Consider the following 72,089-nt stretch of genomic DNA (forward strand, 5'->3'; position numbering starts at 1 on the left):
AGGAAACATGCGGGCGATCATTTACACCTTTTACAGCAGGACAGTAAATATCAGAACACAATTCAAACATTAGACCAACAGCAGGAAGTCTGCTAACTGAATGTGTAATGCAATCTGTCATTAGCATTCCCAGAGTTCCCTCTGCAACATAGTTGTATCAGCTGTTGGTCCTGTTTGTAGATCTGTTATTTTCCCACCTTCTGTAACAGGGTGACAACCCTGATCATTCTGCAGGAACATTACACAGCAGCGTTGTCACCCTGTACAGGGAAATCTTAGATTATAAGACACACAACAAGTAAAGCCCAACTTCAGCTAACACTTCTATAGCAGTTACAGCAACAGGTTCTCTATAAGGTCCAACCCCCATATGAATGACAACTGACAGTTGTGAGCACCCCCAGCAGTGTTATAGGATTTGCCCCAATCCCTCCAACTGCCATTTTTGCCAAAATGCTTGGCCTTCTACAGGAAGTAGAAAAAAAATGATCTACTGGGAAAGTCAACTAAAAATGTTACAAGGGGAGACTCGGAAAAACAAAAACTGCTGTGCTAATGACAGATTGCACCATTTATGTAATTATTATTATTATACAGTATTTATAAAGCGCCAATAGTTCGCTCAGCGCTGTACATTACAAAGGGGGACAGAACATGTGACCGAACAATACCAATACAATGCAAAACATGAGGGGATCGAGGGCCCTGCTCTTTCAAGCTTACAATCTAGGAGGGAGGGGATAGTGGTACAGGAGGAAATAGCTGTGGGGGATGGAGTGGTAGGAAGAGTGGAGGAGGTCAGCAGGTTAGCAGGGGGTGGGGTAGGCTTCCCTGAAGAGATGGGTTTTCAGGGTGCGCCTAAAGGAGAGGAGAGTAGGTGATAATCTGATGGGTTGGGGTAGGGAGTTCCAGAGGATGGGTGACACCCTGGAGGAGGCGGGCATGGGAGGAGGAGACCAGGGAACTAGAGAGAAGGAGGTCTTGTGAGGAGCGGAGTGTGCGTGCTGGGCGGTACTTGGATATTAGGTCGGTGATGTAGTTCGGGGCAGTATGGTGGACAGCTTTGTACGTCAGTGTTAGGTTTTTGAATTTGATCCGTTGCGCAATCAGAAGCCAGTGGAGGGATTGGCAGAGGGGGGTGGAGGACACTGAGTGGAGGCCAGTGGAGGGATTGGCAGAGGGGGGTGGAGGCCAGTGGAGGGATTGGCAGAGGGGGGTGGCGGAGATGGAGCGGTTGGAAAGGTGAATGAGTCTGGCAGCCGTATTCAGGATGGACTGAAGCGGGGATAGCCAGCGGCGAGGCAGGCCAGTGAGGAGGGAGTTGCAGTAGTCGAGTCGTGATATGATGAGGGAGTGGATGAGCTGTTTAGTGGTTTCTGGGGTTAGGAACGTGCGTATTTTGGCGATGTTGTGGAGGTGGAGTCTGCCTGAGTTTGTTAGTGATTGGACTTGGGGCTGGAAGGATAGGTTGGAGTCCAGAATGACAGCAAGTACTCTGGCCTGTGGGGCGGGTTTGATGGTGGCGTTGTTGGATATGACGGAGAAGTCAATGGGGGGTGTCCGGGCTGGGGGGGAAGACAAGAAACTCGGTTTTGGAGAGGTTCAGTTTAAGGAAGTGGAGCGACATCCAGTCAGATATGTCGCTTAGTAGGTGTGTGATTCGGGCGGAGACCGAGGAGGTGAGGTGGGGGGTTGAGAGATAGATTTGTGTGTCGTCGGCATAGAGGTGGTAGTTGAAGCCGTGAGAGTGTATGAGTTGGCCAAGGGAGGAGGTGTAGATGGAGAAGAGAAGGGGCCGAAGGACAGAGCCTTGAGGGACCCCAACAGAGAGGGGGAGTGAGGGGGAGGTGGTAGCATTATAGGTAACGCTGAAAGAGCATTGTGACAGGTAGGATGAGAGCCAGGAGAGAGCAGAATCTCTGAGGCTGAGGGAGTGTAGTTTTTTGAGGAGGAGGGGGTGGTCGACTGTGTCGAAGGCCGCAGGGAGGTCAAGGAGTAGGAGCACTGAATAGTGGCCATTAGCTTTGGTGGTTAGCAGGTCATTGGAGAGTTTGAGTAAGGCAGTTTCGGTGGAGTGTAGGGGACAGAAGCCGGACAGTATGGGGTCGAGGAGGTTGTTGTCATTGAGGTGAGAGCTTAGGCGGGTGTAGACTAGGCGCTCGAGGAGTTTAGATGTAAATGGGAGCAGGGAGATGGGTCTGAGGTTGTTCGGGTCATTGGGGTACAGGGAGGGCTTTTTAAGTATGGGGGTGATGTGTGTGTTTCAGAGGGGAGGGGAAAGTGCCGGAGGAGAGGGAGAGATTAAAGATGTGGGTGAGGGAGTGTAGGATGGAGGGGGAGGGAGGTCGTAGGAGTTGTGAGGGGATAGGGTCGAGGGGGCAGGTGGTGAGGCGGGCATCAGAGAGGATCTTGGAGACTTCCTCAATGGTAGTAAGGTCAAAGGTGCAGAGTTTTGGGGGGGCTTCAGTATGAGGAATGTAGGGTGGGGTGAAAGTGGAGGTCAGAGCAGAGGTGGGGCCGTGGGAGAGGGGTGATGAGGGGGTAGTTGAGTGAGGGGGAACGGGGTTGGAGGGAGTTTGAGCAGCGACAAAGTTATGCCGGTTATGCCTGTGGGTTATGTCGAGGGGGAGGGGGGGATGAGGGGGTAGCTGTGTGAGAGGGGACAGGTTGAGAGGGCGTGTGAGTTGCGGCGATGTCCTTGTGAATTGTGTCAATCTTGTTTTTGAAGTGATTGGCAATCTCAAGGGCAGTGAGTGAGGTGCTGGGTGGAGGTGGGGGTGACGAGAGTAGAGAGTTGAAGGTGGAGAAGAGTCGGCGAGGATTGGAGGAGAGGGTCTTGATGAGGGTCAGGAAGTAGGCTTGTTTGGCTGCGTGGAGGGAGGAGGTGTAGGTGTGGAAGGCAGATTTGTAGCGGGTGAAGGCTTGTTGGGATTTGGTTTTGCACCATAGTCGCTCCAGGGCACGACTGTGTCGTTTGAGGGTTTTGGTGTGATCAGTCTGCCAGGGCTGGAGCGGTCGGGGTTTGATGTTGCGTGTGGTTAAAGGCACTAGTGAGTCAAGGGCTGTTGACAGCGCGTTGTTGTAGGCAGTCATAGCCAAGTTGGGGCAGGACAGGGGGAGGATGCTGTCGTGGAGTTGATCAGCTGCAGAGTGGAGGGGGGCAGGGTTAAGGTTGCGGAGGTTACGGCTGGTAGTAGTGTGACATTTGGAGGGGTAGGCGTTGGAGGACGAGGAGATAGAGAAGGTAATAAGGTTGTGGTCAGAGAGAGGGAAGGGGGTGTTAGTGAGGTTGTGGGGAGCGCAGTGGTTGGAGAAGACAAGATCAAGGATATTACCGTTGGAGTGGGTGGTGGATTGTATACACTGTCCAAGTGCAAAGGAGAAGGTTAAGTGGTGGAGATGGGATGTGGCCGGGTTGTCAAGGTTGACAGGGATGTTGAAATCCTCAAGGATGATGGTGGGTAGCTCAGAGGAGAGGAAGAAGGGTAGCCAGGAGGAAAAGTCTACCAGGAAGCGGGATATGGATCCAGGAGGCCGGTATATCACAGCAATCTTCAGGAGAATTGGGGAGAATAGTCGGACCTAGTGGGCCTCGAAGGAGGAGAAGGATTGGGAGGGGGGGGGTTTGGGAGGACTCGGAAGGTGCTCTGCGGTGACAGGAGCAGACCAACCTACCACCTTTACGACCGTTAGGCCTGGGTGAGTGGGTCCAGGTGAGACCTCCGTAGGAGAGTGCAGCAGGGGAGGTAGAGTCAGTGGCCTGGATCCAGGTTTCTGTGATCGCTAGGAGGTTGAGGGAGCAGGAAATGTAATGATTGATTTTTGTCCATAGTAGTGCCAATGTCCTAACATTTCCAGAGACAAGAAGTGCTCTTTGAAAACTTTACCCCAACGAGAGACCTGTCCTTTCATAGACATGAAATTGAACCGCAATTGGAGGGGTTTCAGTCCCCAGAAGTGACAGGAATATGACCGCACAGGTAGAACTTTGTAAGTTCAGATCTCTTGCAGTTGTGCTGTGTGAAAATTCTAAGGAGATGAGTAATATCTGGACAGAGGAAGAAGACAACAAGAAAATCCATTCTTCACCTGATGGTATCCCTGAGACTTTCAGCAAAACCACATGGAACACAAGTGGGCAGCTGAACTTAAATGGTACTGTTGAATGCATCCCATAAACAGCAGAAAATCAGTGTTGGAAGCCTTCTGGCTGCTTAGGGAGTTTCTTTTTCACTGACCAGAGACTTCATCTTGGGTGTTCAAGCTACAGACCTACCTGCAAAACTGTCATCTATGAGAGGAGATGAAACATGGAAAGGAAGCATTGATCATGGGAGAGGAGGTGGAACATGTAATGAGAGGTGTGGAGAAGGTGGACTTAGCTGGAGCCCTTAACCCTGGCTGATGATATATCAATAGTCAGAAGAACCTGGAATGGACTCTCCCACTGAGGCTTCAGAGGTTTGGCAAGGTACTGAGGCAGTGTTGGTCATGTAGTAGCTCAGGATCTGGCAATGAAGAAAACACTTGGGAACACATCTCAGTTGGTGAATGATGAAAATGCATTATATGTTTAGTCAAAGCTCCTTATAAAATAAAGATGAGAACCAAGAGGGAAACAGTTCAGTCATTGGTGCTTATCGAAAAAAAAAAGGTCAAAAGGTAAAATATTCACAGACCTTCTAGTTGTGTTTCTGATGGACATAATCACTAAACACAATGCACTCAGTCATTACATTCCAGTTTGTTTTTTAGAGTAACATTTTAACTTTTCACTGCTTCTCTAGCTTGTGGGGTGACATTGGGGCTGTGAAACTAATGGGACACTGGACACTACTTTAATATCCCTTTTTTTCTTCTGTGCAGCTGAAATGTGTGAATCCTCTGATGATATATTAGCCCAGCATTAACTGTAAAAGCTTTGTCCCATTCAGCATGTCAGCATTAAAATGGCTTCTTTCTAGTGTGAATCCTCTGGTGTGTGACAAGGTTTGACTTCACTGTAAAAGCTTTGCTACATTCTGAACACTGATATGGCTTCTCTCCAGTGTGAATCCTCTGGTGTCTGATAAGATGTGACTTCTCTGTAAAAGCTTTGCCACATACAAGACACTGATATGACTTCTCTCCAGTGTGAATCCTTTGGTGTGTGATAAGATTTGACTTCTGTGTAAAAGCTTTGTCACATTCAGAACACTGATATGGTTTCCCTCCAAAGTGAACCCTCTGGTGTTTGATAAGATCTGACTTCTGTGTAAAAGCTTTGTCACATTCTGAACAGTGATATGGCTTCTCTCCAGTGTGAATCCTCTGGTGTGTGATAAGATGTAACTTCTTTGTAAAAGCTTTGTGACATTCAAAACATTGATATGGCTTCCCTCCAGTGTGAACCCTCTGGTGTGTGATAAGATGTGACTTCTTTGTAAAAGCTTTGTCACATTCAGAACATGGATATGGAATCTCTCCAGTGAGAATCCTCTGGTGTATGATAAGATGTGATTTCTGTGTAAAAGCTTTATCATATTCAGAACACTGATATGGCTTCTCTCTAATGTGAATCATCTGGTGTTTAATAAGACTTGAATTCTGTGTAAAAGCTTTATCACATTCAGAACACTGATATGGCTTCTCTCCAGTGTGAATCCTCTGGTGTCTGATAAGTTGTGACTTCCTTGTAAAAGCTTTGTCACATTCAGAACACTGATGTGGCTTCCCTCCAGTGTGAATCCTCTGGTGTGTGATAAGATATGACTTCTGTGTAAACTCTTTGCCACATTCAGAACATTGATATGGCTTCTCTCCAGTGATATGTTTTGCCTCCATTGTAAAAAGTTCAAACAAGAAATAGTTTGAAATGATTTCTCTTATGTATACTTGGGTTGGACTTTATTGTAAAGCCATTGTCACTTCCAGAACACTGAAATGACTTCTCTCTTGTCCTCTGAGGCTGGATCAATGTTGAAGAGGATCCAAAACCTTTATGACTTTTAGAACGTGGATATGACTTGTATCCCGTGTGAATCCTCCAGTGAGCTGCAATAGACTTTCAGTCAATTAGGACAACCATATGTCTTGTTTTCATGTGACTTTGTTGTATTTAGGAAGACCAACATGACCGAAAACTTGGTTCATCCATCCATCTGCATAAAATATAAATAAATATCAGAATTCTATATAAAAGACTAAATAAAGGTTCTGTTAATTATTAAAAATGTATCTTATACATAGAAAGCATATGTACAGCAATATATAGTTTTTTAATCAAATATATTTTATCAAGAAAGTTTCTAAGTGCGCACAGTATTCCCAACATTCAGCCCAGACAATGGAGTCATACATTCTCACGTATAGGCAGTTGTGGCACTGTTACAGATCATACAGAACAATAACTTGCTTTGTCTATGGTGTCACTTTTACCTTTTATAAACAAATGAACAGAGAAAAGAAGAAACAACCTAGAACGATTCAGCTGTACACGGCAAGTAACCCCCCCCCAGTACATACATAGATAGCAGACACCAATCAATGAGGCCCGTGTCTACCCCAAGTATTGGTCTGTAAAGTAGTTACCATTTAGTAGGATGGAACTGGCTCGGTCCTTTTTTTTGCGGCTAAAAAAGTTAAACCTGTAAAGGTCTCTGAAGAATTACCTGGGGGGAGCAAGACCCAAAATATCCAGCCAGATCTGCCAGAGAGACATACAGTATCTCACAGAAGTGAGTCCACCCCTCACATTTTTGTAAATATTTGATTCTCTCTTTTCATGTGACAACACTGAAGAAATTACACTTTGTTACAATGTGACGTAGTCAGTGTACAGCTTGTATAACATGGAAATTTGCTGTCCCCTCAAAATAACTCAACACACCGCCATTAATGTCTAAACCGCCGGCAACAAAAGTGAATCCACCCCTAAGAGAAAATGTCCAAATTTGGGCCCAAAGTGTCAATATTTTGTATGGCCGCCTTTGTTTTCCAGCACTGCCTTAACCCTCTTGGGCATGGAGTTCACTAGAGCTTCACAGGTTGCTACTGGAGTCCTCTTCCACTCCTCCATGATATCATGCAGCTGGTGGATGTTAGAGACCTTGCGCTCCTCCACCTTCCATTTGAGGATGCCCCACAGATGCTCAATAGGGTTTAGGTCTGGAGACATGCTTGGCCAGTCCATCACCTTTCCCCTCAGCTTCTTTAGCAAGGCAATGGTGGTCTTGGAGGTGTGTTTGGGGTCGTTATCATGTTGGAATACTGCCCTGCAGCCCAGTCTCCAAAGGGAGGGGATCATGCTCTGCTTCAGTATATCACAGTATATGTTTGCATTCATGGTTCTCTCAATGAACTGTAGCCCCCCAGTGCTGGCAGCACTCATGCAGCCTCAGACCATGACACTCCCACCACCATGCTTGACTGTAGGCAAGACACACTTGTCTTTGTACTCCTCATTTGGTTGCCGCCACACACGCTTGACACCATCTGAACCAAATCAGTTTACATTGGTGTCATCAGACCACAGGACATGGTTCCAGTAATCCATGTCCTTAGTCTGCTTCTCTCCAGTAAACTGCAGGCTTTCTTGGCCATCATCTTTAGAAGAGACTTTCTTCTGGGATGACAGACATGCAGATCAATTTGATGCAGTGTGAGGCAGTTGGTCTGAGCAGTGACAGGCTGACCCCCCCACCCCGTCAACCTCTGCAGCAATGCTGGCAACACTCATACATCTATTTCCCAAAGACAACCCCTGGATATGACGCTGAGCACGTGCACTTAACTTCTGTGGTCAACCATGGCGTGGCCTGTTCTGAGTGGAACCTGTCCTGTTAAACTGCTGTATGGTCTTGGCCTCCGTAATGCAGCTCAGTTTCAGGGTCTCGGCAATCTTCTTATAGCCTAGGCCATCTTTATGTGGAGCAGCAATTCTTTTTTTTTTCAGATCCTCAAAGAGTTCTTTGCCATGAGGTGCCATGTTGAACTTCCAGTGACCAGTATGAGAGAGAGAGAGCGATAACACCAAATGTAACTCACCTGCTCCCCATTCACACCTGTAGACCTTGTAACACTAACAAGTCACATGACACCGGGGAGGGAAAATGGCTAATTGGGCCCAATTTGAACCAAGTCACTTAGGGGTGGACTCACTTTTGTTGCCAGCGGTTTAGACATTAATGGCGGTGTGTTGAGTTATTTTGAGGGGACAGCAAATTTACATTTTATACAAGCTGTACACTCACTATGTCACATTATAGCAAAGGGTCATTTCTTCAGTGTTGTCACATGAAAAGTGAGAATCAAATATTTACAAAAATGTCAGGGGGACTCACTTCTGTGAGATACTGTACATCCCCTGGGGGAATTACGATGTCGGTAAGTTAGTTTTAGTCCACTGTGGTCTGGTGGGAGTATGAGGTGATACCCAGAATTGTGCTATTAGTTTATGGGCAGTCAGGGGCGGACTGACAACTCATGGGGCCCCCAGGCAATAGGGGATCATGGGGCCCGTGTCCTTGCCCAAACTCAAAAAAGTCTATGAAAAAGGTACCAAGGGCATCTCATGGGGCCTCTACTGACCCTGGGCCCACGGGCAGTGCCCAAGTTTCCAAATGGTCAGTCCACCCTTGTGGGCAATATACAGCAGCCTCACTATTGCTATAAGACTTGGATGTGTAAATAATTATTGTCAATTTATATTAGAATAGGTAGGCGCTACATACAACCTTTAGATGATATAATTGTGCAATTGGTAGGGACTATTAATTCTTAAAGTCCCTGTGTGCAACCCTCCAATTGTGCATAAATAACCAAATATGCAAAAATGATGTTCTCATAACAAATTTCAGGACAGTGGTGTATAAATGACATAAAAATTAAAATATAAAAAATATAAGTCCATAAATTAAGTTCAAAGTGACACTCCTTGTGGCTTCTTTAGCCTGTGGCCCAAACCGGACAGGAAAAAAGATTGTGACTGTAATCTTCACCGTGTGTCAACAGGAGTAATGAATACAGATTGCTCACTCACCAGATCCTTTGACCCCAATCAAGGTGGTCAGATGTGCTTTTGGTCATATAGGAGACCATCCTAATTAAGGACAGCTTCACAGTATTTAACCAGTTCCCAATGCCACTATAGCCGAAGGAATGGCTACAGCACGGTTGTGTAAACCTGGGACGATGTCCATGGACATCATTCCAGGACACGCCCCCTGCACGCCCCCAGCAGCGTGGATCCGGTCCCTCTGGTGATTGCGGTGTCCTACAGACACAGATGATCACGGGGTATGGTAAACGGCCAATCACAGTGGCCTTTTACCACATTATCAGCTGTATCCAATGACACAGTTATCACCGGGTAAATACAGCGCGTGGAAAGTACTGCCGAAAACCGGCAATTATCAGATGATGATCAGTGCCGCCTGTAGCAATCGTGCACACCGAGATGGACGCGGTCTTCCATCTTGTTAAGAATCTTCCATGCTGTATCATCTCTCACTCCCCAAATCAGCTTCCCCCCTCTGATTTCCCCCCTCCCTAAGTAATGTGGTCGGTGTGTGTTTGCAGAGATCACAGGCAACAGACTCATTGGGAGGGTGTCATGGCTATAAACCTCACTAGCTAGGTGCCCCTCTGTCTACAAAACTCTTGCTAGAGGAGGGCTTGTAGAGTCATAAACCAAGTCCTTCACTGAGTTCAAAGACATTCCAGATAAGTCATAAACTAGACACCACATTCAACATCCATTTTCCCCTATGATTACATATCTTGGATTATGAAAGACTTACACAAACATGAAGCACATATTCGGATGGCTCACGTCAAGACAAATCACCTGTTATTTTACACCCCCTAGCTGGCATACACAGGAGAGCAGAAAATTATATCTCCTCAACCATTCAAGCGGTTATCTCATATTTCATATATAGACGTTCAGCCGGTGATTCTGAGTATTAATCTACTAGTAGCAAGGCTGCTAAATGCACCGAGAATAAGTTATGAACCATGACATCAAATGTGAGGATTTTTGGTCATAGCTTGGGTCTCCACCTACAACTCCCTTCCCAAATGAGGCGATTGGTTTACTGCTCCAGGGAGACACCCTGTGGAGTTGCTAGAAAAAGCTAAGCAGAGTTGAAAGAAGTTGAAGAATCTCCCTGTTTTAACATCGTAACTGACAGTGGGAGATAAGAAATCCTTTTGCTCTGAAACCTGATCTGCTTAAACCCAGGACGTGTGGCAAGTATTTTACCCCTCTAAACTTCTCTCTGTTATCTCTTTGCTGTGCTGTTGTTCTCTGTGTATATATATATATATATATATATATATATATATATATTGGTTACATCTTTTTCTGTAAATATTTTTATTGCACCCTTTTGACGTTTTAGTAATAAATTTTACTTTCTGAAAGTGTTGAACTGTTTCTAAAGTCCTTTAATGCAAACTATGAATTCCTGCCTCTGAAGAACGCTACTGTGTGGGTGTTTTAAACTTCGGTATATTCTGCCTGCAGTGACAGTGGTATACCAACGATTATTCAAACATCATAGTGTTATTGCTGATATTGCTGAGTTTACTCTTTCTCTGTACAAAAAGGAGGTGGTGGGGTGTGAAGGGTTAATTGCGTAACTAACCTGACCCAGTAACAATTGCTCCCAGGCTGCAGATACAGATTGTGGTCCATTAGCTGGAAAATCTTTGTGCAGAGTGCAGCTGGGTGTGTGTGATGGGAGTGACTTTTGGGGATAGGGGGACCCCAGTATCAGCTCATGTTTCCTTCATTATGTTTACCCACCCTGTGCCTGTTAAGGGGTACAGGGTGTGAATGTGAATGTCATAGTATTGTGTATTGGTGTGGACATTGTTCCTTGTTCTCTGCCATGTGGTTGTCCATTGTTTTCTGCCACGTGCTGCATCCATTGTTCTGTGTCTTGGTTGGGTGGGGGGGTGTTTCATGTAGCCCTTCCCACTGATGGGGCGGGCTGATGTGTTTCCTGTTCCTGGTTGTGTTTCCCCTCCCTGTGTATATATCTTGTGTTTGTGTAAAAATAAAGGAGTTGACTTCCTGTCTTAAGAAGAGTTTGATGCTGTCTATTTCCTGCATGATCAGCGGTGGTGTCCGGGGATTTGTGTTCGGACAGGGAGCTGCAGTATAACGGAAGTACCCAAGTGCGGTCTGGGTCCGGTTCCGTTACATTGGTGGCAAGCGGTGGGATTGTGCTTCCAAGCTGTGAACACATCCAAACCACCACCGGGATCCAAGATCAGGAAAGTAGACGTCGGTCACCCCAGTGGAGATATGGACCTGGCATCAGAGTTCCCGGGGCTGCTGCAGACTGTTCTTGCAACATACCCCAGGACTGTGTCTACGGATCAGTACCTGGAGCTCAGGCAGCATATTTGGGAGGTGCTTTGGAGAGGAGCCCTCCAGGCTGCTGGTATGGAGAAAGGCAAGTGCTGTCAAACCCCAGGGGAACGGGCCAGGGACCGTTGGAAATTACAGATGCCATTCCTGGGAGAGCGACCCCAGGAGCAATGGGTGACTGAATTGGACAGGCTGGTCAGGCAGGAGATACAACTGGATAACAGATATTGGGCTCTGCAATGGTACGCAGAGCAGGAATATTTAGGGGTCTTGACAGTGCTCTACTGAGGGACATGAGTTTGGTGGCCCTGGATTGCTATGGGAGAGCCTTACAGATCATTTTGTGTTTGGTGATGAAGGAGAACCTACCCTGGAGGAGTTGCGAGAAGGAACAGAAGCTATATTTGGTCTCACAGGGGTCTCAGAGCTTGAACCAGATCTGGAATACCTGCTGAAGAAAGAACTGCATCTGAAAAGGGCATACAGGCCACTGCTAAAACATGTTCGGCAGCATGCCCAAGAATCGGCAGTGGAAAATCAAGAGACTGGGGATTTGATAGACTTTTCTGCTGAAGAGGAACCAGCAGAAAAGCTGGCAACAGAGCCAAACATTTCTGACCTCTGTCCACAAAAATCAGCACCGCAGGAGCTACAGGAAGAGGATGCAATCAGTGCCTTACTACAATAGCTTGAGCTGATGTCCGTGGATGGGACTTCGGTCTCCACTGACACAACCCCAGAAAAGGGTCTGGCATTAGGACAAGAGGATGTCAGCCTTACTTTGTGAACACAGAAGATGTCCATCAAGTCAAAGTGGATGAGACTACAGTCGCCACCTGATACCCCAGGGATGCTGAGCAGTCGCCCCAGATCCCCCACAGCATGATGGAGTCGGCCCAGCCACCCTGTCTTCTCCCCAGCATCTGAGAGGACTTCAGGGAGAAGGACCAGTCCGTGCTTCTCCCCAGAGGTGGGTATATTCTACGGGAGAGGCAGAGGTTGGCTGGGTGAGTAATGCTTGGTGTGTGACAATTTTTTTGGGGTACTGTGTGGGTGCTGGCATTGTGGGACTGGAAGTACAGACTAACTTCGGAGTCCACCCAAGGGGAGATATTTGACGGGAGTGACTTTTGGGGGTGGGGGGACCCCGGTCAGCTCATGTTCCCTTAATTATGTTTAACCCACCCTGTGCCTGTTAAGGGGTACAGGGTGTGAATGTCATGGTATTGTGTATTGGTGTGGGGATTGTTCACTGCCACGTGGTTGTCCATTGTTCACTGCCATGTGCTACATCCCATTGTTTTGTGTCTTGGTTGGGTGGGGGGGCGATTCCTGTAGCCCTTCCCACTGATGGGGCGGGCTGATGATGTGTTTCCTGTTCCTGGTTGTGTTTCCCCGCCCTGTGTATATATCTTATGTTTGTGTAAAAATAAAGGAGTTGACTTTCTGTCTTAAGAAGAGTCGGGTGCTGTCTATTTCCTGCAGGATCAGCAGGTGGTGTCTGGGGATTTGTGTTCAGACAGGGAAGCTGCAGTACAACGGAAATACCCAAGTGCGGTCTGGGTCCGGTTCCGTTACAGTGTGACATTGTTACGCACGTGACAACGCGGTTTTAGATTGGCTAGTCCTTCGGTCACGAGTTTGGTGAGAAGGGCTGGGGTCCGACGCCACGATCGTCACACCGCCCACCTGTGCCTCCCACCTGTGCCCATCATTGCCACCCACCTGTGCCCATCAGTGCCACTCTGCAGTGCCACCCACCTGTACCCTGCAGTGCCACCCACCTGTGCTGCCTATCAGTGCCTCCTATCAGTGCTCTTCAGTCCTGCCTATCCGTGCCACCTCATCAGTGCTGCCTATCAGTGCAGCATCATCAACGCACATCAGTGAAGGAGAAAAATTACCTGTTTGTAAAATGTTATTATAGATATAAAGAAAAACTTTTATTTTTCAAATATTTTGCTCTTTTTTTATTTATAGCTCAAAAAATAAAAACACCCAGCGGCAAAGAAATATTTTTATAATTCATAAATAATTATTGTGCTACAAATCACAAGATGCACTCCTCCAGATCCTGAGGAAGAGAGATCATGAATAGCAATGATATAATATTGGTAATATCTTTCCAGTATCAGAATAATTCTGGAAATCTCCAAAATGTGTATCAAATCCCCTACATCACCGCTACATTTGGGGCATAAGGGGGAATCCCTCCGGTCCCAACTGAACAACTGAGCTGGGGTCCTGTAAGTTCTATGTAAAAGAAATAACTGAGATAGTTTCTGTGAAGAGGACAGGGAGATGAGAGGTACGGAGGTCCAAATCTCCTCCCACTTCCTCTATGTCTATTTCATATTTCCTTCTACATGGTAATTGGGCAGAGTCTTGGGTAAGAATGAAAAGACTGGAGTAAATACCAGAGATCATGCCTTTCCTACTCGTACCATCCATCAATCCCTGGATCAGTCATGGCTCCTCAAGAACTAAAGTGGAGAGAGAAGCTTGAGCTTGAAGCACATGGTGCAGTTGTAGATATGTAAAAAATGGACCCCTTGGTATGTTAACCACTTCAAGTCCGGACACTTTCACCCCCCTCCTGCCCTGGCCAATTCTCAGCTTTCAGCGCTGTTACACTTTGAATGACAATTATTCAGTCTTTGAACATTGAACCCAAATGAACCCAAAACAGGATCTGCTATATCTCCTGAGTATGGGGATATCACCTGTGTGAGACTTTTCACAGCCTAGATGCATAGAGGGGTCCAAAATTTAAGGAACACATTTGGGTTTTCAAGGAGCATAAATTACACATCTACACTAATTTCATGACTACCAATCACATATTTGGCTGCCCAGAGCACCAGGACAGTGGAAACTCTCACAAAATGTCACAATTTTGGAAAGCAAAAACCCCAATGTATTTTCTGAAGTGAATAGTAAGTTTATTTGGTCATTTTTCAACAAAAGTTTTTTTGAAAATGCAGGAAAGAAAAGGAGAATATTTATTTTTACACAAAGTTCTCAATTAATATGATATTTCTAACAAACCTTCTAGGCGTACTTAGAAATATACTCCACAACACATTCTGCTACTCCTTTAGAGTATGGGGACACCACATGTGAGACTTTTTCACAGCCTAGCCACATAGGGGGACCAAAATCAAAAGAGCACAGTCAGGCTTTCTGAGGGCATAAATTACACACCAAATTTTTAGACGACCTATCACATTTTTGAAGGCCCTGGGAAACCACGACAATGGAAACACCCACAAAATTATCCCATTTTGGCATGGTGAGTCTTTTGAAGACTTATGTTGGCCTCCATGAGTGCTCAGAGAATATAGCTTAGTGCATCATTACCTATAGTAGTCCCCAAATGTCAGGACGGTACAAATCCCTCCCACACTAACTAGTGTGGGGGTGATCGGGGACACTGTAACTTGTGTGGCGGTGATCGGGGACACCGTAACCGATGTGGAGGTGATCGGGGACGCCGTAACCGGTGTGGAGGTAATCGGGGACGCCGTAACCGGTGTGGAGGTGATCGGGGATGCCGTAACCGGTGTGGAGGTGATCGGGGACGCCGTAACCGGTGTGGGGGTGATCGGGGATGCCGTAACCGGTGTGGAGGTGATCGGGGACGCCGTAACCGGTGTGGGGGTGATCGGGGACGCCGTAACCGGTGTGGAGGTGATCGGGGATGCTGTAACCGGTGAGAGGGTGATCGGGGACGCTGTAACCGGTGAGTGGGTGATTGGGGACGCTGTAACCGGTGTGTGGGTGATCGGGGACGCTGTAACCGGTGTGGAGGTGATCGGGGACGCTGTAACCAGTGTGGGGGTGATCGGGGACACTGTAACCGGTGTGGGGGTGATCGGAAACGCTGTAACCGGTGTGGGGGTGATCGGGGACACTGTAACCGGTGTGAAGGTGATCGGGGACGCTGTAACCGGTGTGGGGGTGATCGGGGACACTGTAACCGGTGTGGGGGTGATCGGGGACACTGTAACCGGTGTGGGGGTGATCGGGGACACTGTAACCGGTGTGGGAGTGATCGGGGACATTGTAACCGGTGTGGGGGTGATAGGGGACGCTGTAACCGGTGTGGAGGTGATCGGGGACGCTGTAACCGGTGTGGAGGTGATCGGGGACACTGTAACCGGTGTGGGGGTGATCGGGGACACTGTAACCGGTGTGGGGGTGATCGGGACACTGTAACCGGTGTGGGGGTGATCGGGGACACTGTAACCGGTGTGGGGGTGATCGGGGACACTGTAACCGGTGTGGGGGTGATCGGGGACACTGTAACAGGTGTGGAGGTGATCGGGGACACTGTAACCCGTGTGGGGGTGATCGGGGACACTGTAACCGGTGTGGGGGTGATCGGGGACACTGTAACCCGTGTGGGGGTGATCGAGGACACTGTAACCGGTGTGGGGGTGATCGGGGACGCTGTAACCAGTGTGGAGGTGATCGGGGACGCTGTAACCGGTGTGGAGGTGATCGGGGACGCTGTAACCGGTGTGGAGGTGATCGGGGACACTGTAACCGGTGTGGGGGTGATCGGGGACACTGTAACCGGTGTGGGGGTGATCGGGGACACTGTAACAGGTGTGAAGGTGATCGGGGACACTGTAACAGGTGTGGAGGTGATCGGGGACACTGTAACCAGTGTGGAGGTGATTGGGGACACTAGATTTGCTTTCCAGCTGCAACATCATAGGAATCACAGAGCTAGACAACTCTCTGTCCTTCAGAACTTGGCTCTCAATAGCCATGCTGTCACAGGCAGAGGTGATAAACAGGGAATGACAGTGATCGGTATGTAGAGGAGAGGAGTACGGATGTATGACAGTGATGGGAACGTACAGGAGAGGAGTGTGGGGGGTATGACAGTGATTGGTATGTACAGGAGAGGAGTACGGAGGTATGACAGTGATGGGTACGTACAGGAGAGGAGTACGGAGGTATGACAGTGATCGGTATGTACAGGAGAGGAGTACGGAGGTATGACAGCGATGGGTATGTACAGGAGAGGAGTGTGGGGGGTATGACAGTGATCGGTATGTACAGGAGAGGAGTACGGAGGTGTGACAGTGATCGGTATGTACAGGAGAGGAGTACGGAGGTGTGACAGTGATCGGTACGTACAGGAGAGGAGTACGGAGGTGTGACAGTGATCGGTACGTACAGGAGAGGAGTACGGAGGTATGACAGTGATAGGTATGTACAGGAGAGGAGTACGGAGGTATGACAGTGATGGGTATTAGAGATGAGCGGATTATTCAAAAATTTGATTCGACTGATTCGGCGAATTCGTGGAAAAAATTTGATTCGAGTCGAATATATTCGCTGCAAATTTAACTTATAAAAGGGTGTTTCTAGGCTTCAGAGAGCCTTTATATTAGTGCAGAACACTGTACCTTTAATTTAAATGCCCTTGGAGTCTGCTGGGGAAGAGAAATAATACTGTCAGTCAGTATGACATGCAGATGAGTGCCGTCGATCTTAGAATCACCGCACACTTCACTCATTTGGGCAGTCATGGGGCCAAAACCAGAGTGTGGAGCCACAGTGTGGCGGTGGAGGCAGCAGCAATGGGAGGCCATACAGCAACCTATGACAAAATGGAACCCACCAGCAGTGTGAGGAGACCTGAAAGTGGCACATGGCAGAGTGTGGCGATGGAGACAGCAGCAATGGGAGACCGTAAAGGGACCCATGACACACTCTGGACCTGGCAGCAGCATGAGGAGGTGGTACAGGGGCCCATGACAGATTACGGGCCTGGCAGCAGCAATGGGAGGCCTGTAATCTGCCAGCACCCTATGACAAAATGGAACCCAGCAGCAGTGTGAGGAGACCTGAAAGTGGCACATGGCAGAGTGTGGCGATGGAGACAGCAGCAATGGGAGGCCGTACAGGGACCCATGACACACTGTGGACCTGGCAGCAGCATGAGGAGGCGGTAAAGAGGGCCCATGGCAGATTAGGGGCCTGGCAGCAGCAATGGGAGGCCCGTAATCTGCCAGCACCCTATGACAAAATGGAACCCACCAGCAGTGTGAGGAGACCTGTAGGTGGCACATGGCAGAGTGTGGCGATGGAGACAGCAGCAATGGGAGGCGGTTCAGGGACCCATGACACACTGTGGACCTGGCAGCAGCATGAGGAGGCGGTACAGGGGCCCATGGCAGATTAGGGGCCTGGCAGCAGCAATGGGAGGCCCGTAATCTGCCAGCACCCTATGACAAAATGGAACCCAGCAGCAGTGTGAGGAGACCTGAAAGTGGCACATGGCAGAGTGTGGCGATGGAGACAGCAGCAATGGGAGGCCGTACAGGGACCCATGACACACTGTGGACCTGACAGCATCATGAGGAGGCGGTACAGGAGCCCATGGCAGATTAGGGGCCTGGCAGCAGCAATGGGAGGCCCGTAATCTGCCAGCACCCTATGACAAAATGGAACCCAGCAGCAGTGTGAGGAGACCTGAAAGTGGCACATGGCAGAGTCTGGCGATGGAGACAGCAGCAATGGGAGGCCGTACAGGGACCCATGACACACTCTGGACCTGGCAGCAGCATGAGGAGGCGGTACAGGGGCCCATGGCAGATTAGGGGCCTGGCAGCAGCAATGGGAGGCCCGTAATCTGCCAGCACCCTATGAAAAAATGGAACCCAGCAGCAGTGTGAGGAGACCTGAAAGTGGCACATGGCAGAGTGTGGCGATGGAGACAGCAGCAATGGGAGGCTGTACAGGGACCCATGACACACTCTGGACCTGGCAGCAGCATGAGGAGGCGGTACAGGGGCCCATGGCAGATTAGGGGCCTGGCAGCAGCAATGGGAGGCCCGTAATCTGCCAGCAACCTATGACAAAATGGAACCCACCAGCAGTGTGAGGAGACCTGAAAGTGGCACATGGCAGAGTCTGGCGATGGAGACAGCAGCAATGGGAGGCCGTACAGGGACCCTTGACACACTCTGGACCTGGCAGCAGCATGAGGAGGCGGTACAGGGGCCCATGGCAGATTAGGGGCCTGGCAGCAGCAATGGGAGGCCCGTAATCTGCCAGCACCCTATGACAAAATGGAACCCACCAGCAGTGTGAGGAGACCTGAAAGTGGCACATGGCAGAGTGTGGCGATGGAGACAGCAGCAATGGGAGGCGGTACAGGGACCCATGACACACTGTGGACCTGGCAGCAGCATGAGGAGGCGGTACAGGGGACCATGACAGATTACGGGCCTGGCAGCAGCATGAGGAGGCGGTACGGGGGCCCATGGCAGATTAGGGGCCTGGCAGCAGCAATGGGAGGCCATACAGCACCCTATGACAAAATGGAACCCAGCAGCAGTGTGAGGAGACCTGAAAGTGGCACATGGCAGAGTGTGGCGATGGAGACAGCAGCAATGGGAGGCCGTACAGGGACCCATGACACACTGTGGACCTGGCAGCAGCATGAGGAGGCGGTACAGGGGCCCATGGCAGATTAGGGGCCTGGCAGCAGCAATGGGAGGCCCGTAATCTGCCAGCACCTTATGACAAAATGGAACCCAGCAGCAGTGTGAGGAGACCTGAAAGTGGCACATGGCAGAGTGTGGCGATGGAGACAGCAGCAATGGGAGGCCGTACAGGGACCCATGACACACTGTGGACCTGGCAGCAGCATGAGGAGGCGGTACAGGGGCCCATGGCAGATTAGGGGCCTGGCAGCAGCAATGGGAGGCCCGTAATCTGCCAGCACCCTATGACAAAATGGAACCCAGCAGCAGTGTGAGGAGACCTGAAAGTGGCACATGGCAGAGTCTGGCGATGGAGACAGCAGCAATGGGAGGCCGTACAGGGACCCATGACACACTCTGGACCTGGCAGCAGCATGAGGAGGCGGTACAGGGGCCCATGGAAGATTAGGGGCCTGGCAGCAGCAATGGGAGGCCCGTAATCTGCCAGCACCATATGACAAAATGGAACCCACCAGCAGTGTGAGGAGACCTGAAAGTGGCACATGGCAGAGTGTGGCGATGGAGACAGCAGCAATGGGAGGCCGTACAGGGACCCATGACACACTGTGGACATGGCAGCAGCATGAGGAGGCGGTACAGGGGCCCATGGCAGATTACGGGCCTGGCAGCAGCAATGGGAGGCCTGTAATCTGCCAGCACCCTGACAAAATGGAACCCAGCAGCAGTGTGAGGAGACCTGAAAGTGGCACATGGCAGAGTGTGGCGATGGAGACAGCAGCAATGGGAGGCGGTACAGGGACCCATGACACACTGTGGACCTGGCAGCAGCATGGGGAGGCGGTAGAGGGGCCCATGGCAGATTACGGGCCTGGCAGTAGCAATGGGAGGCCCGTAATCTGCCAGCACCCTATGACAAAATGGAACCCAGCAGCAGTGTGAGGAGACCTGAAAGTGGCACATGGCAGAGTGTGGCGATGGAGACAGCAGCAATGGGAGGCCGTACAGGGACCCATGACACACTGTGGACCTGGCAGCATCATGAGGAGGCGGTACAGGGGCCCATGGCAGATTAGGGGCCTGGCAGCAGCAATGGGAGGCCCGTAATCTGCCAGCACCCTATGACAAAATGGAACCCAGCAGCAGTGTGAGGAGACCTGAAAGTGGCACATGTTTGGGGCATGATTCATGGCAGATTTAGTCAGTTGTGTCAGGAACTGGTGGTTTGAAATCCAGACTAATCCACGCCTGATTCATTTTCACAAACGTGAGTCTCTCCACACTTTGGGTGGACAGTCGTGTCCTCCGCGGAGTTACAATACCTCCTGCCGCACTAAACACGCGCTCCGATGCCACGCTACTGGCCGGGCATGACAGCCTTTCAAGGGCAAATTCAGCTAGTTGGGGCCAAAGGTCAAGTTTCGTTGCCCAGTAGTCAAGGGGATTGTCTACCTCGGTTGGCAGGGTGCTGTCCAAGTAGGCCCAAGCCTGTTGTTTGAGGTCCTGCTCCAAGTCCACCTAATGCTGCTGCTGCTGCGGCTGGTTAGTAGTTTCCTCACTGCGCTGGTGAAGAAAGCTACTCATCTTCGACTGCAGACTGAGGCAGCCGCTGCTGGTGGAGCTGCCACTGCTCCTACCACCCCACCCCTCCCCTGCTGCCATGGCAGTGGAATGCGAGTGCACAGGGCCCACAGTGTCTGAGGATGGACGTTGGCGCAGAAAGGCAGGGACCAACTGACTACATAGGTGGTTTTTATAGTACGTTATTTTGGCCTCCCTCTCAGCAGGTGTGAAAAAGGCCACCATTTTTGAACGGTAGCGAGGGTCCAACAAGGTGGACAGCCAAAAGTCATCCCTCTGTCTGATGGTTATTATTCGGCTGTCGCTACGCAAGCAACCGAGCATGCTATGGGCCATTTGTGCCAAGGAATGCGAGGGACTCCCTGCCTCCATCTCCACAGCATACTGCCACGGTGCGTCTGGGTCCTCTGTCTCCTCCTCCTCCTCTACCAGATGCTCCTGCTCCTCCACTCCTGTCCGCTGAGTGGAAAAACCACCCATTTCACTCAATAATTCCTGAGCACCAATGTCCTCCTCTACCTCCTCCTCTTCTTCCTGTCCTGCCCCCACAGGGGTCATGTGGCGTTGAGATCTGTGCGCCACGTCTACCGCACCCTGACCAGCCATTGTTAACAGCATTTGTTCCAGGACGTGCAACAGAGGAATGACGTCGTTCATCCCATAGTCCTGCCGACTCACGAATAGCATGGCCTCCTCAAAGGGCCTGAGCAAGCGGCAGGTGTCACGCATGAGCTGCCAATGGCTGACATCTAAGTTACACAGGGGAGTACCTTTATCCGCTTGTAACATCAGGAAATCGGTGATGGCCTTTCGCTGTTCGTAAAGGCGGTCTAACATATGTAGGGTTGAATTCCACCTTGTTGCAACGTCACAGCATGAGGAGTCGGTACGGGGGCCCATGGCAGATTACGGGCCTGGCAGCAGCAATGGGAGGCCCGTAATCTGCCAGCACCCTATGACAAAATGGAACCCACCAGCAGTGTGAGAAGACCTGAAAGTGGCACATGGCAGAGTGTGGCGATAGAGACAGCAGCAATGGGAGGCCGTACAGGGACCCATGACACACTGTGGACATGGCAGCAGCATGAGGAGGCGGTACAGGGGCCCATGGCAGATTAGGGGCCTGGCAGCAGCAATGGGAAGCCCGTAATCTGCCAGCACCCTATGACAAAATGGAACCCAGCAGCAGTGTGAGGAGACCTGAAAGTGGCACATGGCAGAGTGTGGCGATGGAGACAGCAGCAATGGGAGGCCGTACAGGGACCCATGACACACTGTGGACCTGGCAGCAGCATGAGGAGGTGGTACAGGGGCAAATAGCAGATTAGGGGCCTGGCAGCAGCAATGGGAGGCCCGTAATCTGCCAGCACCCTATGACAAAATGGAACCCAGCAGCAGTGTGAGGAGACCTGAAAGTGGCACATGGCAGAGTGTGGCGATGGAGACAGCAGCAATGGGAGGCCGTACAGGGACCCATGACACACTGTGGACCTGGCAGCAGCATGAGGAGGCGGTACAGGGGCCCATGGCAGATTAGGGGCCTGGCAGCAGCAATGGGAGGCCCGTAATCTGCCAGCACCCTATGACAAAATGGAACCCACCAGCAGTGTGAGGAGACCTAAAAGTGGCACATGGCAGAGTCTGGCGATGGAGACAGCAGCAATGGGAGGCCGTACAGGGACCCATGACACACTCTGGACCTGGCAGCAGCATGAAGAGGCGGTACAGGGGCCCATGGCAGATTAGGGGCCTGGCAGCAGCAATGGGAGGCCCGTAATCTGCCAGCACCCTATGACAAAATGAAACCCACCAGCAGTGTGAGGAGACCTGAAAGTGGCACATGGCAGAGTGTGGCGATGGAGACAGCAGCAATGGGAGGCCGTACAGGGACCCATGAGACACTCTGGACCTGGCAGCAGCATGAGGAGGCGGTACGGGGGCAAATGGCAGATTAGGGGCCTGGCAGCAGCAATGGGAGGCCCGTAATCTGCCAGCACCCTATGACAAAATGGAACCCACCAGCAGTGTGAGGAGACCTGAAAGTGGCACATGGCAGAGTGTGGCGATGGAGACAGCAGCAATGGGAGGCGGTACAGGGACCCATGACACACTGTGGACCTGGCAGCAGTATGAGGAGGCGGTACAGGGGCCCATGGCAGATTAGGGGCCTGGCAGCAGCAATGGGAGGCCCGTAATCTGCCAGCACCCTATGACAAAATGTAACCCAGCAGCAGTGTGAGGAGACCTGAAAGTGGCACATGGCAGAGTGTGGCGATGGAGACAGCAGCAATGGGAGGCGGTACAGGGACCCATGACACACTGTGGACCTGGCAGCAGCATGAGGAGGCGGTAGAGGGGCCCATGGCAGATTAGGGGCCTGGCAGCAGCAATGGGAGGCCCGTAATCTGCCAGCACCCTATGACAAAATGGAACCCAGCAGCAGTGTGAGGAGACCTGAAAGTGGCACATGGCAGAGTGTGGCGATGGAGACAGCAGCAATGGGAGGCCGTACAGGGACCCATGACACACTGTGGACCTGGCAGCAGCATGAGGAGGCGGTACAGGGGCCCATGGCAGATTAGGGGCCTGGCAGCAGCAATGGGAGGCCCGTAATCTGCCAGCACCCTATGACAAAATGGAACCCACCAGCAGTGGAGCTGGTGCTCTACTCCGTGGCCGTTTGCCTCCACTGACACTGCTGCGACCCTGCTGCCTCCTGGGCAACCCACCGACTGTTTTGCTCGCTGCCAAGCTGGCACCCTCTTCTCCTGATGATGCGGAAGCAATAGCCTGATGACGACGAGGCTGCCAAGTGCAATCAGCCTCCTCATCATCAATTAGGGTCTCCGCCTCACTACTAGCCCCCTCGGCTGCGTGTGGGTCAGGAGACAGACCTGTCTCTAGACCGGCTACCGAGCCACTCTCCTCGCCAGTACTTCTTCGCCTGGCTGCTGAAAAGGCGGATTTGTCTCCCCCCGTTCCTGACCGCCCTCTGTTAGCTCTTCCTCACTGTACAGTGGGGCTGAGCCCACAGCATGCGATACTTCGCTTGGTGAGGGAACAGCAAAGGACAGGGGCAGGTAGAGGACACGTGATTTCAGTGGGCTTGCTCCCGGGCCATGCCAACTAACGGTTGTGTCTGACGTACCCACCGACCGTTGGCTGTAGGTGTCAGAGGTGACCTGGGAAGAGGAAGACGACCGAGCCAACCAATCGATGACGGCAGGGTTGTTGGTGGAGACACGACCGCTGGATGACACTGGGAGCACTGGCCTCTGGCTGTGACTAGTGCTGCTACGACCCCTTCCTCTGCTGCCACGTCTGCTCGCTCCTGAAACATTGCCTCCTCTGCCACTCCTCTACATGTTGTCTGATATACTCTTTAATTCAACGATTATGTGTCCCTGAGTAACGATTCTGTGTCCCTGAGTAACAGTTATGTGTCCCTGAGTAACAATTCTGTGTCCCTGAGTAACAATTCTGTGTCCCTCAGTAACAATTATGTGTCCCTCAGTAACAATTCTGTGACTGTCCCTGAGTAACAATTCTGTGTCCCTCAGTAACAATTCTGTGTCCCTCAGTAACAATTCTGTGTCTGTCCCTGAGTAATAATTCTGTGTCCCTGAGTAACAGTTCTGTGTCCCTGAGTAACAGTTATGTGTCCCTCAGTAACAATTCTGTGTCCCTCAGTAACAATTCTGTGTCCCTCAGTAACAATTCTGTGTCCCTCAGTAACAATTCTGTGTCTGTCCCTGAGTAACAGTTCTGTGTCCCTGAGTAACAATTCTGTGTCCCTCAGTAACAATTCTGTGTCCCTCAGTAACAATTCTGTGTCCCTCAGTAACAAATCTGTGTCCCTCAGTAACAATTCTGTGTCTGTCCCTGAGTAACAGTTCTGTGTCCCTGAGTAACAGTTCTGTGTCCCTGAGTAACAATTCTGTGTCCCTCAGTAACAATTCTGTGTCTGTCCCTGAGTAACAATTCTGTGTCCCTCAGTAACAATTCTGTGTCCCTCAGTAACAATTCTGTGTCCCTCAGTAACAATTTTGTGTCTGTCCCTGAGTAACAATTCTGTGTCCCTAACAGTTCTGGGTCCCTGAGTAACAGTTCTGTGTCCCTGAGTAACAGTTCTGTGTCCCTCAGTAACAATTCTGTGTCCCTCAGTAACAATTCTGTGTCCCTCAGTAACAATTCTGTGTCTGTCCCTGAGTAACAGTTCTGTGTCCGAGTAACAGTTTTGTGTCCCTGAGTAACAGTTCTGTGTCCCTGTGTATCAGTTCTGTGTCCCTGAGTAACAGTTCTGTGTCCCTGAGTAACAATTCTGTGTCCCTCAGTAACAATTCTGTGTCCCTCAGTAACAATTCTGTGTCCCTCAGTAACAATTCAGTGTCTGTCCCTGAGTAACAGTTCTGTGTCCCTGAGTAACAGTTCTGTGTCCCTCAGTAACAATTCTGTGTCTGTCCCTGAGTAACAATTCTGTGTCCCTCAGTAATGATTCTGTGTCCCTCAGTAACAATTCTGTGTCCCTGAGTAACAATTCTGTGTCCCTCAGTAACAAATCTGTGTCCCTGAGTAACGATTCTGTGTCCCTGAGTAACAATTCTGTGTCCCTGAGTAACAGTTCTGTGTCCCTGAGTAACAGTTCTGTGTCCCTCAGTAACAATTCTGTGTCTGTCCCTGAGTAACAATTCTGTGTCCCTCAGTAACAATTCTGTGTCCCTCAGTAACAATTCTGTGTCCCTCAGTAACAATTCTGTGTCTGTCCCTGAGTAACAGTTCTGTGTCCCTGAGTAACAGTTCTGTATCCCTGAGTAACAGTTCTGTGTCCCTGAGTAACAGTTCTGTGTCCCTGAGTAACAGTTCTGTGTCCCTCAGTAACAATTCTGTGTCCCTCAGTAACAATGCTGTGTCCCTCAGTAACAATTCTGTGTCGTTCCCTGAGTAACAGTTCTGTGTCCCTGAGTAACGATTCTGTGTCCCTGAGTAACAGTTATGTGTCCCTGAGTAACATATCTGTGTCCCTGAGTAACAATTCTGTGTCCCTGAGTAACAATTCTGTGTCCCTGAGTAACAATTCTGTGTCCCTCAGTAACAATTCTGTGTCCCTCAGTAACAATTCTGTGTCTGTCCCTGAGTAACAATTCTGTGTCCCTGAGTAACAGTTCTGTGTCCCTGAGTAACAGTTCTGTGTCCCTGAGTAACAGTTCTGTGTCCCTCAGTAACAATTCTGTGTCCCTCAGTAACAATTCTGTGTCCCTCAGTAACAAATCTGTGTCCCTCAGTAACAATTCTGTGTCTGTCCCTGAGTAACAGTTCTGTGTCCCTGAGTAACAGTTCTGTGTCCCTGAGTAACAGTTCTGTGTCCCTCAGTAACAGTTCTGTGTCTATGAGTAACAGTTCTGTGTCCCTCAGTAACAATTCTGTGTCTGTCCCTGAGTAACAATTCTGTGTCCCTTTGTAACAATTCTGTGTCCCTCAGTAACAATTCTGTGTCCCTCAGTAACAATTTTGTGTCTGTCCCTGAGTAACAATTCTGTGTCCCTAACAGTTCTGTGTCCCTGAGTAACAGTTCTGTGTCCCTGCGTAACAGTTCTGTGTCCCTCAGTAACAATTCTGTGTCCCTCAGTAACAATTCTGTGTCCCTCAGTAACAATTCTGTGTCTGTCCCTGAGTAACAGTTCTGTGTCCCTGAGTAACAGTTTTGTGTCCCTGAGTAACAGTTCTGTGTCCCTGAGTAACAGTTCTGTGTCCCTGAGTAACAGTTCTGTGTCCCTGAGTAACAATTCTGTGTCCCTCAGTAACAATTCTGTGTCCCTCAGTAACAATTCAGTGTCTGTCCCAGAGTAACAGTTCTGTGTCCCTGAGTAACAGTTCTGTGTCCCTGAGTAACAGTTCTGTGTCCCTCAGTAACAATTCTGTGTCTGTCCCTGAGTAACAATTCTGTGTCTGTCCCTGAGTAACAATTCTGTGTCCCTCAGTAATGATTCTGTGTCCCTCAGTAACAATTCTGTGTCCCTGAGTAACAATTCTGTGTCCCTGAGTAACGATTCTGTGTCCCTGAGTAACAATTCTGTGTCCCTGAGTAACAGTTCTGTGTCCCTGAGTAACAGTTCTGTGTCCCTCAGTAACAATTCTGTGTCTGTCCCTGAGTAACAATTCTGTGTCCCTCAGTAACAATTCTGTGTCCCTCAGTAACAAATCTGTGTCCCTCAGTAACAATTCTGTGTCTGTCCCTGAGTAACAGTTCTGTGTCCCTGAGTAACAGTTCTGTATCCCTGAGTAACAGTTCTGTGTCCCTGAGTAACAGTTCTGTGTCCCTGAGTAACAGTTCTGTGTCCCTCAGTAACAATTCTGTGTCCCTCAGTAACAATGCTGTGTCCCTCAGTAACAATTCTGTGTCCCTCAGTAACAATTCTGTGTCTGTCCCTGAGTAACAGTTCTGTGTCCCTGAGTAACAGTTCTGTGTCCCTGAGTAACAGTTCTGTCTCCCTGAGTAACAGTTCTGTGTCCCTGAGTAACAGTTCTGTGTCCCTGAGTAACAATTCTGTGTCCCTAAGTAACGATTTTGTGTCCCTAAAGTATCTGTGGCCCTAACTCTGTCCCTAATACAGAGAGGTCTGTCTCTCTTGAATGACCGGAGGCAAATGGAGAATTGTAAGATGGCCGCAATTTATAGCTCCACCATTACACAGTGCTGGCTGGCTGGCTGCTGATTGGCTAATGCGATCACATGTCATGAATGAATGCATTATGGGTCAACGCGCCTTGTCTGCGCGCCTTCCCAGAGATCCCCGCTCCGTCGCCACACATGTCGCCGCCATTTTAGGAAAAATTTCGATTCGCGCATCCGAAGTCTGCTAATTTTCGGATTTGGCGCGAATCAAATTTTTCCTAATATTCAAAACGAATTCCACTTCGCCAAGTTCGATTCGCTCATCTCTAATGGGTATGTACAGGTGAGGAGTACGGAGGTATGACAGTGATGGGTATGTACAGGAGAGAAGTACGGAGGTATGACAGTGATGGGTATGTACAGGAGAGGAGTACGGAGGTATGACAGTGATGGGTATGTACAGGTGAGGAGTACGGAGGTATGACAGTGATGGGTATGTACAGGTGAGGAGTACGGAGGTATGACAGTGATGGGTATGTACAGGAGAGGAGTACGGAGGTATGACAGTGATGGGTATGTACAGGAGAGGAGTACGGAGGTATGACAGTGATGGGTATGTACAGGAGAGGAGTGTGGAGGTATGACAGTGATGGGTATGTACAGGAGAGGAGTACGGAGGTATGACAGTGATGGGTATGTACAGGAGAGGAGTACGGAGGTATGACAGTGATGGGTATGTACAGGAGAGGAGTACGGAGGTATGACAGTGATGGGTATGTACAGGAGAGGAGTGTGGAGGTATGACAGTGATGGGTATGTACAGGAGAGGAGTACGGAGGTATGACAGTGATGGGTATGTACAGGAGAGGAGTACGGAGGTATGACAGTGATGGGTATGTACAGGAGAGGAGTACGGAGGTATGACAGTGATGGGTATGTACAGGAGAGGAGTATGGAGGTATGACAGTGATGGGTATGTACAGGAGAGGAGTACGGAGGTATGACAGTGATGGGTATGTACAGGAGAGGAGTACGGAGGTATGACAGTGATGGGTATGTACAGGAGAGGAGTACGGAGGTATGACAGTGATGGGTATGTACAGGAGAGGAGTACGGAGGTATGACCGTTCCCAGGGAGGAGTATCTCAGGAAGGGTCTATACTCCACCATAACTCTGGTTCTCGGAGTGTCAGGTCCCAGCGGGTTCTCCTGGTGTCTCTCCTGTTATTCTGTCTCGGACACATCAGAGGAACATGGTGGGAGATCGGCCTGAATGTCCTTCCTAGGAGGGAATACCGGAGCCATTCTGAGGCCCATTTAATGGCCGGCAATGAGGAGGAAACCAACACTGAGAAGTAGATGCTGAGATATATACAGCACGGGGCAACACAGTGGCTGAGTGGTTAGCACTTCCACCTGGCAGTACTCGGGTTGTTGGTTCAAATCCCAACCAAGGCACCACCTGCCTGGAGTTTGCATGTTCTCCCTGTGCCTGCGCGGGTTTCCTCCGGGTACTCCTGTTTCCTCCTACACTACAAAGACATGCTGGGAGATGAGTTCACTCCTGTCTAAGTTGTCCGTAGTATGTGTATGTATGAATGTGAGTTAGGGCTCTTAGATTGTACGCTCCTCGGGGGCGGGGACTGATGGGAATGTACAATATAGATGTAAACTGACGGCGCTATATAAGTACCTGGAATAAATAATAATAATACACCCAGATCATCGATGACAAGGAGGAAGGTTAGGTCACAGATGATTGGTCCATCTATAGCAGGGACAGGAGCCGGGACCAGGAATAGGAGATCCACCTGACTTACCCGTGTGCTCTGACATGAAGAAGATCTCATGCTGGCCCTATGGTGGCCGTGTGTTCAGGATGGAGACCGACAATCACTGGACCTTCTAGAAGCCAATCTAAAATGGCTGACAGGAGAAAAGTGTTCCCGGGACAGGAAGTGAGACAGACAGGAAGTGACTCCGGATAGGAAGTGACTCCAGACAGATTTATACAGAGGCTGCAGTATGGAGAGCAGACACTAGATGGTGCTGGTCCAAAAAAAGCTGAATAGCATAAAACAGGGAAAAACCTGAAAAACAAAAGATGATGGCGGCTCGTAAACTTCTACGATGAATGAAACACAGTTATCACAATGCAGTGCAGTGGAGTAGATATTTGTCCTCCATTTTATTGTAGCCCGCACTGTTCTCCTCTGGCGGCCATTTTCCTTTGGTCTTTTATCTATGTTTGTACATTTATCACATTACAGTGCAGTGGATTAGATCTCCCTCCTCCATTTTTTTGTAGCCCTCCTGTCCCTCCTCCGGCGGCCATTTTCCCTTAGTCTGATATGAATGCTGGCACATTTTGTCCCCTGATATTAGACATTAGCCGGGTGATTGTATACACACAGCGGGCAGATCTCAATCAATGTCACCCACTAGTCTATACTGTCACGGGGTTGGCCAGCCAATTGGCTTGTGTGGTGAATCGTTCTGCCCTTCGCAGGTCCACTCGATTGCGGCGGTAAAGACTGCCTTCTACATCCACAAGATATGATCGAGGAGCAACCCTCTGAACACAGGAACCCAGTCTCCAGCGAGCGGCCCTGTCACCTGGAAGCGGCTTCATACGGATTGGCTCTCCAATGCTTAGTTCAGGTAAGTCTTTAGCAGACACATCGTATGACAGTTTGGCAATCTGTTTCCTCTGCTGCAGTTTTGCCGAGACACCTGTAACCACAGAAGGATCAAGTAATTTGTTGGCTACAGGCAATGAAGTCTTCATTCTCCTAGACATCAAGCGCTGTGCAGGACTACTGTCCATGCCTTCAGATGGGGTGTTCCTCCAATGTAGAATGGCCTTCCATGGATCAGTACCATCAAACTTGGCCTTCTTACAAAGATTCTTCAATATCTTGACAGCCAATTCTGCTTTGCCATTGGCTTGCGGGTTCCTCGGGGATGAGGTAACATGCTCAAATCCCCAATCTGTAGAGAAACGTCTGAATTGCTCACATGCAAATTGAGGTCCATTATCCGAGATGACTCTATCCGGCTGGCCATGCAAACTGTGCTTTACAATGCTTGATGGTAGTATCAGCAGACAGGTCAGGACGTAGCTCAATCTCCCAAAAGTCAGAATAGTGATCAACAATTAGTAGAAAGTCCTGCCCAGCATAATTCAGTAAGTCCATGCTTACAATTTCCAAGGCCGGGTGGGAAGCACATGTGACATCATAGTTCCTTTCTGTTGTGCCTGCGCATATTCATTGCATGCCGAGCAACACCTAACAAAGTCTCTAATCTCGTTCTGCATGTTGGGCCAGTATAGGGTATCACGTGCTTGCCTATAGCATGCTTCTCCACCAATGTGACTGGCATGAATACGAGTTAGCATCTCCCATCTTGAAGATTTAGGAATGATGACCCTTGGCCCCTTGTACAGTATACCATCTTGGATGGCGATTTCATCTCTGAAAGTCCAATATTCTCTCACAAGTAATGGGGCTTCCAACTTGGAATCAGGCCAACCGTTCAGAACAACATATTTAAGAGCCTGCAAACTCTCATCGGTTTCAGTGTGCTGTTTTATCTGAAGCAATCGTTGGTCCGTGACGTATAAATAGTCTGAATGATTAATCTGTGAGAGGACCTCCAGGTCCCGCTGAACATTGCAAACTGTGTGTTGTGCATACTCAGGTGTACCACCTGCTGCTGTAGCTCTGCTAAGAGTGTCACTAATGTACATTTCAGGACCAGGTTTATAGAAAACATTTAGGCAATAGTTTTGTAACGTGACAACATGCTCTGTAGACGTTTGGCTGCACACAAAAGTGGTTTCTGGAAAATAGAAATCAGAGGTTTATGGTGAGTTTCTGCCGTGATCTCGTCACGCCCATAGAGGTAGTGGTGAAAGCGCTGGCAGGCAAACACTATACTCAGACATTCCTCTTCTATTTGTGCGTAGTTTTGTTCGGTAGAGTCAGTGCCCTTGAAGCAAAAGCGATAGGCTGGCCAGCTTGCAATAGACAACACCCAAGTCCAGTTTTGCTTGCATCACTTTGAATAGTTACAGGTTTTGTAACGTCATAGTACTTCAGGACAGGTGTGTCCGTGACCAAGCGTTTGTTGTCCTGCACTGCATTATCATGCTTAGGAAGCCAATGCCAAACAGCGTCCTTGTCCAGAAGCCTTCTCAATGGCTCACAGACCTCTGAGAGGTGTGGTAGGAATTTTGCTAGGTAGATAACAAATACAATGAAGCGCTGCAGGGATTTCACATTTGCTGGCTGCGGCATATCCAGTATGGCTCTGATTTTTTCTGGGTCAGCCTTCAAACCCTCCCAGGTTAGAATGTGTCCATGAAAGCGGACTTCTTTGACCTTGAATTGCAATTTTTCATGCCAAGTCTCAATTTTACCTGCCTACAATGATTCATCAGTTCCAGCAGTTTGCCATCATGATCTTGATCTGCTTCCTCATCTGTGTCCCCACAACCAACCATAAGGATGTCATCAGCTATTGGTTCAATACCACCGAGTCCAGCCAATAGTTCATGTTGTTTACGTTGATACACCTCTGGTGCAACTGATACCCCAAAAGGCAGTTTGCGCCATCTTTTCCTGCCCCACGGAGTCCAGAAGGTTGTCATGTAACTACTTGCATCATCCAACTTACACTGTAAAAATGCATCCCGGGCATCAACAAGCGTGAACAGACGTGCCTTAGGCAGCTTGTACAAAACATCCTCGAGAGTTGGCATGATGTAGTGAGATCGTCTCAGTGCCATATTTAAGAATTTGGGATCTATGCACATTCGTAGCTTATTTGGCTTCCTTACAATCACCATGTTACTTATCCAGCCAGTTGGGTCAGTCACTGGTGCCAAGTGTCCATTGGCCTCATACTGGTCAAGCTGTGCCTTAACTGCCTGTTTTAATGCCACCGGCACATTGTGTGGTGCACATTGGACTGGAGGGACACTCACATCGAGGTGGAAATGAACTTCCCCTGGTACAGATTCTACTGGCCCAGTAAACACATCACTATATTCCTTTATCAGCAGTTGTTTTGTCAAGGGCCCCTTGGATAGATTGTCCATCACATTGCACTCTGCAGGGACGGAGAAACGTCTCAGCCCTAGACGCTCACAGGATGAGCCAGACAACAGTGGCTTTTGGCTGCTTCCACAATTTCACACTCCAGCTTGTGTGTTAGTCCACGTATGGCACATTCTGTCTTGAAGAGCCCTAGAGATTTCATCATCGCACCGGAGTATAACTGTAATCTGGTGTCACTTGGCAGTAGACGTGCTTCTGGTGCTGACACCATTTTGTCTCTTAAGCACATTACATCCCACGTTGTTCCTGAATGGAGGTGACAGGATTGGGGCTTATTATTGACATGTAAAGTGACAAACCATTTCTTTCCTCTGGATTGCACAGCGCCGATCAATTCACTGCTGTCTATAACTTCAGTGGTGTGTGTGGGGGGAGGTAGGTGATCTGTGTGGGGGGAGGTAGGTGATCTGTGTGTGGGGGGAGGTAGGTGATCTGTGTGGGGGAGGTAGGTGATCTGTGTGGGGGAGGTAGGTGATCTGTGTGGGGGGGTAGGTGATCTGTGTGGGGGGGGTAGGTGATCTGTGTGGGGGAGGTAGGCCCATCAATTCACTGCTGTATATAACTTCAGTGGTGTGTGTGTGGGGGGAGGTAGGTGATCTGTGTGGGGGGAGGTAGGCCCATCAATTCACTGCTGTATATAACTTCAGTGGTGTGTGTGGGGGGAGTTAGGTGATCTGTGTGGGGGGGGAGGTAGGTGATCTGTGTGGGGGGGTAGGTGATCTGTGTGGGAGTAGGTAGGTGATCTGTGTGGGGAGGTAGGTGATCTGTGTGTGGGGAGGTAGGTGATCTGTGTGGGGGGAGGTAGATGATCTGTGTGGGGGGAGGTAGATGATCTGTGTGGGGGGAGGTAGGTGATCTGTGTGGGGAGGTAGATGATCGGTGTGGGGGGAGGTAGGTGATCGGTGTGGGGAGGTAGGTGATCTGTGTGGGGGAGGTAGGTGATCTGTGTGGGGGGAGGTAGGTGATCTGTGTGGGGGAGGTAGGTGATCTGTGTGGGGGAGGTAGGTGATCTGTGTGGGGGGAGGTAGGCCCATCACTGCTGTCTATAACTTCAGTGGTGTGTCTCTTCCTCATATGCGGATGTGTTCTCCACGTTGTGTCATTTGCCTATTGATGGCCGTCGTTTACTTGACAAACAAACGTTAGTAAAATGGTTTGTTCTTCCACAAGACTTCCAAGACTCCCCATAAGCTGGACACGGCTCTTTAATTCTTTCATGCACAGTCCCACAGTATCTGCAAGCTGTAGGGTTGGCAGTATTTGTGCTCATCAGGAGGCGTTGCTGCAGTTTGTTCCTGTTGCCATGCTGCATTGCAATGTTTATGCTGTCGGTCTGCTGTCTGTCCTGTTCCATAACTTTCAGACGTCTGTCAGTGAGCTCTGCTGTACGGCACGTCTCAATGGCTGTGTGTAGAGTGAAGTCATGTTCTCTTAGGAGGCGCCTGCGTGTGCTCTCTCGCTAGCTATACCAACAACAATTGTGTCCCTTATCAATTGGTCTCTGAGTGCCATATTCACAAGTTGCTGCCTTTTCTCTCCAGTGTGTAACAAAGTGATCCAAAGATTGTCCCTCTTCTTGTTTGCAGCATCCAAACACATCCCTTTCATAAATGACATTTGTAGCAGGTATGAGATCATCTTCCAGTACATTTACAATGGCTGTAACATTGTGTTGCTGATCTGCTGTGAGGGTCACATTGTGTTTATACACATGCCTGCATTCACTGCCCATGACTCTTCTCAGAGTTGCTGCCGGCACTCCTGCACATTTCTCATTCCAGCCTGTAGCCAGACAATAATCTTCACATTCAGCTCTGAAAGATTCCCAATTGCTGCTCCAATCCCCAGTCATTGTCATCCCCTCTGGGGGAGGTATGCCATTCATGGCAGCCATATTGTCAGGAAGCCTCTGAGCTATCAAATCTCAGACAATCCTCAGTCTCAGGCTGTAGTTCACAAACCTGTGTTTCCCAAAGCTGCTGCGCTCCAAACAAGAGGCTCAGTCCTGATTCCAGTCACTTCTGACACCATGTTTCCTGTACAGGAATGAAGACAACACAAGCTGCTGGTGTGAGGAATCATGTTGTACAACAGAACTGCATCCGGGTCAGCATAGAGCAGCACCGCGCCAACCCCCTAAAACGTTCCACCCTAGGTAAACGCCTTGTTTGCCTCGCAACAAATTCGCCCCTGGGTACAGTGACATGGTAGGGGGAGAGTTCAAATTTGAGTGGGGCAATGATATGGGGGTTGGCAGTGATATGGGGGGGCATTATATATGAGGCACATTGACATGTGGGGGCTTGACATGGGGAGGACAGTGACATATGGTGTTGCCTGACATGAGGAGGACAGTGACATTGGGGGGTCAGTGACATGGGGAGGACAGTGACATTGGGGGGTCAGTGACATGGGGAGGACAATTACAATGACATGGGGAGGACAGTGACATTGGGGGGTCAGTGACATGGGGAGGACAGTGACATGATGGGTCCTAACATGGGGAGGACAGTGACATTGGGGGGTCAGTGACTTGGGGAGGACAATTACAATGACATGGGGAGGATAGTGACATTGGGGGGTCCTGACATGGGGAGGACAATTACAATGACATGGGGAGGACAGTGACATTGGGGGGTCAGTGACATGGGGAGGACAATTACAATGACATGGGGAGGACAGTGACATTGGGGGGTCAGTGACATGGGGAGGACAATTACAATGACATGGGGAGGACAGTGACATTGGGGGGTCAGTGACATGGGGAGGACAATTACAATGACATGGGGAGGACAGTGACATTGGGGGGTCAGTGACATGGGGAGGACAGTGACATGGGGAGGACAATTACAATGACATGGGGAGGACAGTGACATTGGGGGGTCAGTGACATGGGGAGGACAGTGACATTGGGGGGTCCTGACATGGGGAGGACAGTGACATTGGGGGGTCAGTGACATGGGGAGGACAATTACAGTGACATGGGGAGGACAGTGACATTGGGGGGTCAGTGACATGGGGAGGACAATTACAGTGACATGGGGAGGACAGTGACATTGGGAGGTCAGTGACATGGGGAGGACAATTACAGTGACATGGGGAGGACAATTACAATGACATGGGGAGGACAGTGACATGGTGGGTCCTGACATGGGGAGGACAGTGACATTGGGGGGGTCAGTGACATGGGGAGGACAATTACAATGACATGGGGAGGACAGTGACATTGGGGGGTCAGTGACACGGGGAGGACAATTACAATGACATGGGGAGGACAGTGACATTGGGGGGTCAGTGACATGGGGGGGACAATTACAATGACATGGGGAGGACAGTGTGGTTGAGTTGTAGTCTGGATGTCGGTCAGTCTGTGTTGTCAGTTGGGTGTGCCCATGTTTTATGATCAGTTGTGGAGTGTTGCTCGTGTTTTATGATCAGTTGTGGAGTGTTGCTCGTGTTTGCTAGGAGTCTGTGTTTTTGTTTGGGGTGCAGGAAATGTTTCATTTTGTCCTGTAATCAGGTTGAGGTGACGTGTGTCAGGTTGTCAGTCTGTTGTTTCTGTTCTGTTGGATTGGGATCATCCTTGGACTTCTGTAGGTAGATATGGGGGGTGTCAGGCTGCTTGCGGTGTTGCTCTGTAATTCTTGGGTGTCATGGCTGGTGTGTTCAGTCTCCATGCTGTTGTATGTTACATTGTTCATGTATGTCTGTTATCCTGTGAAATATCATTGTTCTATGTGTTGGTTTCTAACTCTTCTCTTTGTTTTCTGTTTTAGGTCCAGGCTTTGTTCTCTGTATACGGCATTGTTGTTGCTATTGGGTGTGCCCTTGCAGATCTTCAATGGTCACATCAACCTGTGACAGGACGTGTACTTATCCATGTGGATAGAGAACTTGGCTGATAATGGTGTATCCAGATCACCTTTCCAGAATTCTGCTCCTGTGACTTCTGGATAATTCATCTCCTTCATCTGTTTTCAGGCATCAATGTCTCACCTTGCAATAGTGTAGCCTACTTCCTCTGGTCAATAGCAGGAATAGACTCACCATTTGTAAACTCGGGCACTGCCCCAGGGCCAGGGGACAGTAGGGGGCCCCATGAGATGCCCCTGGTACCTTTTTCATAGGCTTTTTTGTGTGGGCAAGGACACAGGGGCCCCATGAGTCAACAGTCCACCCCTGGTCAACAGTGAGAAAAAATAAATGAATGGACTATTGTTGTTATAGCAGTATTCAAGCATTCATTTATTGTTTAATGTGGTTTTTTTTTATCTTTTATATGATTTAAAATATATTTTCTAACATTTTTTGAAATCAAATGTTTTTTGTTTCACCAATAAAAGGGCCATGGCCTATTGTATCCTACTATCTAGTCATGTTTTGTATGTATCAACATTGTTATGGCTGATATTTAGATTTATGTTGTGCTTATCCACTTGTTGTCTGCAAGGTTTTACCTCCATGACGACAGCCTTTCTAGCTATTCATTACAGCGCTACTTTAACTGGCCGTTGCAGAGTCATGTAATGTTGTAATAACATTGAATTTGATTACCAATATATATAGAAATATTATTTTTATTATTTATTTACTTTGTATTATTTTGCATCACCACTGTTTATTTTCCATGATAAATTGATTTTAAAGGCTTAAGTTCTTTCAGCTTCATGCATTGTATGCATGCATTACAAAACATGTATGTTGCAGTACACCCATCCCCGCCAACCCCCCCCCACAATATTTACTTGATCCCCATTGATATCAATGAATGGCCACAACAGCCTTGGCTGTCCCTTTTCTCTGCCTTGTCATTGGCTCCCACTGCTGTAAATCACAGGCAGTCATGTAATGAAGTAAGAGGTGGCGTGGCCAAGCCGTGCCCTGTGTGTGAATGGACACATGGACCATCATCTTGCCAATGCACCTGCTTGTGTGTCTCCATAGGAAGTTAAGTATCATTTTTTTTTCTTAGTTTCAAAAGAAAATTAAACTTTCATATAGATTTTTAAAAGACTGGAAATATGTAAAATTAAAAAATACTTTCTACTCCAATAAAATCCTATTTCTTTAGATGAATGTAGGCAATAATGGATCATCCGACATGTCTTTTCTATGTGTTATTAATTGGTTGGGGGGAACAATACAGTCTATAAACTATGTTCTATACAATATATCTGATCATTCTTCAGTCATGATGAACTCTTGTCTTCTTTTTCTCGAGGCTCTAAAATGCCCAAATGATATCTGTATGGAAATTAGAATCTTTTTTTTTTGTTGTGAAAATGTTTTGATTAACTAATTGCCAACAGCAGATAGCCGAATGACGGCTACACTGCGTCCGGCCAGTTCTGGGTGGACATCATATGACGTCCTCCCAGAACGCGCTCTCCTGGGCGCCCCCTGGTCCGCACAACCGGCGATCTCCGTGATCGCTGTGTTCTACGTACACGGCTGATCACGTAATGTGTTAAAAGGCCAATTATGCCTGGATTTCAGCACCTGATCAGCCGTGTCCAATGACACACTGATCACCGGGAAATGCCATTGCAGGTTCTCTTTCCTCACGCTGTCAGAGCACCAGGAAAGTACTGACGAGAACCGGCAGTTGTCAGAGCGGGGATCGGCACCGATCATTAGGCCAGTGATGATCAGTGCCTTGATGATCGGTGCCCAGCAGTGCCACCCACCAGTTACGCCCACCTGTGCCTAGCACTGCACCAATCTGTACACCCACCTGTGTCAGCCACCTGTGCCCAGCAGTGTACCCACCTGTGCCACCCACCTGTGCCCACCAGTGCCACCCACCTGTGCCCACCAGTGCCACCCACCTGTGTCCACCAGTGCCACCCACCTGTGCCCACCAGTGCCAACCACCTGTGTCAGCCACCTGTGCCCAGCAGTGTACCCACCTGTGCCACCCACCTGTGCCCACCAGTGCCACCCACCTGTGCCCACCAGTGCCACCCACCTGTGCCCATCAGTGCAGCCCAGCAGTTGCATCAGTCAGCGCCCAGCAGTGATGCCAGTCAGTGCCACCTATCAGTGCTGTCTATCAGTACCCATTATCAGTGCTGCCTATCTGTGCTACCTCATTAGTGCTGCCTATCAGTGCCATTGAGTGCTGCTTATCAGTGCCCATCACTGCTGCCTATCAGTGCCCATCAGTGCTGTCTATCAGTGCCCAGCAGTGCTGCCTATCAGTGCTGTCTATCAGTGCCGCCGATCAGTGCTGCCTCATCAACGTACATCATTGAAGGAGAAAATTTACCTTTTTTAAAAAATTGTATAATAGAAACAAAGCAATTTTTTTTTTTTATTGTTTGCACTTTCTTTTTTTATATTGCAAAAAGTAAAGTGCCCAGCAGTGCTTAAATACCACCAAAAGAAAGCTCTATTTGTGAGAAAAAGATAACCATTTCATATGGGTACAATGTTGCATGACCGCGCAATTGTCATTCAAAGTGCAACAGCGCTGAAAGCTGAAAATTGGCCGGTAAAGAAGGAGGTACAAGTGCCGGTAGGGAAGGAGGTACAAGTGCCGGTAGGGAAGGAGGTACAAGTGCCCGGTAGGGAAGGAGGTACAAGTGCCCGGTAGGGAAGGAGGTACAAGTGCCCGGTAGGGAAGGAGGTACAAGTGCCCGGTAGGGAAGGAGGTACAAGTGCCCGGTAGGGAAGGAGGTACAAGTGCCGGTAGGGAAGGAGGTATAAGTGCCCGGTAGGGAAGGAGGTACAAGTGCCCGGTAGGGAAGGAGGTACAAGTGCCGGTAGGGAAGGAGGTACAAGTGCCCGGTAGGGAAGGAGGTACAAGTGCCGGTAGGGAAGGAGGTACAAGTGCCGGTAGGGAAGGAGGTACAAGTGCCGGTAGGGAAGGAGGTACAAGTGCCGGTAGGGAAGGAGGTATAAGTGCCGGTAGGGAAGGAGGTATAAGTGCCGGTAGGGAAGGGGTTACAAGTGAATGTGGAAGAAACATATTATTATTATTATTATTATTATTATTATTAATAAATGTCCCCCGTGTAGTACAGGGTCATCCTCTGACGGGTGTAGCGCTGATCTTGTGTGCTGACTCTTGTCATTATCTTTTCATTTAAATTGAACTCATTTTTTTGCAACATTTAAACATGTAACATGTTAGGAACGTTGTGCTCACCCTTCGATGTTGTCCTACAAGATCATCAATTCCATCTGCTATCTGTTATCCTGTGTAATTCTTTATCCCCTCACTGACATGTCCTGTTTTATGTCATGCATTTAGGGTGCAGGCTGCCGTGGCAACCAAACATTGGCTCAAACACCCCTCCCCCCACAACCAGAGAGACACTGACCCCCCCCCCTTCAACCACAAAGAGAGCTTGACATTGAACAACAAGACCCCACCCCTACCCGAGAGAGCCCTCCACTACCACCACTCCCCATACACTGGCAACACCCCTCCCCCCACAACCAGAGAGACACTGACCCCCCCCCTTCAACCACAAAGAGAGCCTGACATTGAACAACAAGACCCCACCCCTACCCGAGAGAGCCCTCCACTACCACCACTCCCCATACACTAAGAACACCCCTCCCCCCACAACCACAGAGACACTGACCCCCCCCTTCAACCACAAAGAGAGCCTGACATTGAACAACAAGACCCCACCCCTACCCGAGAGAGCCCTCCACTACCACCACTCCCCATACACTGGCAACACCCCTCCCCCCACAACCAGAGAGACACTGACCCCCCCCCTTCAACCACAAAGAGAGCCTGACATTGAACAACAAGAACCCACCCCTACCCGAGAGAGCCCTCCACTACCACCACTCCCCATACACTGGCAACACCCCTCCCCCCACAACCAGGGAGACACTGACCCCCCCCCTTCAACCACAAAGAGAGCCTGACATTGAACAACAAGAACCCACCCCTACCCGAGAGAGCCCTCCACTACCACCACTCCCCATACACTGGCAACACCCCTCCCCCCACAACCAGGGAGACACTGACCCCCCCCCCCTTCAACCACAAAGAGAGCCTGACATTGAACAACAAGACCCCACCCCTACCCGAGAGAGCCCTCCACTACCACCACTCCCCATACACTGGGAACACCACTCACCACCCTTGCCACAGAGAAGACACTCACCTTCACGACTCTGGACACCACTGGGAACAAGAGTCATGTTCTGCATACCCAATCAAGCATCTCCCACCTGGTCCCCATGCTGTGTGTGCCCCTTCTTTTGGGTGGTAATGCTAATATGACATGTTGTCATTGACACGGGACAAGCTGACATATTTGTGTTGTAGTGAAATCATGGCCACCGTCTAACCTTCTATGCATGTCAAGCTGTGCACTTGTATGGATGTCACCTTGGAATCTGCAGCTTTGTCTGTGCAGCCACCGCATCACACTTGTCTTTTATAGGATTTCCTCATTGGGATGGAACACGGAATTCTTCATCATCATGTGTGTAAACACAGCCAGCACACGGGTCATGTCATCAAATATCCCCATCAACCAAAAAAAAGGGTTTTACAAATGTTTCTTCTTTGTGTTGTATTTGTGCTAAGTTCGGATGGCCATACATGACACAATTATGTCGCCTCTTTTTCCGTATAGACGGCCCTAGATTGGACATTTGTCTTCCAATGTTTCTATCATCCCCTCCAGTATGTGGTGCAACCATCTTACAGATTGTATGCCAATGACAAGGTTTGCTTCTGTATTCCCTAATAATATGTGTTCTGTATTACATAGCATTGTATCCCATATGGTCACATTTCTACATCAGGTTCATAAAACACGTCCCACCGCATTAACAGCCAATTCAGGTCCAATAACGACATGTTTGTTTACAGAGATGATGTCATGAAGATGAGGTAACACTAGGGGGAAGGCTGCTGATGAGGTCATCATCATACATATGTCTGCAGAAAGCAACACCTTGTCATAAGATCAACAGCTGCCATCTGCTAATTTCACCTCTTCAAAAAAAAGACAAAATGTTTGTATATCAGAATACTTCTCATTGCAATCCCAAGTAAACATTTCTCTTTACCATTGTGTCATTTATAAACTACATTCATGTCACATGCAGGGGCCAAATCACCATTTGGAAACTCGGCCAGTGCCCGAGGGCCCGGGGTCAGTATGGGGTCCCATGAGATGCCCCTGGTACCTTTTTCATAGTCTATTTTGGAGTTTGGCCAAGGACACAATGGCCCCATGGTCCCCTATTGCCCAGGGGCCCCATGAGTTGTCAGTTTGCCCCTGGTAACATAGTACTATATGAAATGAACATTGATGAGACAATGCCACCCACCTTTGTCACCAACCTGTGCCCATCAGTGCCACCCACCAATGCTCATCAGTGCAGCCCAGTAGTTCTGCCACTCCTTGCCCAGCAGTAGCCCCAGTCAGTGACACCAGTCAATGCCGCCTAGCAGTGCCGCCTATCCGCGCCATCTCATTAGTGCTGTCTATGAGTGCCCTTCAGTGCTGACTATCAGTGCCGCCTATCATTGCCCATAAGTGATGCCTATCAGTGCCGCATCATCAACACACATCAGTGAAGGAGAAAAATTACCAGTTTTCACAATGTTTTAATAGAAACATAGAAATGTTTTGGGGGCACTATTATTGATTATAGAGCAAACAGTTAAACACACAGTGGAGAGTACATACCACGAAAAGAAAGTTGTATTTGGGACAAAAAATGATAAAACTTCAGATGGGTACAGTTCTGCATGAACAACCAATTGTAATTGAAAGTGCGACAGCGCATAAAGCTGAAAATTGTCGGGGGCAGGAAGGGGTAGAAGTGTCCTGTAGGCAGGAAGGGAGTAGAAGTGCCCGTTGGGCAGGAAGGGGTAGAAGTGCCCTGTAGGCAGGAAGGGGGTAGAAGTGCCCTGAAGGCAGGAAGGGAGTAGAAGTGCCTTGTAGGCAGGAAGGGGGTAGAAGTGTCCTGTAGGCAGGAAGGGAGTAGAAGTGCCTTGTAGGCAGGAAGGGGTAGAAGTGCCCTGTAGGCAGGAAGGGAGTAGAAGTGCCTTGTAGGCAGGAAGGGGTAGAAGTGCCTTGTAGGCAGGAAGGGGTAGAAGTGCCCTGTAGGCAGGAAGGGGGTAGAAGTGTCCTGTAGGCAGGAAGGGGGTAGAAGTGTCCTGTGGGCAGGAAGGGGTAGAAGTGCCCTGAAGGCAGGAAGGGAGTAGAAGTGCCTTGTAGGCAGGAAGGGGGTAGAAGTGTCCTGTAGGCAGGAAGGGGGTAGAAGTGTCCTGTAGGCAGGAAGGGAGTAGAAGTGCCCTGTAGGCAGGAAGGGGGTAGAAGTGCCCTGTAGGCAGGAAGAGGGTAGAAGTGTCCTGTAGGCAGGAAGGGGGTAGAAGTGTCCTGTAGGCAGGAAGGGGTAGAAGTGCCCTGTAGGCAGGAAGGGGGTAGAAGTGTCCTGTAGGCAGGAAGGGGGTAGAAGTGTCCTGTAGGCAGGAAGGGGGTAGAAGTGTCCTGTAGGCAGGAAGGGGTAGAAGTGCCCTGTAGGCAGGAAGGGGGTAGAAGTGCCCTGTAGGCAGGAAGGGGTAGAAGTGTCCTGTAGGCAGGAAGGGGGTAGAAGTGTCCTGTAGGCAGGAAGGGGGTAGAAGTGTCCTGTAGGCAGGAAGGGGGTAGAAGTGTCCCTGTAGGCAGGAAGGGAGTAGAAGTGCCCTATAGGCAGGAAGGGGGTAGAAGTGCCCTGTAGGCAGGGAGGGGGTAGAAGTGACCTGTAGGCAGGAAGGGGGTAGAAGTGCCCGGTGGGCAGGGAGGGGGTAGAAGTGTCCTGTAGGCACGGAGGGGGTAGAAGTGCCCGGTAGGCAGGAAGGGGGTAGAAGTGTCCTGTAGGCAGGGAGGGGGTAGAAGTGCCCAGTGGGCAGGGAGGGGGTAGAAGTGTCCTGTAGGCACGGAGGGGGTAGAAGTGCCCGGTAGGCAGGAAGGGGGTAGAAGTGTCCTGTAGGCAGGGAGGGGGTAGAAGTGTCTGGTAGACAGGAAGGGGGTAGAAGTGCCTTGTAGGCAGGAAGGGGGTAGAAGTGCCCGGTAGGCAGGAAGGGGGTAGAAGCTGAAAATTGTCGGGGGCAGGAGGGGGGTAGAAGTGTCCGGTGGGCAGGAAAGGGATAGAAGTGTCCTGTAGGCAGGAAGGGAGTAGAAGTGCCCGGTGGGCAGGAAGGGGGTAGAAGTGTCCTGTAGGAAGGAAGGGGGTAGAAGTGTCCTGTGGGCAGGAAGGGGTAGAAGTGCCCTGAAGGCAGGAAGGGAGTAGAAGTGCCCTGTAGGCAGGAAGGGGGTAGAAGTGTCCTGTAGGCAGGAAGGGGGTAGAAGTGTCCTGTAGGCAGGAAGGGAGTAGAAGTGTCCTGTAGGCAGGAAGGGGGTAGAAGTGTCCTGTAGGCAGGAAGGGGGTAGAAGTGCCCTGTAGGCAGGAAGGGGGTAGAAGTGCCCGGTAGGCGGGAAGGGGGTAGAAGTGCCCAGTAGGCAGGAAGGGGGTAGAAGTGCCCTGTAGGCGGGAAGGGGGTAGAAGTGCCCTGTAGGCAGGAAGGGGGTAGAAGTGCCCTGTAGGCAGGAAGGGGGTAGAAGTGCCCTGTAGGCGGGAAGGGGGTAGAAGTGCCCTGTAGGCGGGAAGGGGGTAGAAGTGCCCTGCAGGCAGGAAGGGGGTAGAAGTGCCCGGTGGGCAGGAAGGGGGTAGAAGTGCCCTGTAGGCAGGAAGGGGGTAGAAGTGCCCTGTAGGCGGGAAGGGGGTAGAAGTGCCCTGCAGGCAGGAAGGGGGTAGAAATGCCCGGTAGTTAGGAAGGGGGTAGAAGTGCCCGGTAGTTAGGAAGGGGGTAGAAGCGCCCTGTAGGCAGGAAGGGGGTAGAAGCGCCCGGTAGGCAGGAAGGGGGTAGAAGCGCCCGGTAGGCAGGAAGGGGGTAGAAGCGTCCTGTAGGCAGGAAGGGGGTAGAAGCGTCCTGTAGGCAGGAAGGGGGTAGAAGTGCCCGGTAGGCAGGAAGGGGGTAGAAGTGCCCGGTAGGCAGGAAGGGGGTAGAAGTGCCCGGTAAGCGAGGGGTTAATGGAATTAGGTATCCATTCAATGTATCCTCTGATAATCATAGAGGCCATGAAATAATGTATCACTTTAATTCATGATACTGCAGAATGTGAAATTGTAGCCACTGAAATATCGGGGTGCCAATTGTGACCCCTAAATTGCTGTAACACGACCTACCAACCACAGACATCCACAACAAAACTACCACAAACAATTATTGACAGACTTCCGCCCCTTCTGCCATAAACAGCACCCCTACCAAAGTAACACCATCAAGTGACAGAACTGCAACTGCACTGACATCCGTGTACCCATATGAATGGCGTAGCGTGCAAAGGTTATATATTGTGTACATGTGCCCCCCTTGTCATTTCCCCCCAGCAAGATCAGTCCCCCATGTAGATGTGCCCCCCTTGTCATTTCCCCCCAGCAAGATCAGTCCCCCGTGAAGATGTGCCCCCCTTGTCACTCCCTCCAGCAAGATCAGTCCCCCGTGAAGATCTGCCCCCCTTGTCATTCCCCCCCAGCAAGATCAGTCCCCCATGAAGATCTGCACCCCTTGTCATTACCCCCCCCTCACCCAAGGATCAGTACCCCGTGAAGATCTGCCCCCCATTGACGCAAACATCCCCCCCTAGCAATAAGCTCAGTCTCCCTTGCTGCAAATCCCCATCCCCATGTGACTGGCACCCACGTGTAACTGCACCACCAAAACATGTTATGGCCCCCCAATATCACTGATCCCCCCACATGTGACTGTACTTCCATGTCAACCCCCAAGCAGCTTGGCGACATCAGGATCGTCAGCAGCAGTGATCCGAGGGATGTGACTCCTGTAATATCGGGATCGTCAGCAGCAGTGATCCGAGGGATGCGACTCCTGTAACATCGGGATCGTCAGCAGCAGTGATCCGAGGGATGTGACTCCTGTAATATCGGGATCGTCAGCAGCAGTGATCCGAGGGATATGACTCCTGTAATATCGGGATCGTCAGCAGCAGTGATCTGAGGGACGTGACTCCTGTAATATCGGGATCGCCAGCAGCAGTGATCCGAGGGATGTGACTCCTGTAATATCGGGATCGCCAGCAGCAGTGATCCGAGGGATGTGACTCCTGTAATATCGGGATCGTCAGCAGCAGTGATCCGAGGGATGTGACTCCTGTAACATCGGGATAGTCAGCAGCAGTGATCCGAGGGATGTGACTCCTGTAACATCGGGATAGTCAGCAGCAGTGATCCGAGGGATGTGACTCCTGTAACATCGGGATCGTCAGCAGCAGTGATCCGAGGGATGTGACTCCTGTAACATCAGGATCGTCAGCAGCAGTGATCCGAGGGATGTGACTCCTGTAATATCGGGATCGTCAGCAGCAGTGATCCGAGGGATGTGACTCCTGTAATATCGGGATCGTCAGCAGCAGTGATCCGAGGGACGTGACTCCTGCAATATCGGGATCGCCAGCAGCAGTGATCCGAGGGATGTGACTCCTGTAACATCGGGATAGTCAGCAGCAGTGATCCGAGGGATGTGACTCCTGTAACATCAGGATCGTCAGCAGCAGTGATCCGAGGGATGTGACTCCTGTAATATCAGGATCGTCAGCAGCAGTGATCCGAGGGATGTGACTCCTGTAATATCAGGATCGTCAGCAGCAGTGATCCGAGGGATGTGACTCCTGTAATTGCAATCCAGCATGAAAGGAGTTAACACTTTCTCAGAGCGAGATCGCTGATCGTCTGCTTATGCCTGAAACTGGCACATGCGCAGATACATCAAGGGGGGCAGATCCTCAGCTTCCATATCAGACTAAGGGAAAATGGCCGCTGGAGGAGGGACAGGCGGGCTACAACAAAATGGAGGAGGGAGATCTAACCCACTGCACTGTAATGTGATAACTGTGTTTCATTGATAATAGACCAGGAAAAAATTGCCACCAAAGGAGGTACAGGTGGTCTACAAGAAAATGTAGGAGGGAGATCTAATCCACTGCACTGTAATGTGATAAATGAGATATAAATGAAATTAGACCAAGGGAAAATGGCCACCAAATAAAGGACAGACAGGCTACAACATAATGGCGCCCGATTAGTCTATTAAGGATTATAATGGTATATATAGGCAGCTGTACGTCCGATGGCCAACTCCTGAGGAAGTCACGTGATGTGATGTAACATGTAGAGTGGGACAATGACGTCAAGCTGTTAAATGAGAAGATTACGAGCCGCCATCATCTTTTGCTTTTCAGGTTTTTTCCCTGTTGTTTTATTCTATTCAGCTTTTTTTGTACCAGCACCATCTAGTGTCTGCTCTCCATACTGCAGCCTCTGTATAAATCTGTCTGCAGTCACTTCCTGACTGGTGTCACTTCCTGTCTGTCACTTCCTGTCCCGAGAACACTTTCTTCCTCTCAGCCATTTTAGATCAGCTTCAAGAAGGTCCAACAGAATCGGTCTCCATCCTGAACACACGGCCACCATAGGGCCAGCATGGGATCTTCTCCATGTCAGAGCACACGGGTAAGTCAGGTGGATCTCCTATTCCTGGTCCCGGCTCCTGTCCCTGCTATAGACGGACCAATCATCTGTGACTGAACCTTCCTCCTCGTCATCGATGATCTGGGTGTATTATTATTATTTATTCCAGGTACTTATATAGCGCCGTCAGTTTACATCTATATTGTACATTCCCATCAGTCCCCGCCCCCGAGGAGCGTACAATCTAGGGGCCCTAACTCACATTCATACATACACATACTAGGGACAACATAGGAGACAATTCACTTCCCAGCATGTCTTTGTAGTGTGGGAGGAAACTATAGTACTTGGAGAAAACCCACAAAGGCACAGGGAGAACATGCAAACTCCAGGCAGGTGGTGCCATGGTTGGGATTTGAACCAACAACCCGAGTACTGCCAGGAGGAAGTGCTAACCACTCAGCCACTGTGCTGCCCCGTGCTGTATATATCTCAGCATGTACTCCTCAGTGTTGGTTTCCTCCTCATTGCCGGCCATTAAATGGGCCTCAGAATGGCTCCGGTATTCCCTCCTAGGAAGGACATTCAGGCCGATCTCCCACCATGTTCCTCTGATGTGTCCGAGACAGAATAACAGGAGAGACACCAGGAGAACCCGCTGGGACCTGACACTCCGAGAACCAGAGTTATGGTGGAGTATAGACCCTTCCTGAGATACTCCTCCCTGGGAACGTCATACCTCCGTACTCCTCTCCTGTACATACCGATCACTGTCATACCTCCGTACTCCTCTCTTGTACATACCCATCACTGTCATACCTCCGTACTCCTCTCCTGTACATACCCATCACTGTCATACCTCCGTACTCCTCTCCTGTACATACCCATCACTGTCACACCTCCGTACTCCTCTCCTGTACATACCTATCACTGTCACACCTCCGTACTCCTCTCCTGTACGTACCGATCACTGTCACACCTCCGTACTCCTCTCCTGTACGTACCCATCACTGTCACACCTCCGTACTCCTCTCCTGTACGTACCCATCACTGTCATACCTCCGTACTCCTCTCCTGTACATACCCATCACTGTCATACCTCCGTACTCCTCTCCTGTACATACCCATCACTGTCATACCTCCGTACTCCTCTCCTGTACATACCCATCACTGTCATACCTCCGTACTCCTCTCCTGTACATACCCATCACTGTCATACCTCCGTACTCCTCTCCTGTACGTACCCATCACTGTCATACCTCCGTACTCCTCTTCTGTACGTACCCATCACTGTCATACCCCCCACACTCCTCTCCTGTACGTACCCATCACTGTCATACCTCCGTACTCCTCTCCTGTACGTACCCATCACTGTCATACCTCCGTACTCCTCTCCTGTACATACCCATCACTGTCATACCTCCGTACTCCTCTCCTGTACATACCCATCACTGTCATACCTCCGTACTCCTCTCCTGTACATACCCATCACTGTCTTACCTCCACACTCCTCTCCTGTACATACCGATCACTGTCATACCTCCGTACTCCTCTCCTGTACATACCGATCACTGTCATACCTCCACACTCCTCTCCTGTACATACCGATCACTGTCATACCCCCCCACACTCCTCTCCTGTACATACCGATCACTGTCATACCTCCGTACTCCTTTCCTGTACATACTACTCACCATCGTATCATCTGCAACTCCTCTCTTACATTTACTACCTGCAGTTATGCTCTTCTTCTTAAATTGGGGAATAACTCGATGACTTACATACTTTTCAGACCTTGTGAAATATTCTTGGCTGTTTTGATAATAATACACTTTAATTTGTATTTCATGATAAATCCTGCCTCATCTCTGCCTCTCTACCTGCAGCCTAACAATGAGGTGTGCATGCAGCCACTGATCTATTTCTGGCTTTTGTCTCTCAGACATTCTAATGTTCATTTCTCCAAACGTCCTCCAGGACAGCCTTCCTGAGACAGAGCTCCTCCCTCTGGGACAGGAAACACGTAAGCACAGTACTATAAAAGGCGGACCACCAGGCCTCCCTCCTGAGTTTTTAGTGTTTCCTCTGCAAGGATGGGTGCAGTCATCAAGGAACTGATTATCGAAGCCCTGGGCCCTAGAGGTTGCTGGTGGCTCCTGGTCTGTCTTACTTCCTCCTGCCCGATGTGATCCTTTCAGGGGAAGTGGGGCTGCGCTCCTGATATTTTTCCATGCCTCAGTGGATGATGACCATCGGGTGTGTCCTGGGGGATCCAGGACATTTGATGCCTGTCATTCTCCTTCCGGGGGGGGCTCCAGCATCCGATGCACAGTGGGGCAGAGTGACTGCCAATCTGGCGTGCGAGTAGCTGCAACTTCTGGGTGCTGTCCAGGTACCAGAAGTTCCTGCTGCGGTGATGTCGTCAACGGGCGCCTGAGACTCGTGGTTCCAGTCTCCATAGCAGCACTAGCATCTGGTTAGGCAGCCAGTCTGGTGTACAGACCCAGCAGAGCCTGTGGCGCCACCACAAGAGGGATGGATGGAAGGCACTGACAGTACTCAGGCATATCCTGGTCATTCAGGCACTGGCTCCTCTAAGGTAAGCTTGGGGACTCTGATCCCTCTTACTGACCCTGGTGGGCACACTTCCTTTTCTTGCTCCCCCAGCACAGTGGTTTTGTATGAGGGGCCCTGGGCTGATTATTTTCTGTACTGTTTTTTTTCTTGCTTATTGTAGGTTAAAGTCCAGGACAAGGTGCAGAGTCAGACCCCCAAGAAGAATTGTGCAGTTTGTGCAGCTAAATTGGGTTCAGCATGGGAAAAACCCTTATGCCGCAATTGTGTGGCTAGCCTAATTAAGGATAAGTCATTTACAGCCTGCCATAAAGTGCTCACCTCCATTAAGGATGACATGTTGTCTACATTTCAATCCTTTAGATCCCTATTGGAAAAATGCAGCCACCACTGGATCCTTGGACCCAATCAGTGGGTTTGGAGGTAGCAGATGCATTAAAAGGGGAGGAGGACCCGGAGGAGGATCCTAGGTCCTGGGTAGATTCAGGCTCATAAGAGGAGGACGGTGATGTTTGCTCCTCCAGAGGTTCCAGGAACAAATTGCCCCTGGAAGATGTGGACAACCTCCTTAAAGCTATCTACGAAACCTTAGAGATCGAGGAGGAGGATGTTTGCCTATCTAAGCATGACCTCATGTATCAAGGTTTGTATGCTAGAAAGACTAGTGTCTTTCCAGTTTATAGTTCCCTGGTTGATACCATTAGGCAGGAATGGGAAAGCCCTGAGAGGAAACCCTTTTTCTCAAGTAATCTTAATAGGAGGTTTCCATTTGAGGATAACGGGTCCCAGCAATGCGACAAGGTTCAGAAATTAGACACCCCCTTATCTAAAGTCTCTAAAAGGACAGACTTAACATTTGAAGATTTGGGGGCTCTGAAAGACCCTATGGATAAGAGGGATGAAGTCTTAATCCGTAGGGCCTGGAATTCCACTTCCATCAGCTTTAGGCCAGCTTTCTCGGCTACCTGTGTCACCAGATATCTGGAATGCTGGCTTACACAGTCACTTCTCTCGGCAGGAACCTCCAGGCAGCAAATCCTGAAATAATTTCCTTTGCTGTTTAAAGCAGTTGGTTTCCTTGTGGATGCCTCGGCCAAGTCAGTTAAGCTAGCGGCTTGAACCTCTGCCCTAGTGAATTCAGCTAAAAGGGCATTTTGGTTAAAAACCTGGGCAGGGAACTCAGCATTCAAACTGCACCTTTGTGCCTTACCCTTTATTGGCAATAATCTTTTTGGTCCAGGTCTTGAGGAGGTTCTGGAATGTACAGCCCATAACAAGAGGACATTCCCAGAGAGTAGGAAAAGGTCCAAAATGACTCCAGATCGTTGTGCAGGTCTGATCTGCAACTACAGGAAACGTTTGGTTGACGTTATTGCTGCCAAAGGAGGGTCAACCAGTTATTAAGTCCAAAGGTACACATACTTTTTCCTCCCTGCACTGTGAATGTTTACATGTTATGTGCAATCAAACCATGGCAACATCTAATGTTTGTGTAGTATTATGTTCAGCAGACTGTGTTCTTCTATTGTTGTGATTTAGATGACGTTCAGAGCACATTTTATGCCCAATTCATGCAAAACTCCACGTATTCCCAAGGGGTTCACATACTTTTTCTTGCAACTGTAAAATGTCACAATATAGGTGCTGCCAGGGTGCCCAAATCTGTTATATTTCCCTCCCAAATATAGTACATTTCAGCCCCTCAAATAAAGTGCATTCCAGTCCCAATTTCATTAGCCAGTTTCCCCCAATTCCCTTAGCACATTGTAATTTAATTAATAAAGCTCAGCTCCCATTTCAGTAGTTGTTTCCCCCCTGTCAGGATGACCTTCCCCCCTTGCTGCCTCTCGTCCTGACGCGGCTTTTTGAAGCCGAACCACGCAGGACAAGAGGTGTGGCTCCTCTCACCTCCGCCACTATCTTCTCCCCATCCTGCGAGGCATTAGGGGAAAAGATAGTGAGGTTCACACCTGTCTGCGGAGAGGTTCTGGACCGCGGTGTCAGAATGATGCCGCACGGTCCCGACATCTGCACTGCATGCACAGGGAGTTCCCGCTCTTGCGGATGCCACCGGACAAAGGCTGCGCTCCGTGTCCAGGGGGGCGTGCCTCTTTGCCGAGCAACGAGGCTCACTGCCCACGGCCCGCCCGCCATTGCCAGGACGACCAAGAAGCATCCTGCATCGGTTTAAGAGACCGATGACAGGCTCTTCCCGGTCATCCATTTCACTGCCAAGCCACCGAGGGATCCCAGATAAGACGGGACTCTTGTGTCCACTCTGCATACACCCCCCCAACGGATAAGGGGAGCTGCCGCTCTGCACACCCCAAAGCTAAGGGGGAGAATTATGCCAGCTGCCCACCGCAAGCCCCAGAGAAGGGGGAGACCTCCACAAGCTGCCACTCTGCAAGCCCCAAGGATAGGGGGAGAACTACACCAGCTGCCTTCTGCAGGCATCTAGGACTCGGGGGGATTATTACCATGGACTATGCCACGCATACTCCGGTTTCAGGGCAAGTACTTGATGTCATACTGCCTTGCTCCCCTGTGGACCCGGGCACCCCTGTCTGATCTGTGAGTGAATGCCCCCCTGTTTTCCCTGAACTGTTCTTGTACTCCCTCTCCACCTCCCTGTTTGGATTACAAACTGCTGTAGAGATTTTAACTTTGCCCCTGGGGCTGGACTACAATTATTTTTGGTCCTCTTCTTGCTATTTCCCATACTGGGCACTGCCACCCCCTTGCAATCCCCCATTGAGTGACTGCCATTTGTAATAATAAAGCTTTGTGTGTTTGCCATCTGCCTTGCGTGTTCTGTCCTGCCTACCCTCCGTCACAATATACCTTCCTGTTTCCTCTGCATATTACAGTGTCATGCCACCACTTATGTATGGGGCACTGTTAAACTGCATCTACCCCAGTCCATCCGTATCTTACCGAAACTTAGAGTGGTCTGGGGCTTCCTAACTTTGCTAAATATTTCCAAGCTGCACATCTTGCTCAACTCCCTAAATATCATGCAGTAAAAGTGACCCCCTCCTATGGGTCACTATAGAGTCAGTAGATTGTATCCCCTCATCAGTTGCAAATTTACTATGGCTACACCCAAGAGATCGTCGCTCACTCCAACACCCAATTACTCAACACTACCCATCTATCTGGGACAGTCTAAAGTTCTGATACACCTTACAGTCACCCCATAACCCACTCATGGCATACCTCCTCCATCCAGGCTTTTATCCGGCATGGATGCCTCCATCTTCTTTTCATGCTTGTCCTAGAGCTAGTCTAGTTCAACACCAGACTCCTTTATACCCTTCCAAACCCTATGTGACTCCAACAAAATCTCTACCTCTGAAATTTGTAGATATCTTCAGATCAAACACTTGTATTGCTCCCACTTACACATGAACACCTCTCTCCCAGACATGACTAGGTTTGGACACATATGTAAATGTGACCCCCATGCCAGACTTTTGATTTCCACCTTATATGCACAGTTACCAGCTCCACCACCTTACACTTCCTTACCATATACATCCAAGTGGTAATGGGATTTAAATCTTCATTTGAAAGCGATTGGGCAGACATATGGTCTGCTGCAAAATCCTCCTCCCAAAATATAGTTGCTATGGAGACTAACCACAGCACTCTCATGCACTGGTACCTGGTCCCTGCCCGGATCGCTAAATCCATCCCTAATCCCTGACTTGTTTATGTGACTGCTCTGAAGCAGGTATCCACATTTGGTGGACCTGCCCGGTTGTTCTAACGTATTGGTGCAAAATATTCCATATGCCTACAGTTCTTTATGAAGAAGTTACAGTATATATATCCATCCGGCCACTGCCTCATTTAATAACAAGCCCCAAGAAGTATAACTTATGGTGTGTCTCCAAGCTATGGATGGAAGGAAAGGGATCACCCCACCGGCAAGTGAGAAGAGGGGAGCATGAGTCAGAGCGATTCCAGTGTCAGCCAATACAAGTAACGGGATGGATGCAGTGTGACCAAGCCCTAGTGGGCGGGGTGAAATGCATCAGAGGGCGTGGCTAGAATGGCAGCTGAGGCCATTCCTCAACACTGGACTTGGTCGGTTGACCAGCGTCCATTCCTTTACTTGCATAATGCCCAAGAAGTGACACACTGGCAATTCAAACTACTCCTGTAGGTCACCACCACGGCTTAGCAAACCATAGCGAAGGCCTGGAAATCCCCCCACCTCAATACCACTGAAACTAAGAATAGTGTCACTCGAGCCACGATACATGTCAAAGTAGAAGCCGTCCTATTAGACAGAGTGCATAAAAATGAACAACTATGGCAACTATGGGTTGACCATTTCCTACCCTCAAACTCTGATGAAACCTTACTCTCTTTGTAGTCCTGAGTCCATTAGGTAACCCACTACTCAGTTGCTGCTCTATACAGGCACACACCCTCCCCCCTGGGGACCTCCTCTCCTCCCCCCTTATCTGTACCCCTTTCTTCACTACTCTTGCTCTTATCTCTCCATTGCTCTCTTCCTTTTCACCTTTCCTCTCATTAGCTCTTTATCCCTTATGGGGGTTTTCCCAATTGGGGAACCTACACTATCAGTTTGAATTTTCAGTGAGGCGGACAGGTCACCCACTCGTCTGTCACTGATATCTGCATACTGGTTGAAGTACTAAATCTATACTCCCACTGTGAGAGTACCAGAAATGATATTATAGAGTATATAACATGTTTCAGTCTCTACATTCACTCCTCTCTTGATACTATAGCACTGTTATCTCTTGCTGATGTTAAAGCAGAGCTCCACCCAAAAGGGGAAGTCCTGCTTCAACTAGTTGCCGACCGCAGGTAGCCAAATGACGACTGCACTGCGGCAGGCCAGTTCTGGGAGGCTGTCATATGACGTCCTCCCAGAATGCGCTCTCCTGCATGCCCCTGGGGGCGCACACCTGGCGATCTCCGTGATTGTTGTGTTCTATGACACGCTGGTCATCGAGAAATGCAATTGCCGGTTCTAGACTGCACTTTCCTCACGCTGTCAGAGCATGAGGAAAGTACTGCCGGCAGTTGTCAGAGGAGGGATCATCAGTGCCCTGAGGATCGGTGCCCATCAGTGCCACCCACCAGTTCCACCCACCTTTGCCCATCAGTGCCACCCACCTTTGCCCAGCAGTGTCACCAGTCAGTGCCCAGCAGTGCTGCCTATCAGTGACTATCAGTACCCATCATCAGTGCCGCCTAACAGTGCCAGCTCATCAGTGCTGCCTCATCCAATAAGATAAAATGAGCGCTGGATAAACACAGAAATGGAGCAGCTGGCATGAAAGGTAAGAACCTCAAAACCCTCTAATCAATAATAAATAAAACACATGCAGCGCTAAAGGTATGAAAAAAATGTAAAATCATAAATATCATGAATGAAATGTATCTAGATACAATGGATAATATAAAAGTGACCAACTATGATCTCCATATCAGTTATAGTGACATAAATAAATACACGCACTGAGGCGTATGGTGGAGTATAGATGTGATAAACGTCCCAAGTTGGCGTTTCAAAGTGCATACGTGAAATATAAAAACGGTTAGTCTCTAATCCGTGTAATCAGTGCTGCCTATCAGTGCCCATCAGTGCTGCCTATCAGTGCCCATCAGTGCCGCCTCATCAACGCACATCAGTGAAGGAGAAAAATTACCTTCAATTTGCAATATTTTATAATAGAAACAAAGAACTTTTTTTTTCAAATGTTTTGCTATTTTTTTGTTTATAGCGCTAAAAATAAAACAGCCATCGGGGAGTAAATACCACCAAAAGAAAGCTCTATTTGTGTGACAAAAATGATAAAAATTTCACACGAGTACAATGTTGCATGACCGCGCAATTGTCATTTAGTGTGGCAACGCTGAAAATTGGCCTGGTAAGGAAGGGGGTATAAGTGCCTGGTCGGCAAGTGGTTAAGGACCCAACTGGCACCTTTTTGGGGGGGTAACCAAAATTGACAGGTACCCGCTCCCACTTCTGTAAGTGGCTTCCAGTTTGGGGAGCTCATTTAGAAGAAGCCGTCAGCTAGAATCAAACTCACTACTCTACAGTATGGTGAAGACCAAGGAGGCCTAGCAATACCAAATGTTAGACTTTATATTATAGCTGCCCAACTTCAACATCTTACCAGGTGGGACTTAGTAGACACATTAGATCCCATCCATTGATTGTTACTTCCATCAGATACAGATTTCACATCACTCTCACACTTGTTAATGGGCTTCAGATGGCACCAGTGGGAAAGGCATGATCTCTCATATATTTATTCCAGTCTTTTGACTCTTACTGAAGACTTATAGAAAGAAATGGGAAACAGAGAAAATAATAGAGAGTGGTGGGAGGTGATTGTGACCTCCATACCTCTCATCTCTCTGTCCTCTTCACAGAAACTCAGTCATTTCTTTTGCATAGAGCTTTCAGGACTCCAGCTCAATTGTTCAGCTAGGACAAGAGGGATTTCCCCTTATGACCCCAATTGTAGCGGTGTTGTCGGGGATTTGATACACATTTTGGAGATGTCCAAAATTATTCAAAAAGTGGAACGATATGACCAGTATTGTAATGTTGGTGTTCAATATTCCTCGGGTGTGCCTCTTGGTCTCAATAGAGGAGGAATTATTTACACCTCCTCCTATTACAAGTCATAGAGCAATAGTGAGGCTGCTGTTTATTGACCATAAAAAATATCCCGATCTTGGCTATCATCTCAAACTCCCAGCAGACGCCAGTGAATTGAGCAGGTGATCTCCACATCAACATGTGAAAAAACGAACGTATCAACATTGTTATTCCCCCAAGAAATGTATGTCTCTCTAGCAGAACTGGCTGGATACTCCTTGCTCTCTCTTAGTTAGTTCTTCATAGGCTTTTAAAATCTTAGCTCTTTTAGCCCCATAGAAGGAGAACGGCCAGTTGTATCCTACTGAATGGTGACTACATTGAAGACTGATACTTGGGGAATGATCCTGTAGACACAGGCCTCATTGAATGGTGTCCGCTATCTATGTACAGTTGTGTTCAAAATAATAGCAGTCAGACATCACTAACCGGATCAATCACTGTTTTTGGTAGAAATGATATTTCTACATGGCAAATAATTTCCTAGCAGGTGTAGTAGAGTCATAGAAATCCAACAGACCCAACAGTCATGACATGCATGCTGCTGATTCTGTGTCATTGAATCACTCATTGAAAGGGGCGTGTTCAAAATAATAGCAGTGTGGAGTTCTATTAGTGAGGTCATTCATTCTTTGAGAAACAGGTGGCAATTATTGCCCTTATTTAAGGAAGGAAGGCAGCAAATGTTGGACATGCTGGTTACAGTGCATTTCTCTCTGAAATTCTGAGGAAAATGGGTTGTTCCAGACATTGTTCAGAAGAACGGCGTACCTTAATTAAAAAGTTGATTGGAGAAGGGAAAACATATAAAGAAGTGCAGAAAATGATCGGCTGCTCAGCTAAAATTATTGCAAATGCTTTAAAATGGCAACCAAAACCTGAAAGACGTGGAAGAAAGCAAAAAACTACCATTGGAATGGATAGAAGAATAGCCAAAATGGCGCGGACTCAGCCAACAATCAGCTCCAGGAAGATGAAAGAAGGTGTGACGTTCCCTGTGAGGACTGTTACAATTAGAAGACGCCGATGTGAAGCCAAGCTATATGCAAGAAGTCCCCGCAAAGTCCCACTGTTGGAGAAAAGACGTGCTGAAGAGGTTACAATCTGCCAAAGAGCACATTGACCGGCCTAAAGAGAAATGGCGCAACATTTTGTGGACTGATGAAAGTAAGATTGTTCTTTTTGGGTCTAGTGGGCAGAGACAGTTTGTCAGACGACCCCCAAACACTGAATTCAAGCCACAGTACACTGTGAAGACCGTGAAGGTGGTGGTCATGGTGGTGCAAGCATCATGATATGGGGATGTTTCTCATACTACGGTGTTGGGCCTATTTATCGCATACCAGGGATCATGGATCAGTTTGAATACATCAGAATACTTGAAGAGGTCATGCTGTCTTATGCTGAAGAGGAAATGCCCTTGAAATGGGTGTTCCAACAAGACAACGACCCCAAACACACCAGTAAACGTGCAACATCTTGGTTCCAGACCAACAAGATGGACGTTATGGAGTGGCCAGCCCAATCCCCGGATCTTCATCCAATAGAAAACTTGTGGGGTGACATCAAAAATGCCGTTTCTGAGGCAAAACCAAGAAATAGAGAAGAACTGTGGAATGTGGTCCAATCATCCTGGGCTGGAATACCTGATCACAGGGGCCAGAAGTTGGGGGACTCCATGCAACACAGATGTACAGCAGTTCTCAGAAACAGTGCGACTACAACCAAATATTCATGAAGTCATTCAAAGGAAAGCAAAATCTTCAAACATTTCTCAGTTTATATAGTGAATGTTGGAGTTTGTAAAGAAGAATACAAACACTGCAATTTTTTTGAACCGTCTAATATTCACTTTTCTTCCATTTTTTTAGAGGAACAACACAAATTTGATGTATTTTCTTCATGTTGTGATTTGGAATAGAATGTGTCGTGTTCCCAATGCATTTGTGTGGATGGAAATAAAAGGATTAGAAGGATTTTCAGCTTTAGTCACTTTTTTCAACACACTGCTATTATTTTGAACACAACTGTATGTACTGGGGGAGTTACTTGCTGTGTACAGCTGAATTGTTCTAGGCTGTTTCTTCTTTTCTCTGTTCATTTGTTTATAAAAGGTAAAAGTGACACCATAGACAAAGCAAGTTATTGTTCTGTATGATCTGTAACAGTGTCACAACTGCCTATACGTGAGAATGTATGACTCCATTGTCTGGGCTGAATGTTGGGAATACTGTGCGCACTTATAAACTTTCTTAATAAAATCTATTTGATTAAAAAAATACTGTAGATAATGCTGTACATATTCTTTCTATTCATAAGATATATTTAGTAATGAGCATTAAAAATAGAAAGCAACTTTATGTAGCCCTTTATATAGAATTATTTTTTCTTTTTTTTTTGTACAGGTAGATTGATGAACCAAGTTTTGGGTCATGTTGGTCTTCATAAATATGACTGAGTCACATGGAAAACAAGACATATGGTTGTCTTAATTGACTGAAAGTCTTTATTGCAGCTCACTGGAGGATTCACACGGGATACAAGTCATATCTGTGTTCTAAAAGTCATGGTTTGGATCCTCTTCCACATTGATCCAGCAGGAGAAAAGTAATTTCAATGTTCTGGAAGTGACAATGGCTTTACAATAAAGTCCAACCCAAGTATACATAAGAGGAGTCATTTCAAACTACTTCTTATTTGGAGATTTTACAATGGAGAGAAAATATATCAGACACCAGAAGGTTCACAAGGGAGAGAAGTCATATCATTGTTATGAATGTGATAAAGCTTTTATAAAGAAGTCAAATTTTTTCAGACACCAGAGGATTCACACTGGAGAGAAGTCATATCAGTGTTCTGAATGTGATAAAGCTTTTACACAGAAGTCATGTCTTATCACACACCAGAGGATTCACACTGGAGAGAAGTCATATCAGTGTTCTGAATGTGACAAAGCTTTTACTGTGAAGACAAATCTTATCACACACCAGAGAAGTCACACTGGAGAGAAGCCATATCAGTGTTCTGAATGTGATAAAGCTTTTACTCAGAAGTCAAATCTTATCCCACACCAGAGGATTCACACTGGAGAGAAGCCACATCAGTGTTCTGAATGTGGCAAAGCTTTTATACATAAGTCATATCTTATCAAACACCAGAGGATTCACACTGGAGAGAAGCCATATCAGTGTTCTGAATGTGATAAAACTTTTACAGTGAAGTCACATCTTATCACACACCAGATGATTCACACTGGAGAGAAGCCATATCAGTGTTCTGAATGTGATAAAGCTTTTACACAGAAGTCAAGTCTTATCACACACCAGATGATTCACACTGGAGAGAAGTAATTTTAATGCTCTCAATGTGACAAAACTTTTACAGTTAATGTCGGTCTAATCGATCATCGGAGGATTCATACATTTCTGCATAGATTAAATTCTGGAAGAAAAGAGATATTAAAGAAGTTTCAGGTGTCACAAGTTTGTTTCACATCCCCAATGTCATCCCACAAGCTAGAGAAGAAGGGAAAAGATAAAATGTTACTTTTAAAGAAACAAACTAAAACAAACTGAAATGTAATGATCGGATGAACTGAGTTTAGTGCTTATGTCCATCAATACACAACTAGAAGGGATTTGAATATTTTACCTTTTGACAATTGTTTTTAAGATAAGCATCAATAACTGAACAGCTTCCCTCATGATTCTCATCTTTATCTTTTTTATGGAGCTTTGACTGAACATGTAATGCATTTTCATGATTCACCAACTGAGTTGTGTTTCCTAGCATTTTCTTCATTTCTGGATCCTGAGGTAATACATGACCAACACTGCCTCAGTACCAGAGACTAGGATGGGGTCTATTGTCATCTTACCAAGTCTCTGAAGCCTCATTGGGAGAGCCCATTATAGGTTCTTCCGACTAGTAATACATCATCAGCCAGGCTTGAGGTCTCCAGCTAAGCCCACCTTGTCCACTCCTCCCATTACATGTTCCATCTCCTCTCCCATTATCAATGCCTCCTTTCCACATTTCATCTCTCATTAATATTATTATACAGGATTTATGGCGCCAACAGTTTGCTCAGCGGTTTACAATATAACGGGAGACAATACAGCAACAATACAAGAGGGATAGGAGGGCCCTGCTCTTTGGAGCTTACATTCTAGAAGGGAGGGGCTAGTGGTACAAAAGGTAGTAACTGTGGGGGATGGACTGGTAGGAAGAGTAGAAGATTCCATTATTAGCTGAGGGCAGGATAGGCTTCCCTGAAGAGAAAGGTTTTCACAGATCGCCTAAAAGTGAGCAGAGTAGGCAATAGTCTGATAAATTTGGGTAGAGAGTTCCAGAGGATGGGGGAAGCTCTGGAGACAAGCATGAGAGGAGACAAGGGAGCTAGAGAGCAATAGGTTGTGAGAGGAGCGGAGAGTACGTTTTGGGTGATATTTGGAGACAAGATCGGTGATGTAATTTGGGGCAGAGTTATAAATGGCTTTATATGTTATTGTTAATGTTTTTGAATTTTATCCGTTGGGCAATGGGAAGGCAGTGGAGGGATTGGCAGAGAGGGGTGGAGGACACTGAGTGGAGGCCAGTGGAGGGATTGGCAGAGAGGGGTGGAGGACACTGAGTGGAGGGATTGGCAGAGAGGGGTGGCTGATACAGAATAGTTAGTAAGGTGGATGAGTCTGGCAGCAGCGTTCATGATAGACTGGAGCGGGGATAGCCTGCGATGAGGTCGGCCAATGAGGAGGGAGTTACAATAGTCAAGAAGGGATATAACAAGGGAGTAAATAAGTTCCTTAGTGGTTTCCGAGGTTAAGAACGGACGTATCTTGGAGATATTGTGGAGGTGAAGTCTACAAGATTTGGACAGTGATTGGATTTGGGACTGAAAGGACAGATGGGAGTCTAGGATTACACCTAGTACCCTGGCATGAGGGGAGGGACTGATGATTGTGTTATTGATCTTGATGGAGAAGTCGGGGAGGGGGCACAGGCTGGGGGGAATACTAAGAGCTCAGTTTTGGAAAGATTGAGTTTGAGGAAGTGGAGGGACATCCATTCCGATATGTCGCTTAGTAAGTTAGTAATGCGAGAGGAGACTGAAGAGGTGAGGAGTAGAAAGATAGATGTGTGTGTCATCAGCATAGAGATGGTACTTAAAACCATGGCAGAAGGGAGAGGAGGTGTAGATGTAGAAGAGTAGGGGTCCAAGGACGAAACCTTGAGGTACCCCTATGGAAAAAGGGAGTGGAGAGGAGGAGGCAGAGTTATAGTTAACGATGAACAAGCTCTGCAATAGGTAGGAGAACCAGGAGAGAGCAGAGTCTTGGAGGCCAACTGAGTGGAGTTTTTTGAGGAGGAGGGGTTGGTCAACCATATCAAAAGCTGCAGAGAGGTCAAGTAGTAAGAGTATGGAGTAGTGGCCATTGGTTGGGATGAGTATGGAGTAGTGGCCATTGGTTGGGATGAGTATGGAGTAGTGGCCATTGGTTGGGATTAGTACGGAGTAGTGGCCATTGGTTGGGATTAGTATGGAGTAGTGGCCATTGGTTGGGATTAGTATGGAGTAGCGGCCATTGGTTGGAATGAGTACAGAGTAGTGGCCATTGGTTTTAGCAGTTATATTATTAGTGGGTTTTAATAGGGCAGTTTCAGTGGAGTGTAGTGAGCAAAAGCTAGACTGTAAAGGGTCAAGAAGGTTTTTGTTGGTGAGTTAGGAGCTCAGGTGATTGTAGACTAAGCGTTCTAAGAGTTTAAAAGTAAACAAGAGCAGGGAGATGGGTCTTAAGTTGTTCAGGTTGGTGGTGTCCAGCGAGAGCTTTTTAAGTATGGGAGTGATGTGCGCATGCTTTAGAGGGGAGGGGAAGGGCCCAGTAGAGAGGGAGAGATTGAAGATGTGAGTGAGGGAGCATAGAATGGAAGAAGAGGGTGACCGTAGTAGTTGTGAGGGGACAGGATCCAGGGGGCAGGTAGTGAGACAGGCTTCTGAGAAACCTTAGTGACCTCTTCGGTAGTAGGAAGGTCAGAAGAGGAAAGTGTGGAGGGAGGTTTAGTATAAGTTATGCTAAGTGGTATGTGTTCCGTTCTCAAAACACTGACAATGTGTGGCTCTAAATGGACAGCTCAACCCTTGTCAGAATCTCCAGCAAACAGAAGCCCACTGCTTGTGTTGTCTACCAAAGAATCCAACTTTATTTTATAGGTGAAACTGAAACACAATACAATGACAGCATATCAGTATACATAGAATAACTAGTGTAACATAAATGACAGATGACACAGCAGAAAGGCACTTACAGGTGATGATGTCTCAAGCCCCTTGGGAGAGAAGCAAGCACACTGCATCCACAGTTAATAGAAGTCTAAAATGGCTGACGAACTTCATAAACCAAGAGTCACTTCCTGTCTGAGAGCTTACATATCCAGAGGAGAACTGCCATACATGTTTGCCACTAGATGGCCGTGGTACACTACATGTCCCATATAAGTAACTTTAATTCAATTAGCCTGTGAAGGCAACACAGTATGGATGTCTGTGCAGTGGCAATGCCCCTACGAATTGCATCAATCTTGTTTTTTAAATGATTTTTTAATCTCGTGAGCAGTGAGTGAGGTACTGGGTGGAGGTGGAGAAAGCTGAGAGTTAGAAGTAGAGAAGAGACGACGAGGACTGGATGACAAGCTATTGATGAGAGTGACAAAGTAGGCTTGTCTGGCAGCATGGAGGGAGGAATTGTATGTTAAGAAAGCAGATTTATATCGGGTGAATGCTTGGTGAGATTTGGTTTTACACCACATTCGCTCCAGCGCACGACTATGTCGTTTAAGATCTCTGGTGTTGTCAGTCTGCCAAGGTTGTAATGGTCGGGGCCTGATGCTTCATGTTAGAGGAGCAAGTGAGTCTAATGTGAATGAAAGTGAACTGTTGTAGACAGCAGTGGCCAGGTCAGGGCAGGACAGGGGAGAGATTCTGTCATAGAGTTGGTCAGTTGCAGAGTGGAAAGGAGAAGGGTTCAAGTTGTGAAGGTTTCTGCAGTTGGTTGGGATGAGTACGGAGTAGTGGCCATTGGTTGGGATGAGTACGGAGTAGTGGCCATTGTTTTGGATGAGTATGCAGTAGTGGCCATTGGTTGGGATGAGTATGGAGTAGTGGCCATTGGTTGGGATGAGTACGGAGTAGTGGCCATTGGTTGGGATGAGTACGGAGTAGTGGCCATTGGTTGGGATGAGTACGGAGTAGTGGCCATTGGCTGGGATGAGTATGGAGTAGTGGCCATTGGTTGGGATGAGTATGGAGTAGTGGCCATTGGTTTTAGCAGTTAGTAGATCATTAGTGAGTTTTAGTAGGGTAGTTTCAGTGGAGTGTAGTGAGGGAATGCCAGACTGTAAAGGGTCGAGAAGGTTGTTGTCAGTGAGAGGGGAGCTCAGGCGATTGTAGACTAAGAGTTCTAATAGTTTAGAGGTAAATGGCAGCAGGGAGATGGGTCTTAAGTTGTTCAGGTTGGTGGGGTCCAGGGAGGGCTTTTTAAGTATGGGAGTGATGTGCACATGCTTTAGAGGGGAGGGGAAGGCACCAGTAGAGAGGGAAAGATTGAAGATGTGAGTGAGGGAGCATAGGATGGAAGAAGAAGGTGACTGTAGTAGTTGTGAGGGGACAGGATCCAGGGGGCAGGTAGTGAGACGGGCTTCTGAGAAACCTTAGTTGACCTCTTTGGTAGTAGCAAGGTCAAAAGAGGAAAGTGTTGAGGGAGGTTTAGTATAAGGTATGCTAAGTGGGATGGATGTCTGTGCAGTGGAGATGCCCCTACGAATTGCATCAATCTTGTTTTTGAAGTGATTTGCAATCTCGTGAGCACTGAGTGAGGTACTGGGTGGAGGTGGAGAAAGTTGAGAGTTAGAAGTAGAGAAGAGACGACAAGGACTGGATGACAAGCTATTGATGAGAGTGACAAAGTAGGCTTGTCTGGTAGCATGGAGGGAGGAATTGTATGTTAAGAAAGCAGATTTATATCGGGTGAATGCTTGGTGAGATTTGGTTTTACGCCACATTCGCTCCAGCACACGACTATGTCGTTTAAGATCTCTGGTGTTGTCAGTCTGCCAAGGTTGTAATGGGCGGGGCCTGATGCTTCATGTTAGAGGAACAAATGAGTCTAGTGTGGATGAAAGTGAAGTGTGAAGGTGATGAGATTGTGATCATAGAGAGGAAAGGGGGTGTTTGTGAGGTTGTAGGATATCATCTCATGGGTGACAACCTTTCAGGCAGGTCTGTGTCTGTGACACCAGCTAGAAAGAAGTCTCTGTTCAGTGAGAAAACAACATCCCAAGCTGATGCAGGCCTTCCAATACTGAGTTACTGCTGATTTAGGGGATGTATTCAGCAGTAAAACGTAAGCCCAGCTGGCCACTTGTGTTCCATGTGGTTCTGCCAAATGGGATTCCATCAGGTGAAGATCAGAAATCCTTGTTCCTTGTTTTCTCTTTCCAGCTATTACTCCTCTCCATAGACTAATCACACAATACAACTGCCAGAGATCTGAACTTACAAAGTGCTGAGTGTGCGGTCATATTCCTACCACTTCTTCCGGGGGACTGACATTCCTCTGATTGGGGTTCACAATAATCACTCTGAGTGCACACATCTCTTTTTGGTGGAAAGTTTGTAAAGAAAACTTCTTCTCCCTGGAAATATTACAACGTTGGCACCAAAGTGTAACTATGGGCAAAATCAGTAATGACATTAATAATGAAATCTGTCATTAGCAGAGCAGGCTTTGTTTTTCCGAGTCTCCTATTGTTTTATTTTTTGTTGTCCCTCCCAGTAGATATTTTTTGTCTACTTCCTGTAGAAAATCCAAGTCTTTTGGGAAAAATGGCAGTTGGAGGGGTTGGGGCAAATCCTATAACACTGCTGGGGGTGCTCACAACTGTCAGTTGTCATTCATATGGGGGGTTGGACCTTATAGAGAACCTGTTGCTGTAACTGCTGTAGAAGCGTTAGCTGAAGTTGGGCTTTACTTGTTGTGTGTCTTACTTATAACTCAGGTCTGCGACTAAAAAGCTGTTTGATTATTTTCAGCTAATTTCCATGTATTTTGGTGTGCTGAAAACAAATAAAATATTGAAAAAACTCCTAGACGTCATGATTTGCCACAAAATGCAAAATTGTCTTCAAATTTATAAAAAAAAAAATTGTTTTTTTTTTTTTTATATTATGGGTTTTTAACCATATTTAAAGTCCAAATTACTATTAATTAATTCACATAAGTGCATTTAAGGTATAAAATGCCAAAAAAACATTAAAGGGGTTGTCCGAATTACGTAAAAAAAAATATAGCACTGTAAATCTGATGGTCAGCAATATATACATAAGCTAAGCAAGTTTTAGGGAAACAAATTCTATTTCCTCATTTCCCTAGTTCTCTTCTGGCCCTTTGTTGTTATTTGCAGGTAAACAATCTCTGCCCCTCCCTCCCTGCAAAGGGGGTGAATACATGTGCTGCTCTGAGTGACATGTCTGACTACTGAGGGTAAGCCTCAGCCCTGAGTCTGTGCTTCTAATGGTAGAAAGGGTCAATCTTTCCTGAAGAATCCAGTGGGTGGGATACCAAATACCCTTGTTTTCTGTGTCTATGGGACAGTCGAGACAGACAAAATCACTGGACCAAGAAGAGGTGACAGCCGAGGGTAACTTTGGTACCTTCCCATAAAGTTCTTCTACCACCTCTCCACATAAAATTGGGTTTGATGAAGCAATTTGTAAAATCACTTCCAAGAGACGGAGAATGCTTCAAATTCAAATGGTCACCAACTTTCCAGGCCTGTCGGGTAAAATTGAAGGAAGGTGTGTTCGTCGGACCAGACATTAGAAGGCTTAGAGTTGATCAAGAGTTTGTCAATACCATGACGGATCCTCACAAAGAAGGGTGGATTGCATTTAAAGAAGTCGTACAGAAATTTTTAGGCAATACCAAAGATCCTCACTACAAAAAGATTGTCAGACAAATGCTGAAAGCATTTCAAGCTTTAGGTTGCTTGATGAGTTTGAAAGTGCATTTCCTCCAGTCCCACCTTGACTACTTTCCTGAAAATTTGGGAGCTGTGAGTGAGGAACAAGGTGAACGAGTCCACCAAGACATTAAAGAGATGGAAAGGAGATACCAGGGAAAATGGTGCATTACAATGAGTAGTAGTAGTAGTTTTGAGGGGACAGGATCCAGGGGGCAGGTAGTGAAACAGGCTTCTGAGAAGACCTTGAAGACCTCTTCAGTGGTAGCGAGGTCAAAGGAGAAGAGTGTTGAGGGAGGTATGGTATGAGGAATGCTAAGTGGGGTGGGTGTCTGTGTAGTGGCGATGTCCCTAGGAATTGTGTCAATCTTGTTTTGGAAGTGGTTTGCAATCTCGTGGGCAGTGAGTGAGGCACTAGGTGGGGGTGGAGAAAATAGGGAGTTAAAGGTAGAGAAGAGCCGGTGAGGACTTGAAGAGAAGGTATTGATGGGAGTGTCAAAGTAGGCTTGTTTGGCAGCATAAAAGGAAGAAGTGTATGTTAGGAAGGCAGATTTATAACAGGTGAACGCTTGGTGGGATTTGGTTTTACGCCATATTCACTCCAGCGCACGACTGTGTCATTTGAGATTCCGGGTCTGGTCAGTCTGCCAAGGTTGTAGAGGTCAGGGCCTGATGCTTCATGTTGTTAGAGGAGCAAGTGAGTCTAATGTGGATGATATTTACTGTCCTGCTGTAAAAGGTGTAAATGATCACCCGCATGTTTCCTGTAGTAGCAGGGACTACAAACTCCTATCAGGAATATTAGGATGGGTACCTACCCAAGGGGGTCAACTTTTTGGATTTGGAGGAAACATTTCACATGGTTTCTTTCATTAATGACACCAATAAGGGGAGTCTCACTTCATTAACAATAGGAGAGCCAATCACAGGCCAGTAACATTTCATCCCCATTGGTCCAATGGATTCCTAGTCCTTCCAGATACATTGCTTCTTGTGTGTAAGGAGCACCCTAAAATGGCTTCCCTTCAATTCCACCCATAGCTGTACTTTAGGTGATGTTGCCCCTCCCCCATATCTGTAAGGGAAAGCCTCAATTTCTCCCAATACTCCCCTGACATAGTGCAAACAAAACCAACCCAAACTTCCAACAAATAACAATAGAAACAATACTAAGCGTAGATGTGCGGGCCGGGTTGGTAGCAAACGGGCAGGCAGGGCACAAGGAGCAGGCGGAAGAGTATAGCCAAAGTCAGGACAGGCGGAGTTCATTCAGACGTGTTATTTTCCCCCACACTGCCCACCGCTATACAGCCGGGAGTGTGAGGACTTTAGTAAATCCGAATGTCGGCTGTCATGTGGAAGTGATACAAGTGGCTGTGAAGTCGCCTATCATTCCCACCACTGAGATGTGCCCCTCCCCCCTGACACCATGTGGGACAGCAGAGCCCGGTACTGTCATGGTGGGTGTCACTGGGAAGGACAGAGGGAGCTCAGCGGACCTCCTATACACAGACCAGGACATGTACATTGGGGTGCCTACATAGGAACACAGTGATCACCACACACGTTACATATCAGCGCACACGCTGGAGGGAGAGCAATGATTGGAGCACCAGTGCTCCTGTGTAACTCTATACTGATGACCTGGAGGGGCTATTAAAGCGTTCCAAGTGCACACAGTGTTACGGCTTGACATGTTGGGAATCCCATTTCCTCGGCACAACCTCATCTTTTATATTTCACCAGAAAATAGGTCATGAATTGCATTTATGTGCTCAGAAATAAACGTTACTATATTGTTCCTGAAATGTTGCCTTTCATAAACTGTTGTGCTAATATCATGTAACATAGAAAATGACAACTCCCAACATTGTATTATATAGGGTGTCTGCTATCAAAGAATATATCAGATTTGGGGTTTAGTGATCTTCAGGAACAAAATGATTTTTAAAAGGTGTAAACAAAGAACAAAAAATGTCCCCAGGACTCCATGGACCCCTTCATTCCACGCTGTCTCCAGGAACCGGGAAACCACAGAGAAGCCAAGTGTCCCCCGACTTCCTCTCCAGGCTGGGATGTCACTCTTGTCAGGCGCCACCTACAGGGGAAGAAGCAGACTGCACCGGCCTACATCTGCTCTATGCTTTGTCTGATCAGGATGGCGGCCATTTCTCCCTGAACACAGAGTGCCCTAAACACGAGGTAAACGTGGTGCAGCATTGAGCCCCGTCCAGCTGTAGTGTAGACTTTGACAGGCTGCAGGCAGCGGGGCTGGACGCTGTACCTGTGCCTACCAGGTGTATTATAATGCCAGCATTGCACCCACAGGGGCCGGATCCCCCATGTACAAGGGGCCTAAGAGATACCATCAGCTTGTGTCCCATTCCACAGACTCCTTGAACTGGAAGAGGACATTTTTGATGGGATGTGTTGTAGAAGATCCCAGACCACGGTATTGTGCGGTGAAAATATCACCCAACTTTATTCATCATATATATGTGACACTTTAACAACAGAAGGAAAGAGATAGATTGTTTACATTTCAAGGATCTATTTATATCATCTATTATAAGAAATGATTAACATATGCCACACCCCTCATTAATACCAGCCCCGCCCACTTATGAAATCATCACTCACACTACACATTGTACATATCTCTGCACACACCAGAGGGAGAGGAATAACTCTAGGGCCATCATTCATGGTTCACTATATAAACTGATGACCTGTAAAGGCTTTTAAAGCGTCCCCTATGGACAATATTTGGTACTGAAGTTTGTCACCATTTCACAAGCACATGACATTTTAAAGCTTGACATGTTTGGTATCTATATACTTGATGCCAACCTCGTCTTTCATTTTTCATCAAATTAGGTCATATATTGTGTTTGTCTGCACTGGAATTATTGTTAGTGTTTTTTTACTGAAAATATGCATTTCATAGACAGCTGCGCTAATATTGCGTGACAAAAAAATTTTAACCACCACCATTTTATTCTCCAGGGTCTCTGCTTTCAGAAAATAAAACACAATATTTAGGGGGCTTTAAATAATCTTCTGTTCTAACAATGTGAATGTAATCATGTGCATAAACAAGCAAAATCAACTGGCAGCGAAAGACACAACAGCAACAATGTATACAATTATCATCAAATCTATAGTAGCAACTAATGGCCTAAGAAGCAAAGCCACCATATTACTCAACCAAGTTCCAACTAAACCCATCCAAGAAAATGGATCCCACTTCCCCCCACCCAGGTGACTGTTGGAACTCCTTTACCTTGTGTAGATATCTCCTTCTGAGATCCTCATGATCTAATATAAATGTACAACACTCTCTGACACCAGTTTGTAGACTCCGCCTTGATCTTCCGAGAGATAGTCAGCCGCCATGCAGTTCTGTGACACCACCTTAGGTGATGGAGCCACTTCTGCTGTCAGCTCTGCTATACCATCAATGGTGTCATTGGTTATCTGATCCATGACTCCAGTACACCGGTTCATCTTACTTATCTCAGATTACTTAGATTCCCCATCCCGTCTATGAAGGGCTCACTGCATAAAACATCTCCACTCCAGAGAAAATGTTTCTTCTCACTGGAAGGCCAGGGGAGTATTGGGAGAAATTGAGGATTTCCCTTACAGATATGGGGGAGGGGCAATATCACCTAAAGTACAGCTATGGGTGGAATTGAAGGGAAGCCATTTTAGGGCGCTCCTTCCACACAAGAAGCAATGCATCTGGAAGGACTAGGAATCCATTGGACCAATGGGGATTAAACATTCTGCAATACATTGAGACACCATGAAATGTTACTGGCCTGTGATTGGCTCTCCTATTGTTAGTGAAGTGAGACTCCCCTTGTCAGTGTCATTAATGGAAAGAAACCATGTGAAATGTTTCCCCCAAAACCAAAAAGGTGACCCCTCTGGGTAGGTATCTATCCTACCATTCCTAAAAACTAAAAAACTAGTAGTTAGGAGTCAATATAAAGCACTTTATACTGTTTTTAATTGATTATATATATATATATATGTACGTATTTTGTATTTTTTCTATTTTTTGTATATGCATTTTGTAATAAATTTTGGATTAAACCTTATTGTTAAAAGTAAATGTGACCGACTTCCCTGTTGCCAATTACATGCAGTCTATATAGCCGACGTATACAGGGTTGTTAAACAGTGGATATAACAGTTACATGTTTTCACACAAACAACATCACAATTAGCAACATTGTCTCAATTTGACCAATACAGCTGTCCGTAATGATAGCTATAAAGGTTTGGCCCCAAAAAGATGGCCCTGACCATACATACTTCAAGAAAATGGTGCCAAACTATTATAAAAGAAGTCCAGGCAAGGTGATTGTCCTATCACATCCCCCGGACGAAGCCACGTGACCCTGTGGTGCAACGCGTTGGGGAGGGGCTTTGACGTCACCATAGCAACCCAACTTCAGTAACGGCGGGTATAGACAGTGTGTGTAGACACACGGAGGAAGCCTGTCACATCCGCATTTAGCGGTTTTATCTATTACAAAGCGCATTGAAATGATTGACATGTGAGGTCATATAGAGGGCATTAAATAAATATTATTATTAAAACGATAAGACACCAAATATCTCTTCTTTCTTCCACTATACTAACGAGGAGAAAAATAGGGAGATGGAGCCACATCCAGCATCAGAAGGAAGCAGAGATCATCATGTCCATACAAGCACATTAGAAGTGACCAATCCAGGAAAACCCAGGGGAGGTCCAAAGGATCTCATCAATACAAACCTCTTAAAAGCTGTGTCAGCCCAGCAATAGGCTAACAAGAAGGTGAGCCCATAAAAGGGTCAATATTCAAGCAAGGATTTATTTCTACAGTTCCTTATATACAGCAATTACTATTGTGGACACGAATAGAATACTCCGCTATTATTCATAGACTTTGGACACCATTTCATTTTTACATTCTTTTTCATCTTTTCATTTTCAAAATTTTGTGATTATATTTCATTTATATTTTTTATTTTTATTTGTTTTATATATTTTTCTATTATTCATATTTATTATTCATTTCTTATTTAAAAACAAAAATTCACACATATATATCCAGAAAATCTGTTTGCTGTACTTTATAAGGATTTCTCTTATTTTTTCATATGTGAATTATTCATGATAAAATCCAGCCAGTGTTTATTAATAACAATCTAATATATAATTTATATAGATATACCTTATTGTAAGGGCGCGGCCTATCTATTAACTTACATTTTATCATCCTACTATTCCTGATATGAGTTTGTAGTCCCTGCTACTACAGGAAACATGCGGGCGATCATTTACACCTTTTACAGCAGGACAGTAAATATCAGAACACAATTCAAACATCAGACCAACAGCAGGAAGTCTGCTAACTGAATGTGTAATGCAATCTGTCATTAGCATTCCCAGAGTTCCCTCTGCAACATAGTTGTATCAGCTGTTGGTCCTGTCTGTAGATCTGTTATTTTCCCACCTTCTGTAACAGGGTGACAACCCTGATCATTCTGCAGGAACATTACACAGCAGCGTTGTCACCCTGCACAGGGAAGTCTTAGATAGATTATAAGTAAGACACACAACAAGTAAAGCCCAACTTCAGCTAACGCTTCTACAGCAGTTACAGCAACAGGTTCTCTATAAGGTCCAACCCCCATATGAATGACAACTGACAGTTGTGAGCACCACCAGCAGTGTTATAGGATTTGCCCCAACCCCTCCAACTGCCATTTTTCTCTAAAGACTTAGTCTTCTACAGAAAGTACAAAAAAAAAAACAATCTACTTGGAGGGACAACAAAAAATAAAACAATAGGAGACTCAGAAAAGCAAAGCCTGCTCTGCTAATGACAGATTTCATTATTAATGTCATTAGTGATTTTGCCCATAGTTACACTTTGGTGCCAACGTTGTAATATTTCCAGGGAGAAGAAGTTTTCTTTACAAACTTTCCACCAAAAAGAGATGTGTGCACTCAGAGTGATTATTGTGAACCCCAATCAGAGGAATGTCAGTCCCCCGGAAGAAGTGGTAGGAATATGACCGCACACTCAGCACTTTGTAAGTTCAGATCTCTGGCAGTTGTATTGTGTGATTAGTCTATGGAGAGGAGTAATAGCTGGAAAGAGAAAACATGGAACAAGGATTTCTGATCTTCACCTGATGG

The 72,089-nt window shown here is 47.8% G+C and overlaps 1 protein-coding gene and 1 long non-coding RNA gene across 2 annotated transcripts; one reads left to right on the forward strand and one right to left on the reverse strand.

The window, feature by feature from the left end:
- Window positions 1-556: 556 nt before the first annotated feature.
- Window positions 557-29,235, reverse strand: LOC149470555 (uncharacterized). The gene is made up of 2 exons (XM_089662782.1): window positions 28,840-29,235; window positions 557-6,140 (listed from the first exon to the last, which is right to left on the reverse strand). Exon 2 carries the CDS (start codon window positions 5,821-5,823, stop codon window positions 4,945-4,947), a length of 879 nt encoding a protein of 292 aa, XP_089518908.1. The 5' UTR covers window positions 5,824-6,140; window positions 28,840-29,235; the 3' UTR covers window positions 557-4,944.
- On the forward strand, window positions 29,165-36,507 carry LOC149470556 (uncharacterized). Its single transcript, XR_016308525.1, has 2 exons — window positions 29,165-29,680; window positions 35,919-36,507. It is a non-coding gene; the product is annotated as an uncharacterized LOC149470556 (long non-coding RNA).
- Window positions 36,508-72,089: the final 35,582 nt, after the last annotated feature.

The sequence above is a fragment of the Staurois parvus genome, unplaced genomic scaffold (genome assembly GCF_062004578.1).
Source record: "Staurois parvus isolate SC_StPar_1 unplaced genomic scaffold, SC_StPar_1.0 ptg000039l, whole genome shotgun sequence".
NCBI classification, from domain to species: Eukaryota; Metazoa; Chordata; class Amphibia; order Anura; family Ranidae; genus Staurois; species Staurois parvus.

What these genes read in the sequence shown, in the direction of transcription:
- LOC149470555 (XM_089662782.1), bottom strand. Translation starts at nt 5,823, where the DNA reads ATGGAGGCAAAACATATCACTGGAGAGAAGCCATATCAATGTTCTGAA.